Raw genomic sequence first — 72,089 nt, 5'->3', positions numbered from 1 at the left:
GTTGTTTTTGTTTTGATCAGGTTGAGTGTATTGCATGCCAAATATGCGGAGATCGGGCCACCCATTATTACCTATAAATCCTGAACCATATCTCATTGGCAGAATAGATGCGCAATGAGACCCTGAAAGGATAGCTGCTCAATAGGAGCAGGCTAGATTAGCTGCATTGGCAACTGCACAAGTAAATTCACAGAATGCTGATAAACCACGTCGGGTACCAAATCTTGATAATGAGGACCTGAGTGATGATGAGTTATTAAATCCAAGGCGTGCAGATGATGTGGCTGCACCAATGAACATGAAGGCCAACAGAGATCGTCGAGCTAGGATGAGACCCGAATGCCAAATTGTACAAGTTGCTTTTGATGATGATGATGATGACTTGGATGGGGCTGGTGCCACATGGGTTATTATTCCTTCGCCCTTGGCACCTGGAGCCAAGTTCAATATTAGTAGCACTATGATCCAGCTACTGCAACTCAAAGGGTTATTTGGTGGACTTACAGGCGATGATCCAAATATGCATCTGATTAATTTTATCTCAACATGCAAATCATTTGACAATCCAAAGGTTGGACAGAATACGATCCGGCTGCATTTATTTCAATTGTCTCTATCTGGAGAGGCAACTCTATGGTTAAATAAGCTAACTCCCGACTCTATTACTAATTGGAGGTAACTAAAAGACGCTTTCCTAAAAAGATTCTTTTCGTCATCCAAGAGAGCACAATTGAGAGATGAGATAAGCAATTTCAGACAGTTTCCAACTGAAGCTCTCAACGAGACTTGGGAGAGGTTCACGAAGCTGATGCGGTGCCCAAATCATCAGATGACCAATGTCCACTTAATGGATATATTATATAGGGCTTTGAATTCGGTGACTAAGCCAGTGGTAGATAATGCTGCGAGTGGGTCATTCATGGACCTTACTTTTCTTGAGGCATCTGATATGTTGGATCGTATGATAAAGTAGAGTAGAGCTTGGAATACCAGGGATTCTGAGGTAGCAAACCCTACTGTATCTATTGGTATGATGGTAGAGCAGACGCGAAGGGAAGAGAAACATGGACATGATATGGCTCACATGAAAACACAGGTGGACCTTCTTACTAAGTATTTATTATCAAGAAAGACAGACAAGGTTAAAGCTGTAGCATCACAGGGAAGGGCTAACTCCAATCCTGAGGAAGAAGCCAATTACTTGAATAATCAAATGGGTTTCTGAGGTAGTGGCCAAGAAAACCAAGGTTGGAACCATCAAGGAGATTGGAAGAATAAAAGTGCTAGGAGTGGACTGTATGTACCTCCTGGAAGCCATGATAATGCTGCCACTAATTCAGGTAAAATGTCCATGGAGGACATGATGGAGAAACTATTAAAGGGAGTTGAGGCGGCAAATTTTGGAGTGACTACTATAAAAAGTGACGTATCTTCCATAAGTCAACTCATAAATTTGCACTTAATTACTATTAAACAATTGGAGCAGCAGATGAGCTAATTATCCACAGTATTCAACCAAAGATAGAATGGGACTCTACCAAGTGATACAGTTCAAAATCCAAGGACTGATGGATCGTGTATGGCCATTACCACTATGAGCAGTAAGATGTTATCTAGTCCAGGTTTGGAAGCTTCCTCTTATACTAATGAGGTTGAAATAGATTAGGAGATGGTTAATGAATCTCTAGTGGTGCCTGTAGAGTTGGGAGGTTTGAAAAAGAAAAGTGGGGAAGTTGAATAACCAACTAAGCTAAAGCATGTTAGTGATGTGGAACAAGGTATAAGAAATGAGGTAAAAGTTGCTCCAACTGAAATCCCAAGGCCGCCACCCCTATTTCTAAAAAAATTAAATAAGAAAGAAGATGATGGCAAGTTTAGCAAATTCATGGCTATGTTGAAGCAGTTGACAGTGAATGTACCCTTAGTTGAAGCACTGGAACAGATGCTCGGATATGCTAAGTTTATGAAAGACCTGTTGACAAAGAAAAGAACTATGAGTTATGAAACGGTAGATAATATTCATCATTGTAGTGCTATTGCTACAAGATCTATTGTCCAGAAGAAAGCACATCCGGGAGCATTTACTGTTCCATGTACGATTGGATTGCTAAAGTTTGAAAAGGCCCTTTGTGATCTTGGGGAAAGTATCAATCTTATGTCATTGACATTTTGCAAGAAACTGGGTTTGGGAGATCCTACGCCTACTAATATGCAGCTTCTAATGGTGGATAGATCAGTAAAAAGTCCGATTGGGATTCTACATGATGTACTTGTAAAAGTTGCTAATTTTATATTTCCTGCCAATTTTGTAATTCTTGATTATGAAGTGGACTTTGAAGTACCAATAATTTTGGGTAGGCCATTCTTAGCAACTGGGAGGATATTAGTTGACATGGAGCTGAATGAGCTAAAATTTAAGCTCAATGAGAAAGAAGTTAGCTTTGAAGTATGTCGGTCTATGAAACAACAAAAGAAGTTGAGTGTCTTTTCGATTATTAATGTATACTATAAGATAAGTGAGATGTACCAGTTAAGGATATGTCTTTTGTGGAGACCATAGCTAGTTTGGTTGAACTTGCAAGCAAGGATGTGAGTGACTTCAAAGTGGTTGGACTAGGAATAAAGCATTGTCTTGATCCAACAAATGAGGTACAAATGGTATCATTAATGTATCTTGACGAAGTCTGAGTAGTCAAGATAATCGAGTCGTGCCGCCATGTTAAATCAGCCGCTACATGGGAGGCAACCCATGATTTTATTTTCACTTTATCATGTTAAACAAAAATGCAAAAAAAAGAGTCGATCCACGACCGAAACTACGGTACTTGGTGGGGGGCAACCCATCTTTCTAATCATTTTCATTGTTTTTAATTAAGTGTAGGTGCATGAAGTACTAAGGAAGATATTAGTACCAATTTTGATTTGGAAGTGAGACATGTCAATGGTGGTAAGTTTAGGAGTGATGGGAACATTACAGGTAAGTTGGATTGGTCAAATGTTCAAGGTTCAAGTATGATTCGCATTAGAGTCGCACCTCGAATTATGTTAATTCGACCCAAAAAGTTTTGCGATGCGACTTTGTTTTGTGACTTTCAATGAGGTCTGTGCTCACTGCCTCACTTAGGCGATAGGTTAGGTGCCGCCTATGTCAACATAGGCGATAGGTTAGGCGCTGCTTATACCATTGCCTATGCTCACTGCCTCACTTAGGCGATAGGTTAGGTGCCGCCTATGTCAACTTAGGCTATAGGCTAGGCACCGCCTATGTCAAAATAGGCTATAGCTTAGGCGCCGCCTATGTCATTGCCTATGCCCACTGACTGGTTACTTTGCTACTTGTTTTGTAAGAAAAATAATACCAAATAACTTTGTTATTTTCTCCAATGATGATCTCCAAGCAGGTGGCATGACTCCTAATGTGGATGAGAAGTACTACTAGCCAGGTTCTTTATCTTGTTATTTGCACTAGGGACAGTGCTGAGCATAAGTGTGGGGTGGCTGGTTACTTTTCTACTTGTTTTATAAGAAAATAGGACCTTCTCTTTAGTATACTTCTTGATAGGATTAGTTATTTTGTTTATTTCATTTTGTTAGTTATTTAGTCATAATTAGGTGTTTTTCTCGATGATGGATGGATGACGGTCGTCTTAAGAGAAAATTAGTTATTTAATTGCATGTAACTATTCTTGTGGGTCACATGACATTATAACATAAGTATGTGATGGATCATTACGTTTGAAACACCTAGGCTTTAGTTGTGACTCTTGTTGTGATTGTTGGTTTTAGTTGAATTCATATAATTGTTGGGTCGAGAATCTATAATGCTCCTAATTGAGTTGACCATGTGCCATGAGTGTGTAAGACTATTGTATATTCCTTATTGCAACTGATGCTAGAACTTGCCTGATGTGTGTGCAAAGAAAAATAAAGATTGTGAGTTTACGAGATGATTTAGGCATTTTTTTATAGCCATTGTTCATACCTTCTTTTGACCTACCTTTGTACATTATCTTAGCTAGCCCTGTTGAGCCTTTAGCTAGTTTTTTTGTTAGCCTTATATATAGCCTATTTTGTTTTTTTAATAGACCATAATTTGATCCAAAAGCTCCTAAGCGCTTTAATGTAAAATCAATGTAAGTTAGGAGTTTGATAATAAGGGGAAAAATGTGAAATTGATGCCCCAAAGTCTAGTTATTGGCGTGAGCAATTGATGTGCTTGGGAGTAGCTAAACTTGTTGGAAAAGTTCAAAATTTTATCCCAGACATGTTACAATGAACCTATTTTGGGTCTGGTCCTTCTTGGACATTGTGCACCTCAACTAAGGCAAATTGCTTAAGTTGAGGGAGGCTATTATAGGGGTGCGTAACGTGAAAAGGGTGCAAAAAAAAATATTTAAAAGGGTTGCATACTTTCACCATAGTGTTATTAATTAAGCTTAACAAGTTGGGGTGAAAAGCAAATCTGTGAAGATAGCAGAAGTGGAAATAGGTTGTTGGAGATTGGTCTTAATTGCATAATGTAGTGTATTAAAGCGCTTAGGGAAGATAGTTACTATTTCTGGCCAAAATAGTTCTTACCCTTCCTTTAGCCTGTATTACAACCCGTAAAAATCCTATATGATCCTAATCTTAGCATTCTGCTATTAGTGGGGTATTACACTAAGGGCAAGCATATGGTCATCAGTTGTAATTTAAGAATTCTTTGTGAGAGTAAACACAACTTAACTCTTGTACCCATTTTGTTAGAAATTGCATGATTATGAGTGATTATGGGTAACTTTCTTGTTGTGTTGGGTAATTTATATGATTTCTATTCTTAAACGATATGCATGAAATCGCCAACTTAATGAGTCTATTCTTGAGGGTAGGTTGTCTGTAGTAATGATTCCTGAATCTAATTCATGTTCATAATTGTTGTGTGAGCCTATTTGGGCATCTTGCCTTCCTTTGTGGGTGCTAAGGCTTATGTAGTATGTATAAATAGATATGTTGTTCGAGGACGAACAAAGCTTTAAGTGTGGGGTGGAGATCTTGGGTGTATTTATATGCCTAAGCACCATAATTTATCCATATTTAGCTATGTTTAGAGAACAAAGTGCCTAGTTTATTATGTTTTTACTCTACTTCTATGTAATTGAGCTAATCGATGTGATTAGCATGGTTTCAGGTATTAATGAGGTAGATGAAGATATTATGGGACTATGGAATGCGGATGGCATATGACACAAGAGAGAGTAGCAACCTGGTCCAAATGTGGCGCCTAGAAACTACAATCTGGACCAAATATGATGCATGGAAACTTTCTCCCTGGCAAATTTGCCATTTATAATAAGTTGAGGACTTAGAAGGAAATTATGAGATAGAAGGCTATTAAAAGACTTGTTGCTGAATTTTTATTGAGGATAAACATTCTGTATTATTTTGAAAACAAGAGAAAATAGCTTAGCTTGAGGAGAGAGAGAGAAAAACGTTTTTCTCTTTTATTTTTGCTATTCATCTTCTCCGCCAAGATCATTCTAAGTTTTGGTATGATGATTATTTCTATTGTGATTTCCGTTTTATTCATGAGTAGCTAAGTTTATTTGTTAGGGTTATGGAAACCTTCTAGTATCCTCTCTATTGCTATGGGTTTTTGAATTTATGATGTGTTAATCCACTTATATCATTACTCTCTTCGCTTATCTTGAATTCTCGTGGTTGCAAACATAGGGAATATGCCATTATAGCAATAACTTGTTTGATAGAAAAGTTACTATTTGGAAAAGAGAGTAGTGACAAGAAAATAGGGTTTCCAACCTTTTTTTTACACGTTAATGCCTTAGCAGGATTAACTACTTAGAGAGTTCGTATGATTGGTTGTACACTTTGGATTCGAGAGAACTAAGGTGAATAAATCCTTGATGGTTGAGAAATACTTGGATTTAGAATTAGAATACATCCCTCTATAAGTGCATGTATGTATAAATCCTTATTACTTATAGTTAATAGAGAAGTAAAAGCTACAAGGTGGACATTACCCTAACTTGTCATTCTCTGTGATCAAATATTAATACACATATTGCTTCATTGTTATATTGTAACTATCATTTCAAATTTAAACCAAAACCCCCCATTCAAGAACCTCTGACCAACAATCCAGTAACAACTACAATACTTAGTAACACAGTATTCTCTATGGGATTCGACACCCAACCTGGTTGGGTTCTATATTTGATAGCAACCGCTTACTCTCTCGTAAGAGAGGTGTAATTTAGGCGTATCAGATTTCAAGCTAAGTTGAAGTACGGGCTATTACACGAATAGAGGGTGTGGTAAGGAAAAAGTTAAAAGTTAAATATTTCTTTAACGAGGCTGGTAGGGGGTCGGAGCAAAGGTTGAGGTAAGATGTAATACCCCGCATTTTTGAGCTAGTCTATGAACTATCGTTCTTACGTGTATAAGCTATAATCCAAGTGATTCCCATGTGAATACAAGTTTTAAAATCTTTATCCTCATGTTTGATTTGCTTTTGAGGTTAAAAATATTCATAGGAATCACTTAGAGCCAAGTTGATCTAAGATCATTTGATTCATCCAAAATTTGATATTCGATTCAATAAGGATCTATTTAAAATATGTATAACTTTTTATATACATAGAATTTTACCACTCAAGACCCACCAAATTATGGATAATTGAATTAGCTTTCCAACGATACCAATTTTGCCAAAATTCGATACCCGAGTAAGAAGTTATGACATTTTTTGTGTGAGGCAGTAAGCCGGCATGATCTCTATGCGTCGCGTCAACTGCGCCATGAGACAAAAAACTGAAGCGGATCCAAAGTTGTTTTACATATTAATTCAGTTCCTAAAAGGTCTAGGGATACTTTGGTCAGTTCTCCTCACCCAAATACGACCCTAACACTTAATTTCAGCCCCAAAAACATTAAATACATTACTAATCATCTTTTTTCTCTCCAAATAAAACCCTAGCCTCCTCAAGAACTGATACAAGACAAATGACCATCTAATCTTTTGATGACATCTTTAGAGACCAACATATAGAGGCTCAAGACTTGGTCACCTCGAGGATACGAGAACATGCATGAAGGACCCATTTTGAGTATGTCATTAAACAAACCTGTGTGTGGATGATTGTGTGGAGGCTTATATTTGATGCCATTTCGAGACTACAAGTTTTGAAGCGTGGCACCATAGTTTTAAAGCATTTAAGAAGCACCCTTCATTAAGGGTATTTTGGGGATTTCATATGTTAAAGAAACAACCCATGACCTCCCATTTTATTAAGGGTATTTTGGTCCATTATACTATGTAATAAGCTAGGCTAAATATAGTCTCTTATTAGGTCTTTTCTCTTTAGTTATGTTCATGATGAAAATATGATACATTGAAAATCCTCTCTCTTGAGAGTAGACCACCTTAGTGTAGTAGTTAGCTAGGGCTTGGACTAGCCATTATAGCTTAGGTCTTGGAAAAGCCAATATTGTTCTTTGCTTGGAAATAGTGGATCTTGAGGTAAGTTGATTCCCTTGGAAGTCACCGTAAGAACTTGGTGCTTGTTAACGTATTTTGTAGAGGTTTTAGAGTTTAATTTACTCTTTAGTTACTACATTATATGTTCTCTTTGTGTCAAGTTACCTATCTTTTTTTTGTTTAAGTTTGTGTTTGTTGTTTTCGTTTGGTGTCTTGTCGTGTGGACTATTTTATGAAGATTGTGGATTATTTTTTGCTCATTTAAATACCGTTTGGTATCATTTGGTATCAAAGTCATCATTGATTTCATTCCCACGAGATCAATCTTGGGTTTGTTCACTCACAAATAAAAAAAAATGTTGAAAAGCTGAAAAAATCAAAAATAGTAATCTGTCCACGTTTTTGTGTTTAGGCCAAAATTTGAAGCCTAGTTTTCTTGTGATTTTTATGTGTTTTGTATGTTTTAGTGTTAGATCTTTGTTTCCTAACATTATAAGAGGTGTCTAAGTCAAAAATCTCACAAAAGAAGTTATTCTACAGGTTTGGTTTCTTGGCCGAAGTGTTGTTGTTGTTTGGCCGAATTTGTGTATAGATTTGGGTGTTGTTTTGATTGTCTTTGTTTTTTCTTGTATTGGTTTTCTTTCTCTCTAACACTACTTGAGTCTAACCCAAGTTCTTGAGCAAAAAAAATTGCAAGTTGTTGTGGGAAGAGTGGACAGTTTTGTTGTTGTTATTGTTGAAGTTCTTGTGTTGTGCTGAAGAAGTTTTGTAAAAGGTTGTTGTTTGATCCAAATTCAAAGGGAAGAGACTGTGGATTCTTGTTAGTCTTGAAACAACTTTCAAGACATTACCAAAGAGGGAAAAAACAAAAGACCTCTCAAAAGTCTTTATACCAAAAGGGAGTAAGTTCAAATTCAAAGGAAAGAGAGTGTGGATTCTTGTTAGTCTTGATCCAAATTCAAAGGAAAGAGTGTGTGGATTCTTGTTAGTCTTGAAACAAATTTGAAGACATTACCAAAGCTGAAAAAAACAAAAGACCTCTCAAAAGTCTTCATACCAAAAGGGAGTAAGTTCAATTTTCTAGACAAGCCAAAACAGAAAAGGGGGACAAGACCTCTAAAAGGTTGTCTTGCCAAAAAGGTAAAAGTTGGTCAAGGTTTGAATTTTCAAAAAAAATGACTTAAAGTCTTGTTTGCTAACCTACCAAAATCGAAATTCCCCTAATCTTTGTAAAATTTGAACAACCAAAATTGTGGAGCAAAATTTTTCAACTTCAACAATATTTTTTTTTGTCCATTGACCAATAGTTAAGTGCTACGTCATCAATAGCTCAAGAACGTTGGAATTCCTAGTTTCACTTTTTTTATTCTCTTGGTTTCCATTTTGTTGGTTCTTATACTAATTAGTAAACTAGTAAATGACTACTAGATTGTTGATTAGTATTTGAGTACATTTTCTTTCATGTTAGGCGTTGTATTTTGTGCTTTTCTCATTTATAAGTCGTAGTATTTTCTTTGTTTCAAGTTCGTAAGTAAATTTTATTTTTGTGTCTTGAGTTGATCAAACAAGAATCAATTTCGGCCGCCAAGTAGAATTGACATCCTATTGACTACCGGAGAATAAGCAACTTTCAATATTCGCCACTCCAATTGTGAGAATCACAAAAGTGGGTGTATATGAGTGTTAGTGAGGAGCTTTTACTACTAGTCTTATTTGTTCATTGTGTAGGTACAAAGGTGATACAAGGGGAACATGTCTTCAATAGCCGGGGATTATTGTGACTACAACATAGGAGATTATTATTGTAGTGAGGGGTTTTATGGCTACGAAGTTGCGGGAGATTGAGGAGGCTATGGAAATAGCGATAATCAAAACTTGGTCAGATTTGAGAGTTATGATTTTGAGGGGAAAATGAGATGAATAAAGTGTCTAGTTCTTATGGTGAATTTACAGATGATGTAGGACCTCGTGATGGATCATATGATGATGTTGGGGCATGTGAGAAGTCTTACACTTCTCACTCCGAACCTAGATTTGGTGTTCGGTATAACCCTTTCGTTCGCAAAGCTTATGAGAGCTATGATGAGAGTACACGTGAGAAGTATGAAGATTCATATTCTCCACCTTGTAGTACTTCTTATTCAGATCGATATAGTGTGAATGGTTATACTAGCTCTAGTGGAGGCTGTCCAACGAGAAGAAGAGGGTATGCATCTCCAAAATCGAGGGGTACTCGTGTGCCTTATAATGTTGATCCGAGGAGTGTACACTCCGGAAAGGTGAACATTTGTAGGATACCGGGCTGCCTCATTGTGTTAAATGATATGTACTATAGTAACTACATCGTTCCATCCATGTTTGACTACTTGGGGTTGTTTTATGATCCTTTAATTGTTCCATACTTCTTGGATGGGTGTAAGGTTACCAAGAGGGTCAAAGTTGTCTTTTTCCAATTTGAATACCATGAGGAGGTGTGGTGCGATATTCATCCATTGACATATGGTTATGTATGCTTAGGTGCCAATTGGTTTGCACAACATAGAGTTCCAAATGTGCAAAATTGGCCAAATATTGTAAAAGACCGATGGGGAAATCACCTTGTGACATACATGTTGCCTGAGCCACAAAGAGAAGTGAATACTAACTCCAATCCTAATGCTTATGAGAGAAAAATATTAAGAGGAGTAAAGGTGTGCAAGGTGGTAATTCGAGAGTGGAAAAGGAGAGGTTGTGTGGAGCGAAGTGAGGGGATTGCCACCAAATCAAGCTAACATTGTTTGTCCTTCTATTTCTAAGGATATTTATGTAGATACCGACATGGCAAGTGAAGGAGAGCAATACCGAAGTGAAGTTGCTGCCCAAGCTTGTGGAGGTCCTTCACAACACGACAAAGGAGAGTCGACTCAAGAACTTCAAGATAAAATAGCTAACTCTTACACTTTTGTGCATGTGAATGATAATTGTGTGGCTAGTAGCCCATTGAGTGTGAGTAGTAGCTTACTTACTTGTGAGTTTAACGATTCTTTTTCTTTATTGATGATGTACATGTTGTGAGTATGGATACACTAGTTGATCCTATTGATAATCAAATTGACTCTTCCTATAAGATCAATTTATGTCCACCTTGTGTTGAGACCAATATGTTGAACGGAAGTACATCGTGTTGTGTAATTGGTGTTGATCAACCTATTTATGACAATTGTCCACCACTTAAGCATGTGTGTGATGTGATTAATCAAACTCAAGTGAGTGAAGTATTTGAAAAAGTTAGTCAACAAAAGGTGAGTGAACCCGAGAGCTATTTTTGGGACAATCTTGTGCTTGAAACTGCTTTGAAATTTGATATTGATCTCTTAAAGAGTGATGAACTTACTTGTTCCAAATCTGCCTGTGAGTTTGATCATGCACTCTTTAGGTATAATGTCTTGTTGAAAAATGATATAAACACTCCTAATGAGCCCAGTGGTAAAAAAGATGGTATAACTTACCTTGGAGGCTATAGCATATATGTTAACCCACTATGGTGTGACAACATTTCTCCTAAAGATGAAAATCTCTTGTTGTAAGATGAGAGTAATCTTAAGGGTAAGGAATGTGTAGTCTTGGAAGTTACTCCTTCTTCTACTTTGTGTGACTTTATTGTTGAGAGTACTCATAGTAATGATAGGGAAACTAGTAGTGAGTATACACATGAGGGTACCTTAGTAGAAGTCAACTTGAGTGATACTTTTCTCTACTCTCTATTTTCTTTCGATGATATGTATGTTATTGTAGAGAGTATGTCATTTAGTTTGGGTAGAGACCATGAGAAAGGGGAGTGTTGTCTAGACCCGTGTCTATGGCCACTTTTCCCGTTTAACCCCGATGCCAAATATGGAAATAGTGATGTTGGTGCACCCAACTTGTTGCTTGGTCTACATGACAAGCAAAGTTTTACTCTTGGTGAATCCCATAACCAAATCCTCCGTACACCTTTCATTGAGTTTTTAATATTTCATTCAAAGGATCCTTGGTTATATTGCAAATATGTGCAACCTTCGCATGTTGAGATGATCCTTGGTCATTGAGTTTGTATTTGTTTGTCCTCTCTTCGGTTTTACAAGGTTTGGATTCGGGGTTTAATCCTTTTCAAGAAGGGGAGGATAATACGGGACAAATGGTCATCTTATCTTTTGATGACATATTTAGAGTCCAACACATAGAGGCTCAAGACTTGTTCACCTCGAAGATACAAAAACATGCATGGAGGACCCATTTTGAGCATGTCAAACAAACCCATGTGTGGAAGATTGCATGGGGGCTTATATTTGATGCCAATTCGAGACTACAAGTTTTGAAGCATGGCCCCATGGTTTTGAAGCATTGAAGAAGCACCCTTCATTAAGGGTATTTTGGGGATTGCACATGTTAAAGAAACAACCCATGACCTCCCATTTCATTAAGGGTATTTTGGTCCATTATACTATGTAATAAGCTAGGTTATATATAGTCTCTTATTAGGTCTTTTCTCTTTAGTTGTTTTAATGATGAAAATATCAGACATTGAAAATCCTCTCTCTTAAGAGTAGACCACCTTAGTGTAGTTGTTAGTTAGGGCTTAGACTAGCCATTGTAGCTTAGGGCTTGGAAAAGCCAATATTGTTTTTTTCTTGGAAACGGTGGATCTTGAGGTGAGTTGATTCCCTTGGCGGTCACCGTAAGAACTTGGTGCTTGTTAATGTATTTTGTAGAGGTTTTAGAGTTTAATTTACTCTTTAGTTGCTACATGATGTGCTCTCTTTGTGTCAAGTTACCTATCTTTTTTTTCGTTTAAGTTTGTGTTTTTTGTTTCGGTTTGGTGTCTTGTCGTGTAGACTATTTTGCGAAGATTATGGACTGTTTTGTGCTCATTTAAATACTGTTTGGTATCAAGAACTCCATAAAATTTTCTTTAAGAAAAGAATCAAGAATCAAGTTTCCTAATTCAAGAATGCTTTCAAGATTGTGTTTCTCCTCCTAGATTAAAGCTTTAAGGTATGTGGGAGTTCATCTATGGGTCCTCTTTCACCTATGGAGCCCAAAACTTAATTTTCAAATTTAAAGTTATAATCTTTACTTGTTCCCATGAATTTTGTTTATAAATTTTCATGAATCTCAAATTTATATCATGTTTCCATGAAATTGTGGGTGATATTAAACCTTACATGTTTAAATGGTATTGTTTGCCAAATTTAAACTCTAATCGATGATTTTAAGGGTGAAATCATGTTATTACTACTATTTTTAACTACTCCCATGCTTAGCCTAAACCATGAATTATAAGCGTTTGATGAAATGCCTACAAGAATGATTTTTGAACAAAGGCTTACATATCATGTCCTTAGAGTTTGATTTCATGGTGGATCCTATATTCAAGATAATTAGAAATAATTCCTTATTTTAAGTTCATGTTTTCCACATGTTTGATCATTACATGTTGTGATGAAATACCCATGTCATATTTCAAGTGAATTTCATGTAATTTCCCCAATTCACAATGTTGGTTATGAAACTATCCTATGCTCTCATGTTTTTAAGATATTCCCATGTCCAAGTATTAATCTCCATGTGCTTGATAGAATGCCCATGTGAATATAATAGGGTAATCATGACATGTTACCATGTGTTTTCATCCATGTACAAGTCCATAACCTCCAAGTGTTTGACAAAATGTCTAAATGAAAGCATTGTTGACAACTGACTATTGTTATGCCATGCTTTACTTTCATGCTATCGAGTCCTGGGGGTACTTAATACCCAATAATTTAAGTGTTTACCTAGAGCCAGTGTCAGTTACAGAATAGTCTCAGTCATGTCACGATCAGTAGTATTCTTAGTCAGTTACAGAACTCAATAGAACTCAGCCAGTTAAGACCTCAGGAAAATCTTAGTAATCTAAGTATTAGTCCAGTTCAGTTTAGTATTTAGTTCAGACCTCAGTCATATTCAGTATTAAGTTCAGACCTCAGTAGTATTCAGTATTCAGTTCATACCTAAGTAGTATTCAGTTCAGACCTCTATAGTATTCAGTCAGTTAATAGAATTTAATAGTATTTTCGTCAGTCAACGAAACTCAGTGAACATAGTTTAGTTCAGTTAAAAAGTACAAACAGTAACAGTTCAGTCAAGCCTAGTACGAACTAGAAAATCAGTTCAGTGTCTATTCAGATGGGGGTAGGATTCAGCACCGAGTGAACCTAAAGATGGGGACTTACCTGTCAGTAGAGGGTGTGATCCTTAGAAGCAATCCTTGCGTTCCAAAACTACGTAGCCAGCGTAGGTTGAGACATCAAACCTTCCAGATGAGGGTTGATGAGGTATTTAAACCTGTCAGATGAGGGTATCACCGTTCTCATTAGATTACCTGCCAGATGAGGGTACCTTTTCAGTATCTTTACCTGTGGCACGGTACTGATGCCCTTCCAACTGGGGTTATAGGTTGGATCCCAATCTTTTCAGAAAGAGGCATGTCGGTTAGATGATTACCTCCCATAGTTTCAGTTTTAGATTCAGTCTCAGAATAGAACTTAGTCAGTTTTATAGATTCAGGACTGTCAGATACAGTCACTCAGCTCAGTACAGAACTCAGCTAGTTCCACAATATCAAGATTGTCAGAAATAGTCACTCAGTTAATAGTATATCAGTCATTAGTAACCCAGTTATCAGTAATATAGTTATCAGTAATCAAGATATCAGTCACTCAATTATTAGAACTCAATATTCAGCTCCAGTATGAGTCTTAGTTATAGTCTTAGTTACAGTCTCAGTCACAGTCTCAGTTTAGTAATCAGATCAACAACTCTATTCAGTTTCAGGTTTGCTTGACCATAGCGTACAGTTATCAGTATTTCCGTACCTCAGTTTACAGACTATTTTAGAATCATGTTATATGCTTGGTCTTGCATTCTCAGATAATACAGTCTTCACGAATTCATGCTTGGTTACCTTATGTTACTCAGTCAGTCCCTTTCTCATATCCATAATACTATACAATTTTATTCCAGTTATTCAGACTAAGTACAGTCCAGTTTTACATAACTAGTATTCATACAATATCTATGTATTATTATATCCCAGCTTCAGTTATACTTATATCGTTAAAGTAAGTTTTACAGAAACAAAATGTGGAGATTTACCAGCTTATCAGATCATGTTTATTTTTCATGTTTTAATATGTTTTCAGCTTTTAGTTTATTCCAGCTTATTGGTGAGTCTACTTACACTTAGCATGCATGTTTTACGATTACGTATGAAATCAGTTTTGCTTATTGCATTCACCTCTGCATACTTAGTATATTCTAGAAGTACTGTTCCACGTATATGCCTGTGTGGCTATATTTTCTCGTAATGTAGGTACCAGTTATAGCCTACGCATCACGATCAGACAGTTGTAGATTCCAGTCGGCAGGTGATGAGTTCTCCTACTTCGGGAACTCTAGACACTTTTTAGTTCATGTACAGTTCATTTACTTTCATGTGTATTGATTAGTGGTAGTTGGAGGAATATCCCAACTATCTATAGTCAGTATAGTAGAGGCTTCATAGATGTCAGTCAGAGTTAGTTATGTAAATTTCAGTTTCATCCTTCAGATTTATCAGATTGTAAATCTTCATCAGTATTGTATCTATTTTAGATCTTTAGTATGACTATATTTCCGCATAGTAAACAGTTATTATTATTCCATAATTCAGTTGCTTAACAGTATGCCAGTTCATGGGTTAGCTTGGGATCACTTGTTGTTCTAAGCGTCGTGTGACGTCTTGGGACAGATTTTTGAGGCGTTACATAAGAAAAAAAGAATTTGAAATATTTTTCAAAATGTTTAAGCCAACCAAACATGAGAAAATTGGAAAATATTTTTCAAAAAATATTTTCCTTCATACCAAACACACTTTAATAGTCTAAAGTTTGAATCATTCGGATTTAGACCTCCATTAAGTACAAACAAATGAGATCTAAGGCTTAGTTTCAGATCTAAATGATTAAGACCTATTCAGATCAATTATGAGCCAAAATCTCAGTGAAAAATGAATGCACCTAATGGTCTAACTTAATGGTCTAAAGTTTGAATCATTCAAATTCAGACCCCCATTAAGTGCAAACAAATGAGCATTTCATTTGCTTTTACTTGTCACTTTTTGACATGATATATCTATTGAAAAATAATTATTAATATGACTATTTTTTCATACAACTCCTATTAATTGATGTTTAGAGTAATATGTCTTAAAAATTATTTAGAGAATAAATAATTAATGTTATGGGTAAAATAAAAAAAATCTCTTATCCTTTCTTGTTATGTCAAAAATGACAAGTAAAAATAGAAATTCAATTAGAAAAACATTGACAAATAAAAACGAACGGCGGGAGTACATCTTAAGTTTAAAATCAATGATTATATTAGTAAATGTTTTTCTTCTTCAATTCGAAAAATATTTTCTAGTTTATTGGGATAAAGAATTTTATTATTATCTTAATGAAAGAATTTTATTATTACTATAATTTACTTTACTACTACTAATAATAAGAGGGAATAAGCAGGCAGCAAGTTGACACGCCTGCTTATGCTGCCTGCTTCAGCTGCTTCAATCGCGATTTTACTATATCATCCCTAATTAATTATTATAAGTCATATAAGTATTAAAAATTATTATAAAGTTATTTAAATATTAAAAAATTAATAATATTTAATATTAAATTAACTTGACATCTTATATGCGATTCGCTTATTTTTTTTCCACTGGTATTTATTTTGCTATATCACTTTTAATTAGTTATTATAAGTCATTTAAGACATATTTGATTTACTGCTTCAATCATGATTTTACTATATCACCCCCTAATTAATTATTACGGTCATCTAAACATTGTGTCATTTAAATTAGTAGTAAAAATAGAAGAAAAAGTATTATAAATCACAATAATTAAAAATTTAAATTATTTAAAAAATATAATTGACTATCAATGATACAAAATTTTGAACAAGGAGAGTCACATAAATTATTTAAAAATTACATAAAAAATATTATAAATTACAATAGTTAATAGTTTAAAACATCTAAAAAAAAATTACTCTGTTATATATTTAAAAAAATTACTATAAATTACAATAATTAACAACTTTACAAATTTAAAGGTCAATATGTCTGCTTGGCACAACTTCATTGGTCCTTTCCCTTGCTTTCATTTTTTTCATCAATTTAAATTTGTTTGTCTTATTTTGTTTCTGTGGTATATATCTAAAAAATAACTTAAAATTTAAAAGATATAAAATAGTGGGCTGACTCTCGAAATTATATCTGTATCATTTAAATTGAAAAATAAAGATTATTATAAATCATAATAATTAAAAAATTAAATTATTTTTAAAATATAATTGACTATCAATGCCACAAAAGTTTGGATAAGGAGAGTAACATATATTATTTGAAAAGTAACTAAAAAGTATTATAAATTACAATATTTAACAACTTAAAATAACTAAAAAAATTAATCTGTTATATATTAAAAAAATATTATAGATCACAATAATTAACAACTTAAAAAATTTAATAGATCTAAAATATTTGGTTGACTCTCGAAATTATATCATTACCACTTAAATTGGAATAACTAAAAGTATAATTCACTATCAATACTACAAAAGTTTGGACAAGAAGAATAACATATATTATTTGAAAATTACATAAAAAGTACTATAATTACAATAATTAATAACTTAAAATATTTTTACAAAAAATTAATCTGTTATATATTTCAAAAAATAATAAAAAAGTATTATAAATCACAATAATTGACAATTTAAAATTTTTTAAATGTATAAAGTATTTGGTTGATTCTCAAAATTATTTCAATGTCACTTAAATAGTAACAGCGAAGAAGTATTATACAACAACAACAAACTCAGTGTATTCTCATATCGTGGGATCTGGAATAAGATGTATGCAGTCTATACCACTATTTTAGCAGAAATAAAAAGAATGTTTTTGATAGACCTTCGGCTCAGAAAGAGGTATTATAAATTTCAATAACAAAAAAAATTATTAAAATTATTTTAAAAATATAATTAAGTTACAAAAGTAACAATCCGGGTAGTTTTGGATCAGAAATATTTTGTTCAATTGGGCTTAGAATTTTTTTTAGAAAAAAAAAAGAGGGAGTACATATTTTGCACTCTCGTCTTCTCCTCGGGCGTACGAAGCACGCGAAAATGGCACGGAGAGGAAGACCCAGAAAGGTATGAGATTTAATTTTTTGTTGTTTGCACTGTGCAATGAAATACTGTTTTCTTTGTTTGACTGTAAGTATTGTTTGGTTTTATCTGCAGCGATTAAGCCGAATGGACGCAGCAACTGATGCCATGACAGCTTTTGGCTTTGATGAACGCCTCGTTCAGAATTCAGTAAAACAACTTCTCAAGGTAACCTTTCCCCTGTTTTGGTTGCATACCATCCGCGGCGATTTTCCTCAAAACAAGGGTAAACGAGGTTTTGCTTATTTGTGGTGTCTATTTTCAGGAATACGGTGGAGATGATGGGTGGGCCTTTATTGAGGAATATGGCTACAAAGAACTCATTGACGCTATTCTTCGTGATCAAGAGACCAATGATGAACAAAAGGTTCAATACTCGGTGACTTTTCATGAAGATAGTTTTGGGCAAAATGTTTTACTGATCATTCTTGTGTTATTTTGCAAATTGTATGAGGTATAGATAGGGAAGGAGGAGTTTGTTTTAATAATAATTTGACAACAATATCTAATTGTTGATTAAAACAAGTAATATGGAGTGTTTATGTTGATTAGATCAAATTATAGCAAGTAAGAGTTGGAATATTTGTGCAAGGGAAGCAAGATTTATTTATTCCAAATGTTTTCCTTGGAAGAGACTGATTTTCTCTCAACATAGCCAAATACTAAAAAATAATTCCATCAAGGATCATATATGTTTGAAGAAACATTTTTTGCTGTACCAAATGCTCCCAAACCTACAATTTTGAGTCTTGCTATAAATTGTACACTGTTCATGAGAAGTCAGATTGTAAGCATGACTTGGGGAAGTTTCTTCTCCACCAACACCAATTGCTAAATTGATCATTGAGAGTCATTTTGTTTGAATGCTAAATTCATTCTTATTATGAATGTTGTAAACTTTGTTTATTCGGTTTTATCTCCGTTCATTCAACATAACTACCTACATCAAATACCAAAACCTTTATGTTTACTGCAAATGAGATTTGATTTTCTGTAAATCCCTGTTTTAACCTATGTAAGCATGTTGGATAAATTCAGCTTACTATACTGTCATCCTTTGTTTTCCTTTATAAGATATACCAATAGGTAGAACTAATTCTCCAATGTATATTTAAAGAGAATTGGGGGACAACTTGATGATTATTATTTCCTTTTGTTTGTTAGATGTGAAACTATTCTAGTAGGCTGTATATCCTAGTAATTATCCCTTCTTTGAATTGGAACTCAGCTAAAAGAGCGTATCAGTTTAAACTGTTAACAAAATTCTAGCAGAAATATATTTTAAGAAATTACTGGAAGTTGAAGATTGTCGTTACAGCTATGTTGCAAACCTTTTCTGCTAATTGGAGTTATGAAGTGGAAATTGCATGTTAATGCTTGATTCATCAAATAGAGATCATTATGTCTTTTTTGAAGCATCCTGTAGAGTGTATCCTTGTGCCATCTAATGGTTGGTGAATAACTGTCGTTGTCAAGTGGATCTAAAGAGGAGCCTTAGTTTAACTGTAAAGTTGTCTCCATGTGATTAGAAGGTCACGAGTTCAAGCCGTGGAAACAACCTCTTGTAGAAATGTAGGGTGGGGCTGCGTACAATAGACCCTTGTGGTCCGGCCTTTCCCTGATCCCGCGTGTTGGGAGAGCTTTAATACACCGGACCTCCCTTTTATTTCATGTAGAGAAACAACATTCAGGAGATTAGAATCAACTATCTTAGTCTATTGTATTTTTGGCGTAAACAAGATATGTTGGGGGGATATAAAACTTTTTGTTGAGTTCATAGGAAATTTGTAATCTTCCATAGGGATTGTTTTGTTATGTTCTGATGAGATTGTAAGTGACGTGTGTTCATCATTTATTTGATGATGAGTCTATTGTGAATACATAGATACCTTTATCTCAAATTAAATATGGGGATCTAAGCTCAATTAGTCCTATGATGTGATGTAATATTTATTGGGTGCACCTTTACAATTTACAAATGACACTGGGGTTTCAAATCCCATGTCTATCTTGTTGTTTTTTCCCTTTTTTGGTTCTCTGTCTAGAATTGATTCCAAGATCCAAATCTCATGTCTGGCCTTTTTTCTCTTCTTTTTCTCTAATTAGGTTCACCCATGGGGATGAGCATGTCTTGTGTTCCCTCTTGCATTTTAATTACGTACTTTTTTTGTTACTTTGGTTTATTCTTTCAAAATCCCTATTTACCTTGTTATCGTTGTTAAATTGAGTGTAATTAAATCAAATGTCTATATTAAAATTAGCAGTAGTGGAGCATACAACATGTAGTCAATGGGTTCAACTAAATCCAATATTTTTGATACAGAGTATAGATACATATGTGAAAAATAAATTGCTCAAAAAATTTATTTTGAACATATAAATTTCAAATATTTAATGAGTTCATGCTAGGAACCTAAATGTTGAATCCATCAAATGTAAATCCTAAATTCAGTTCTAGGGGCCGGGCCGGGCACCATCGGGGGGATTGGTGGTGGAATGAAGAGGTGGAGAAGAAAGTGGGGACCAAGAAAGGGGCGTATGCTAAGTTGGTGGAAAGTAAGGACGAAGAGGAGAAGCGGGTGTGCAGGAAAGAGTACAAGCTAGCGAGGAAGGAGGCGAAGTCAGCAGTCACGGCTGCTAAGACGGCCGCTTTTGAGAGCTTGTATGCAGGGTTACAGAGGAAAGGAGGGGAGAAAAAGTTGTTTAGACTCGCTAAGGCTAGGGAGAGGAAGGGTCGTGACCTCGATCAGGTGAGGTGCATTAAGGGGGAGGACGGTAGAGTGTTGGTGGAGGACGGCCACATCAAGAAGAGATGGCAGTCGTATTTTCGTGGGCTCTTGAATGACGAAGGGGATAGAGTTATTGTGTTAGGGGAACTGGAGCACTCAGAGGAGTGTCGGGATTTTAGCTATTGTAGACGTTTTAAGGTAGAAGAGGTTAGACAGGCTGTCCGCAGGATACGAAGGGGTAGGGCGACGGGGCCGGATGAGATACCGGTGGAGTTTTGGAAGTTCGTTGGAGAGGCTGGTGTAAGGTGGTTGACTGGATTGTTTAATGAAATTTTCAGGACGGCAAAGATGCCCGAGGCGTGGAGGTGGAGTACCATGATCCCTCTTTATAAGAATAAGGGGGACATTCAGAGTTGCGATAACTATAGGGGGATTAAGTTATTGAGTCACTCGATGAAGATCTGGGAGAGAGTAGTCGAGGTGAGGCTGAGACGGATAGTGTCTATTTCGGAGAACCAGTTCGGATTTATGCCCGATCGCTCGACGATGGAGGCAATCCACCTGGTACGGAGGTTGGTGGAGCAGTATAGGGAGAGGAAGAAGGATCTGCACATGGTGTTTATCGACCTGGAGAAGGCTTACGACAAAGTCCTCAGGGAGGTGCTTTGGAGATGCTTGGGGGTGAGTGGGGTACCGCTGGCATATATCAGAGTAATTAAGGATATGTATGATGGAGCGAAAACCCAGGTGAGGACGGCGGGAGGAAACTCGGAGCATTTCACTGTCCTGACAGGATTGCATCAGGGATCTACTCTTAGTCCCTTTTTGTTTGCGTTGGTGATGGATGTGTTGACGCAGCGTATTCAAGGGGAGGTGCCGTGGTGTATGTTTTTTGCAGACGATGTAGTTCTGATAGATGAGACTCGAGGGGGTGTGAATGACAAATTAGAGGTGTGGAGGCGAACTCTTGAGTCTAAAGGGTTCAGGGTGAGCAGAAGCAAGACAGAGTATGTGGAATGCAAGTTTAATGACGTGAAGCGGGAGAATGAGGTAGTAGTGAAGCTGGAAGCTCAGGAGGTATGTAAGAGGGACAAGTTCAAGTATCTTGGGTCCGTGATCCAGAGTAACGGTGAGATTGACGAGGATGTCTCGCACCGTATTGGGGCGGGATGGATGAAGTGGAAACTCGCGTCGGGGGTGCTGTGTGATAAGAAGGTGCCGCCCAAGCTTAAAGGCAAATTCTACAGGGTGGTAGTTCGTCCGGCCTTGTTGTATGGAGCGGAGCGTTGGCCAGTTAAGAACTCCCACATCCAAAAAATGAAGGTGGCAGAAATGCGGATGTTGCGCTGGATGTGTGGACTGACTAGAGGGGATAGAGTTCGGAATGAGACTATCCGGGAGAAGGTTGGTGTGACTTCAGTGGAGTGCAAGATGCGGGAAGCACGATTGAGATGGTTCGGACACGTGAAGAGGACGAGCATGGATGCCCCGGTCCGTAGGTGTGAGAGGCTAGCGTTGGATGGTTTTAGGCGGGGTAGGGGTAGGCCGAAGAAGTACTGGGGTGAGGTGGTTAGGCGGGACATGGAACAGTTACAGCTCACCGAGGACATGACCCTAGATAGGAAGGTCTGGAGGACGCGAATTACGGCAGAGGATTAGGGCCAGTTCGGGTCGCTAGTGTAGGGAATTACTTGGTGGGGGTTTTATTCTTGTCATGATTCCGTGTTCCGTGTTCCGTGTTCCATGTTGTATTACGAATCTGTGTGCTTTCCCCTGCTTTCCTCTGCTTTATATTACTTATGAGTGCCGTATTTATGTTATGTAATCTGCTTCTGCGTTGCACTATGTGTTTGTGTGGTATCTCGTGCCTTGAGCCGGGGGTCTATCGGAAACAGCCTTTCTACTTTATCAGAGGTAGAGGTATGGACTGCGTACATCTTACCCCCCCAGACCCCACTAGGTGGGAATACACTGGGTTTGTTGTTGTTGTTGTTGTAATAGTGCATCCATTGTCTTAAAATCATGAATACGCCTTTGGGTCTTACTATTAATCAGTGTTGTTAAAGGTGCGCTTAAGTCCCGAAGCGAGGTTCAAAACGTGTTGTGCGCTTCCCTTCGCTTTATGTGCGCTTCAGTGTCGTCATCAAGGTTCTAAAGCATACTTTCCCTTGCTAATGAGCCTTTCATGAAGAGGCGATACTAAACAATTGATATTCCACTTTATCGTAATTTTTTTCAATTTCCTTATTCGTATATTTGTAGTTCACTTTCCCTTGCTCTAACCGTATTGGAGCAGGTTGAATAAAGTGGAGGCTCGCCTCGGGAGTGTTGTGTGATAAGAAGGTACCACTTAAGCTTAAAGGCAAATTCTACAGAGTGGCAGTCCGTCCAGCCATGCTATATGGAGCAGAGTGTTGACCACTCAAGAACTCCCGCATTCAAAAGATGAAGGTGGCGGAAATGAGAATGTTGCGTTGGATGTGTGGACTTACTAGAGGGGATAGAGTTAGGAATGAGATTGTCCGGGAGAAGGTGAGAGTGGTTTCGGTGGTGGACAAGATGCGGGAAGGAAGGTTGAGATGGTTTGGGCATGTATGTGATGAGGAGGGGCATGGATGCCCCAGTTCGTAGATGTGAGAGGCTTGCGTTGGATGGCTTCAGGAGGAGGAGAGGTAGGCTGAAGAAGTATTGGAGGAAAGTGATTAGACATGACGTGGAGCAGCTTCAGCTTACTGAGGACATGACCCTAGATAGGAAGGTGTGGAGGTCACGGATAAGGGTAGAAGGCTAGGATGTGTGCGTGGGTTGTAGCAAGTAGTTACAAGAGCTCATGTATAGCCGGGTTAGTAATCCTAGGACTATGTCCATATGTAGGAGCCCCTGGTCAGGAGGATTTGGGTGTGGCGGGTGTCTCTGGTCTGTGAGTGTATGTTACTACTAGGTGGGGGTCGTATTCCTGATGTCCTTTTCTTATCTCTTATTTCATATTGCGCTTATTTATCTTATCTCGTATTGTTCTGATTTCTATTTTATTATGTCTTATCTCTTTTTATGTTGTGCCATTCATCATGCTTCATGTTTCATTACGCTTTTGTTTACTATTCTCTATCTTGAGCCGGGGGTCTATCGGAACATCCTCTCTACTTCTTTGGAGGTAGCGATATGGACTGCGTACATTTTACCCTCCCCAGACCCCACTTTGTGGGAATACACTAGGTTTGTTGTTGTTGTTATTGTTTATAATTATTTATCTTGCACTATACCTATATTTATATTTTTTTCTCCCTTTCCGCCTTCTTTTTAAATTGAAGCCCACACTTTATTTGCGCTTAAAGCTCCTACAAACCTGAGAGCCATTTTGCTGTTTTTGCTTTTGACAACACTTTTGCTAACTTAGACTGCCTAATTGATCACTATGAGGCTATGGGCACCACACAAAAATTTAAAAATTTCTTTAGAACTTGATAGTATAGTGTTTGTTCAGAAATCTCTTCTGTGGCACAAACAAGTAACACTTAGAACTGCTTTTAGCAGTGTTGATTCACATATCCTACAAACTGCACTAATAATGAATGTGTATCTCTGATTAAAACATATCTCATCACAATCCTTCATCAAGTCCAAGACTGAAAATCATGGTTTTCCAAAGCTTTTCGTTTCCTCTTCTGCATTGCTTGCAGAGGCTGGTTGGCACATTCCAAAAGTAGGAACGTTTATAATATGCAGACCTTTAGGCTATATCCATGTGAGGCGAAAATCTAGCGCTTCATTATGGAGGTGATATTAATCTCATCATAGAGTTGCTTTTGGGCATGCCTTGTGCTTGGTTGGGTTGAAACAATACTTACTTTTTTGAATCTTCGGGCGGTGCAGAGAGAGGTTAGGGTGGTTACTATCTTGATTTCTTAAGGAAAGAATGAGAAAATGGAAAGCTTGCTTTGTATAACCTGTTGGGATAAATTCTTGTCCTTTATGTTTTTCAATGACATGCTATTTATTCGGTCTGTCTGTTATTCTTAATTGGTTAAATCATGCTACATGATGCAGTCAACTCTTTTTTTTTGATGAAGTAATTGTTATATTGACTGGCATTAAGAAGATGCTGAAAACAGTACAAAGAAAATTAGGGAAAGCTCCTAGATGCAAAAACCTACAGATATAACATTGAGTCATTTCCCTAACTGTGCAAAAAGTATGGCTGTTAGCCAAAGACAAGGAACTAATGAAATCTACAAGAGGAATAACATTGTTTACAGGGGTTAAATTGCTCCAGCTAAAAAGAAACATCAAACAGTTGGACTTCAGAGCAGTGTTAGGAGTTGAAATCCCATCAAAACATCTACGATTTCTTTCCATCCAGATACTCCAAACAATGCATGCTGGTATCATTTGCCAGATCTTCTTGATGGCTCTGTCAACTACCCAAAGGCTCCAGCTTTCCATAGTGTCCTTAACATTCCGTGGCACTACCCAACTAACCCTAGAAATTGATAAGAACATGTTCCACAAATCAGATGCAACTGAGCAATGCAAAAGTAAATGGTTGACTGTTTTTGAGCTATGTTGGCACATAAAACACCTGTTTGCTAGTTGAAACTTTCTTCTGCAAAGGTTGTCTTGAGTTAGGAGTGCCTCCATGTAAAACATATGATTTTATTGGGGAGTTTAGTTCTCCAAATCAGCTTCCAAGGTTAGTGTTCAGTCACTTCATTTTGAGCACACAGTTTACTATAACCTGCCTTGACTGTGTAAGACCCCTTACTTGAACTGCCTCATCTTAGCTTGTCACTGGCCCAGGGATTTATTGTGCAATCTTCTAAAATTCTGTAAAGATCAAAGATCTCCTCTAGTTCCCAATCTTGCAAATTTCTTCTAAGGAAGAGGTTCCAGCTCTATTTTGTGCTACTGTGGAGTTGGGATTCACAGCTAGTCGATAGAGGTTTGAGTGAGAGATCTTCAAGGGTTGGTCGAGAAGCCATTTGTCATTCCAAAAACTCACTAAATTTTTGTTCCCAACAACAAACAAGACATCAACGAAAAAATCATCTCTGAGCTTGCTTAAGTGTTTCCAAGGTCCAACACCATGGGGAGCCGTGCATGTGCTGGTGCTCCAGTGATTTTGTTTCCCATACTTGGCGGTCACCACCCTTTTCCAAAGACTAGTAGTTTCTTGACTGTATCTCCACCACCATTTCATAAGCAAGCTACTATTGTGTTTCGATAAGTTTTTGATTCCCAAACCCCCCAGGTTTTTTGGTTTGATAACCTCTGACCAGTCCACCAAATGAAACTTATGCCCTTCATTGTTGCCTTTCCATAGGAATGTTCTCCTTGCTTTATCAAGATGCTTCAGGACCTTAGGCCTCAATTGTTTGCATTTAATGGAGGTCTGAATCTGAATGGTTCAGACTTCAGACCATTAAGTGCATTTGTTTTTTTTTAAGGTTTTAACTCTGAATAGGTCTGAATAGGTTTTAATCATTCAAATCTAGAACAAAGTCTTAATAGGTCTGAATGGATATTCTGGTGTTGGATAATATTCACCACTCTATTCATAATCAGCAGTTACCACCACTAACCACCTCTGTCACCGTCTCCCTTGTCAATTACCACCTACCACCTCCACCATCACAACCACCATTGACAAAAAATATCGCTACCAACCACAATTGTCAACCGCTACCACACCTACTACCTTTATATTCTAATTATATTCACCACCACTACTGCCGTCAACAACACCACAATCAGCAACCACTAGCGGCCAATCCCTACTACCAACCAACTCATCTATCACAACTAGTAGCATCACTAACTACCACTAATACATCACAACCTCTACACATTCTTTGGCTGCCACCACTATTGTCACTAGTAATGCCACCTCTACCACTACTTCAACCAGTACAATTGCTACAATTTATCTCTACTAACAACCATTTTCACCATCACAACAAATAACATCTCCAACTAGCACCAACACATCGTCAATCATCGTGCATTCATGTTTCAGCCAACGCAATTAACACCTTAAACTACTAACATCAAGCAACGTCACATCACAACAACCACCACTACCATCAATCGCCACCATCATAACAATCACTACAATGCCAACCATCACAGTGATCACCGCCAACAATATTAATCACTAACATCAATCATTCTCACTGCAACCACTATTATAAGCCATCTTCACTATCACTAATAAACATAAATGTTTTTTCTCAATTAAATACTAATAATTTTATTGTACTTCCTCTGTTTAAAAAAAAATGACCTACTTTTTTTTTTAGTCCGTTTAAAAAAAATGACCCCTTTCCTTTTTTGGAAATACTTTAATTTCAACTTTCCACATAGCATGTTTAGGACCACAAGATTAAAGGGCATTTTGGTACATTTGACACAACTTTAATTTAAGGCCACAAGATTCAAAAATCTACTTTATTTTCTTAAACTTTGTGCCAAGTCAAAGTAGGTCATTCTTTTTGAAACAGAGGGAGTATTAAATTACATACCTTTTTAATATATAATTTATTTTCTATTTGAGTTTTATTTTTTATTTTATTATGCATACAAGTATTTTTTTTTACATATTCAGATATTGAAAAACAAACAGTCTTAATCATTCAGTTTTCAGATCTAAAGACACCATTTTAATCATTCAAATGTGCATTCAGATTCAGACGTCTGAATCTTAGAAAATACAAATGGAGCCTTAGATGGCATAGGAAAGAGGGACATGATGTAGGTAGACACTATTTATTAAAACCAACCTACCACCCATGGAGAGGTACTGCATCTGCCAGAAAGCTAATTTCTTCTCGACCTTTTCTATCACTCCATTCCATACTTCAGCAGCCTTGTATTTTGCTCCCAGAGGTAAACCTAAATAGGTTGTAGGGAAGGAGCCTATACCACAACCCATAATTTCAGCTAATTCATCTATGTTCGCCACCTCATTAATAGGGAAGATAACACTTTTTGACATATTGATATGTAGATCTGAGATTGCTTCAAAGAGAAGCAATGTGAGGTTAAGATATTGCATTTGTAGTTTCTCGACCCCACAAAAAACAAGGGTATCATCAGCGTAGAGTAGATGTGAGACTGAAACTGAGTTGTCATCATTGATGCCTGCTCTAAACCCTTCTATCCACACTAATTGTCTTTCTTTTTCAAGCATCTTGATTGGGCCTTCCATGGCTAGAATAAATAGAAAAAGGTGCAAGGGATCGCCTTGTCTAATCCCTTTTTGTGGTGAGAAAAAGCCAATTGGGGATCTGTTAACAAGAATAGAATATTTCACAGTGGTGAGGCTGAATTTGATCCATCTGATCCATCTATCTCCGAACCCCATTTCCTGTAGCATAGACAGTAGATAGGCCTAACTAACTTAATCAAAAGCTTTCTCAACATCAAGCTTGTAAATTATACCAGGAATACCATTTTTTAGTCTTTCGTCAAGCAATTCATTGGCCACCAGTGTTGCATCTGTAATTTGTCTATCTTTAAGGAAAGCATTTTTCTCTCCTGAGACCAACTTTCCAATTACAGATTTAATCCTTTTCGTCAGGAGCTTGGCTACTATTTTGTAGACACTGCCAATGAGACTTATAGGCCTGAAATCTCTAAGTTCTACAACTTTTTTCTTCTTAGGGACTAGAGCAATAAATGAGGCATTACTAGATTTGACCATGTAGCAAAGCTGGTGAAAGTGATTAAGAGCATCCATGATTTCTGCTTTAGTGAAAGCCCAAGTCTTTTGATAAAAAGCCATTGTGTAGCCGTCCGGGCCTGGGCTTTTATCGGGGGCACATAAGTTTATTGCAGCGAGCACTTCTTCTTCCTCAAAAGCTCTTTCCAGCCACTCTTTCTCAGTTGTAGTGATGGTGGCCAAATTTTCAAATTTTGCACTAGGTTTTCTTTGCCCCTCCTCTTTGTAAAGGTCCTAGTAAAACCTTAGAATTTCTGATTTGATCTCCTCATTGTCCTCAATAATCTCCTCTCCAATCAACAACCTATCTACGAAATTATTTCTTCTATTTGAATTAGCCATTCTTTGGAAGAATTTGGTGTTTCTATTGCCTTCTTTGAGCCATAAACATTTAGATTTTTGCCTCCTTGGAGATCTCCTCAGCTTTGGCCATTTTTTCCAGTTCATATCTCAAATACAAACATTTCTCTTTCTCGGGCTGGGACAAATGTTTGTTTTCAGCTGCTTGATCAAGTAAAGCTAGTTTATCAAGTAGCTTTTTTTTTTGTGCTTCCAATTTACCAAAAGTTTCCCTGGTCTAATCTGTGATGTCTTTGTTTAATCTTCTTAGCTTCTACAGAAGAATAAATTCTGGATTGCCCTCGATAGTGTAACTTTGCCACCAACCTTTTACCTTCTCTATGAAACCCTCCACTTGAAGCCACATGTTTTCAAATTTAAAGTAAGAGGGTTAGCTTCCCAATGTGGATACTATTCTTGGTAGAGCTAATTGTTTGATAGCATTGAAATTTGCATCCCATTCTGTGGAGATTAGGAATCTGTCGATTCTAGAAGTTTGCATTGAGTCACCCCCTTTGAACCATGTATAATGAGCCCCCTGTAATGGGAGATCAATGATGCCCAGGTCTTGAATGGTGTCTGTGAAAGATTTCATGGCCCTTGATCTCCGGATGCAGTTGTATCTTTCACGTTCATACATTCAAACTGTTAGAATATGAGCAGGAATAGGAATAACATATAAAATCCTACTTGGAAAAGGATTGTAATGTAGTGTCATGTTAGGAAAAGGATTGGAATGTATTGTCTATAAATAGGGCCTCAATATAATAATGTAGTTACAACAATTCAATAATATTTCTCTTATATTTCTCACATATATTTCTCACATGGTATCAAAGATTCCACGATTTTGGTAAAGAATAAAAGAGTTTCTGCTGCCGGCGGGCGGCCATAATCCATATATGCCGTCCGTCTGGCCAATGATTATGTTAGCAAAAGTTGGGTCACTGACTCACTGTGTATCTTTCTAGTGACTATTTTCTCATATCTTTGCGTAGCACCATGCATCTGTCCGGTGACTACTTTTTCATATCTATTTTTCTTAGCACCGTACTTTTTTTCGATGACTATTTTCTCATATCTGATTTGCGTAGCACCGTGCATCTTTTCGGACTGGACTTCCGGCCCCTTGTGACTGTGAATTGAATGAATAAACGGATGAAATCAAGAAATAATTCAACTAATAGTTCGAACCAAGAACAAGAAATGGGAGAACGAAAGTCGTCTGGGTTCACAAAGACTCTGTGGCTAAAAAGTCAAAAAGATATATCGAAGTAGTTCTGATGATTCAATAATCTTATTACTTCAATCCGAAGTTCTTAGTTACTTCGACTGGATGAGTCCTATCTCATATTTGAGTTGCATAGCACCATGCATTTTCGGGTGACTTTTTAGATTTAATATACATAGTTCCGTACGTTTTTCAGTAAGGTCATGCCATCATTTCGACCCTGCCTTTATAATTTCTCTTTTCCAGTAGGATCGTGCCGTCATTCCGACCCTACGCATATAATTTCTATTTCTCAATAGGGTCGTGCCATCATTCCGACCCTACACATTTCTTTTTTTCAGTAGGGTCATGTCATCATTTCGACCCTACCCATATACTTTTTTTTCCTCAGATTGTAGTCACTTTTCAACCATCAAATCTAATAATCCGGCGTGTGAGCATGTTTCGGCTAAGTTTTCGGTGACTTTCACGTTTAAGATCTACTCGTCTCTTGATTTCGAGATGACCCGTGTATTTTATACCAGTTTTCGGCAATTTTCCAGCGACTCATCGACTTTACGGCAATATTTACTACTTTTCGGATCATTTTTTTAGTTTGTTCCGTTTCAATTAAGGTCTCCCAGACGTCCAAAGCAGTCCTTATCAGTTTTCTTGCAAATATCTTCACCAAGTCCCTCACCGATTCTCATATTAGTTACATCCATAACAAGCTTGGTACATATGTCTTCTATTCACCAGCTTGAAGGGGAGTGTTAGAATATGAGTAGGAATAGGAATAACATATAAAATCCTACTTGGAAAAGGATTGTAATGTAGTGTCCCATTAGGAAAAGGATTGGAATGTATTGTCTATAAATAGGGCCTTAATGTAATAATGTAGTTACAACAATTCAATAATATTTTTCTCTTATATTTCTTACACAAACATTGAAATCACCTTCTATCACCCACTGGTCGTCCCAAAGACCTTTGATGGCTGCCAATTCATGCCACAGTTCTTCCCTCTCAGGGTTTGAGTGGGGTCCATAAACCCCTGTGAAGCACCACCTCCTGAAGAGGTTGTGAGAGCTTTCCAGTATACAAGTATACAAGAGATGGTATATGCCCCAAGTTGCACATCCATTTTAGACCAGAATCTTTTGTCCCATAGTACAATAATGCCGCCACTTCTTTCATTTGGCTTTAGCTCCGCCCATTCTACCCAACGGTTCCCCCAGACTAGTCTAATATGAAATGGAGTCTATTCTGCCACTTTTGTTTCTTGTAGACACAATGTATCTGCTTTTCATTTATGTATGAGAGATTTGATTGTAGTTCTCTTATTGGCCTCGTTCAGCCCTCGCACATTCCAACTTAATATTTTAATCTTCATTCAGAGAAGGCTTTGTAGGTCCTGTCCCGATCTCTTGACTTTCTACCCTCTGAATTCATACCCCAACTCAACCTTTCAAGCTCTGAAGATTGCTTGTTTTTCCCCTTGTTTCTGGTGTTGGAGGAAACAACCTCTCTACTTCTTCGGAGGTAGCGGTATGGACTGCGTACATCTTACCCTCCTCGGACCCCACTCTGTGGGAATACACTGGGTTTGTTGTTGTTGTTGTTGTTGTTCTGGTGTTGGAGGAAGGCTTTCGCTGCTCAATTTGCGATTGCCTCTTTTGCTCCATTCGGAGAACCATGTCGAGAATTTCATGTTCAAATCCCACTGCATTAATCCCGAAGGCTTTGCATGCCTTAAACATCACAGTTTTAGTCCATCTTGAAGTATCAATTACATTAGGGGAGTGAGTGACTTGAGTAGAAACATGTTGCTTCAAACCAAGGAAAGAGAGGATTATCACCGAAAGAATATTCAGCGTCAGAACTGTTTACTGTTACAAAATCGCTTGGCTGCATAGGTATTGGAATTATCATGGCCATCGGCTCCACTTCGTCATCTGCTTCATTATCAAGTTGAGATGATAAGTCGCTTGCCACCCTCGAAGGTGTCAGCTCAATTTTTCCATCTTTTGCGTGTTCTTTATTTCTTCGGTGAGTGGGTCAAAATAAGGTCTTTTTGCTAGCCATTCCTTCATTTTCCTTCTTTTTGCTAGCCATTCCTTCATTTTCTTTCTGGTAGATGTTTTGGGCTTTTGCCCTTTTGAATAATATGAGTGGTCTAGCTTTTGGCCCAATTGTTTAGCTGCCACTTTGTTATATCTGGGATTAGGGTTTTGAGACAACTGCTTTCTTTTAATACTAGGGTCCACTGGACACTTATTTGAATTAAAGTTCTTTGGACCCCTGTATTCTTTTCTATAGACCCGTGGGTATTGCGACAGATCCTTCGTTTGGCTCGAGGATGCCTTGTCCAATCCCATATCTCGCTCCGCCACAGGAACAACTGTTGCTCCACCACTGGCAACTGGTCCTCCATTCCCGGCGACCTTCAAATCCACTAATTTGTCCTCCAAGATAGAGATTCCAAATCTCAAATCACCCAGCACTAGAACGGCTGCACTTGGGATTTCAGTGGCAGAGGCTTTAACGCATATTCAAGCCCAAAACAAATGCACTCTACTCTTTGTATCCTCATCTATGCCAATAAATCCACCACATAGGTCTCCGATATATCGAAAAGTGTTCATGTTCCATCCGTGAAGAGGGATACCAAACACTTTAACCCATCTCTGGTCTGCTCCGTGCCCCGCCGGCGAAGTCTTGAATTCCGGTGATCACCATTCTAGGTGAAGATGACGACCATTCCAAAACTAATCACCTGCTTTCACCCTAGCAGCCTCTTGTTTCGAAGGGAACTCGAACAGAAATTTATTGTGTGCTATGGGAGTTATCCTCAGACTTGCTGTCACTTGCCATCTAGAAGTAAACCATTTTTGAATAATATCAGTATTGGGGCTCTGGTGGAAAGATCATGGAAACATCTGACTAAGCATTTTGAGAGAAAGAGGAAGTTTTCATCAGTGGTTTCACTGGTGACTTTTTTAGTTTTTCCTCCCTGAAGATTAGGCCAATGAGTAATTTCAGCAGCATTGAGAAAAGATTTCTTTTGCAGATCTGTGAATTTCCTGTACTTGTAATTGGATGCTTCTCCCAGAGAATGAAGTATCTTCCCTGCTATGTCTCCCCAACCCTTGTTGTAACCTACTTCTGGTATTATTATTGCTGATTTCCCTTCCCCGTTCCTTGTTTCGATTCTTATGTATCTTCCATAACTATTAAAATTTTGATACACCCTGTAAAGATAATTCTGAATCTTCCTTCCCCACCTCCTGTAAAGATTCCCGTATCCACACGCCGCATGTTGTATTTGCTCGCAAACCCATCTTAAGTTCTCCTCATCAAGCTTAATCTGGCTGCAAAACCTCCGTCCTCGCTCAACCCAAACAAACGAGCCATCACGTTCTTCAAACAATTCGAATGATTTGTCCCCAGAAATAAAGAAAGATTTCCTTCCCATTGCCAACTTGTTAAAATTCTTATACTCCATTAAGGGAGAGGAACATTTTCTGTCTTAGTAGGAGATATAGCACTGGAGGATGCACTCTCCAGTTGGATATTTAGATAAAGGAAGAGAAGTCGAAGTGTGTGGGACAAAAGAAGGGGGTTCGCCCTCTTCGGCGTGTTTAGCTTGATCTCTCTCTTGTAACACTCTTCAACTTCTTCAAAAAAAACAAGAGACAAATATTTAATCCACGCTTAAGCCCAAATACCAGATTACACATGCAAGAGGTTATTAGAGAATGCACTTTTCCCTCATTAGTTGTGTAAGGGTTTCCAAAGGTGTTTATAATGTCCTGACTACTCCGCCCATTGCCTTATTTGTGTTGGATATTCAATTCTTTTCACAACAGCATCTAAAGTATGACCAAAATGCATTTGCTGATCCGTTTGGTTTTGATTCTTCTCTTGTCATATTTATATGCTCTCATTCTAATACTCCTCAGTGTTTTCTCTTAGTGAAATTCATCCGGCCCATCTCACTTACCTTGGTCTCTCAGAACTAAAGGAAGCATCTTTTGTTCGTAGCTTTGTCCAAAATCAGAACCTGGTCTTGAGACTGTCGGCTATTAACAGTACAGGCTGCTTCTGAATTAAGCCCAATAGGAAATTTTCTTTTTGCTGTAACTGCAAACCATAAAAAACTTCTACTTCCATCATTGCCCTTTGTACGTATCTAAATTAATTCATAGATTGACTTCTGCCTTTTATTATTTGTTAGCACTACAAAATAAAGATAAACAAGATGTGTGTTTTATTTTTTTGAGTCAAAAATCCAGGATCTGTATCACTTTTGAAAAAATATATAGTTCTGCAATTGCTAACCTATAAACTGTTTGGTAACTACACAGCTGAGCCACATTTTCTTATCTTCCTTGGATCAGATATTTTTTTGTGAATCTTGTTCAGGGTATATCAAAATGTTCCGGGTAAGCTTGTATGTATAGGGAATCAGCTATACGGGGTATTCTGTGTATTGCATTTAGTGCCCATTACATGAAATGATCGATGATGCAAAGTTTTCACCTCTTCTTCAAGCTTGATGTGATTGTTACTTTGATACCCTAGAGTTTTATATGCATATGATGGATTAACTGAAGACCTTGAATTTTAGCAGGGCGTCTCCTCACAAGATGAAAGAGCAAACGATCCTGCTTTACAAAGCATCCTTGGTCCCTCAGGCTCTCTTGTTTGTTCCATATGCAACGAAGCTGCTAATACTGTAGGAGAAACATCATGCTCTGAGCTTGTCAATGCAGTAGCACCAATGCATGTAGAGCTTTGCAGAAACAAACAAGACATTAGCAGTCCTGGTAAGGAGCTGTTAGTATGTTCTAATTCTGCTTCTTGATTTTTCTAAATTTCTGTCTCTGGAGTAGCAATTTAGCTGCCAATCAATGGAATCAGTTTAACAATGTAGCAAAACATTTGGCTACGCATCCAAGTTGGATAAACTAATTTAGTATACCAACTTATTAGGGAAGATTAAAATACTTGGAGAGCAAGCTCAGTGATGAAACACATGAGATTGGGAAGCGAGGCTTCATAGCCACATCCAAAAAAGAGGAAGTTTCAACTCCCTTGAATCTATTATTTAAGGTAGTGGGGAGATTGATGATGATGTCACACACCAATGGAAGCTCACATCGGGAGTTTTGTGTGATAAGAAGGTGCCGCTAAAACTTGAAGGCAAGTTTTAAAGTGTGATGGTTAAACCAACTTTGTTGTATGGGGTTGAATGTTGTCCAATCAAGAATTCTCACGTTCAGAAGATGAAAGTTGTGGAAATGAGGATGTTGAGATGGATGTGTGGGCTGCTAGGAGAGAGAGGAGTAGAAATGAATATATTTGGAGAAAGTAGGAGTGACCTCAATGGAAGATAAGATGCAGGGAGTGAGGTTGATGTGGTTCGGGCATGTGGAAAGGAGATGCATGGATGCCCCAATGCGGAGGTATGAGAGGTTGATTATGGATGATTTTAGGGAAAGTAGAGGTAGGCTTAGAGGTAGACTGAAGAAGTATCGAGAAGAGATGATTAGTCAGGACATGACAACTTCAGCTTACTGAGGAGATGACCTTAGGTAGGAGGCTATGGAGGACACGGATTAGGATAGAGGGCTAGTAGATAGTTGATAGTTGTCTCACTTACTGTTCCATACTAGTAGTTCTAGTCGTCGTAGTAGTTTCTTGGTCTTTGATTTTTGTTACTATCTATTTCTTATACTTCAATTGTAGTATTATTTCGTCTTAGTTACTGTTCTTTTTTCAGTATGTTTTGTCATGCTACAACAACTACAACAAAAAACCCAGTGTATTCCCACATAGTGAGGTCTGGGGAGGGTAAGATGTGCTCAGTCCATACCACTACCTCCGGAGAAGTAGCAAGGCTGTTTCCGATAAACCCCCGGCATGTTTTGTCATGCTATCTTTAGTATTTTTGTTGTGGCCTCTTCACTTCTGTATTTTTTTTTACCGAACTGTTTTACGTGAGCTGAGGGTTTATCGGAAACAGTCTCTCTACCTTCCAAGGTAGGGATAAGATCTGCGTATTCTTTATCCTCTCCGGACCCCACTTGTGGGATTACATTGGTTATGTCGTCATTGTTGTTAACAGGTTAGGGAAGATATAATATTGTTCAACTGCAGTTTTTTCTTGCAATAGTTTACTCGTGCTGAAACTTGAAATATCTTGCTTCTTTTATTCATGAAACAGTAAGAGGTGCCTATAGGACTTTGAGGTCCATGTTACTAAAATTTCACTAACAACCCCGTTGTGCAGAAGTATTTTGTCGTCCTCTAGTTGAAGGAGATGGAAATACCTCGAAAGACGTAGCAGAAGACGAAATCCCTACCCAGAAGGAGGTGAGTAATGCTATTTGCCGTGATGGTGGGAATTCCAGGAATCAAGTGCAACCCGGGAGTTACTTTGATGTTTTTGATCGACCTCCAACTTCTTCCCGCTACCCAGTTAATTATCTGAAATTGTGTTCTGGGAGTCAGGTGCAATCAGAGAGTAACTTTCATATTTCTACTCCACCTCCAACTGCTTCACTATGCCCAGTTAATCATCTCCCTGTCCCTGTTGATCATCACCCTACAGCTCTTCCTTCCTCGAAGGTAATCTATGATTTTCAGTTTGCTGTGAATTTTACATGGATTAAGAAGCACGAGCCAGTAGCCTTTTAACAATGTTCATGTGAAGTCATAGTGTAAGGACATGAAAGTTCACTTTGCACCTATATCAATTGATGATGTATTCTTACTGTTTTATCATTAATGGGTACAAATTTGTCTATTCAGTTTTATCTAAATCCATTCATTCAATGCAGTCACATTACAGTATTTCTTTTAAAAAATGGAAAAGATGATCTTGTGTTTATTGCAGGAAAACAAAGCTTCCTGCAGGCATATACTTGTGTCATCTGAGTTTATTGATGAATAATTGTCTTTATGTCATCCGGAATTCGCTGGCCATTCTTCTACATTGCTGTTGTTTGGTTGCTTGTTCCTTTCATGCATTATCCCCGTCTTCACTATAACCTGTGATAGTCATTAGTCCATCAAATGTTCTCCTTTGCTGTTAGAGAAAATGGTTCCTTAAATCTGTTAAAAGATATGTAAAGCATCTTATTGAAATCAATATAAGTGGATCTTAATGCTAACTTAGGCTGCTCTAATCGATTATTTACATGTAGTAGTATGAGCATCCGCACGATCATTTATAAATTTTTGGAATTTGATACATGAGAATTTGTGTGGGAATGATTTTCTTTGGCGCAAATAATCGATACTTAGAACTGCTTTTAGCATTGTTGATTCACATATCCTGCGGGTCTGCACTAATAATGAATGCGTATTGGGAATAAGTACATCTCACCACAATCTTTCCTGAAGTCCAAGACTGAATCTTATGGTTTCGCAAAGCCTGTAGTTTCCTAGTGCAGAGGTTGATTAGCACATCCCAAAGGCAGGAAATTCTACACTCTGTAGAGCTTAAATCCGAATGAGGTGCAAATCTAGCATTTTGTGGTTGATGTCGTATTAGTGACCTTATAAAGCTGCTTCAGGGCATGTTTTGTTCTTGGCAGACTTGAAACAGTACTTACTCGGGGACAGTGCAGAGAGAGGTTATCATGTTTCCTACCCTGCTTTCCTCCAGTTTGAATGAGAAGATGGAAGGCTTGCTTTGTAGAACTTGTTAGTAGAAAATCCATGTCCTTTATTCCGTTCATCAATGTGCTGTTTATTCATGTTTGGATGTTTTTGTTAATTGATAGTATGCTAGACAGATATTGGACTGAGACAGACTTAAATGAAGCATCATGACTGTGAGGATTCATATAGCCAATCCAAACTTGACTGAGGCATAACCTTTGCTGTTGTTTTGAGCATGCTAGATGGTGCAGTCACTTCTTTATTCTCTTGTTATGCTTATCTTCCTGCTTTACTCCAAGTGCTTTCTCTTTAGTTGGAGACTTGGAGTTGATTTAGATCCCGCCCTACCCTAAAACGCCCATTCCCCTAGAGTTCCATCAGCTCATCACACTTGGTCTCTCAGAAATAAAGGAAGCATCTTTCCTCCCAGCTTCCTTCAAAACACTTACCTGGTTCTAAAACTCTACGGGGTCGCTTGGTTGGGGGATGGGATAAACAAAATTATCCCATGGATTGGGTGGGATATCCCAAGGGATAAGTTATCCCATATATGGTGGGATAACTTATCCCATCATTATAGTGTAAATGATGGGATAAATAATTCTGGTGGGACTAGCTAAAACTTCTAACTAAACAGAGGATAAATTAATACTATATCTTATCTGGGGATTATTATCCCTTATCCCTCACACCAAACAAGCCCTAAGCTATTAACAATCAAAGCTACTTCTGAATCAAGCCCAATAAGAAATAACTTTTCTTTTTGCAGTAAATTTGAACCTTAAAAGACTCCTATTTCTCTCCTTGCTCTCTGTATGCATCTTATGTTCCATAAGTCAGTTCATAGGTTTGGCATCTTATGTTCCATAAGTCAATTCAAAGATTTGCTTCTGCCTTTTATTATTGGTTAGTACAACAAACCAAAGAAGAAGCAAGACACATGTTTTATTTCTGAGTCACACTCCAGCATGTATATTTCACCTTTGAACACATCTATAGTTCTGAGGCTAGCCTAAATTTTATGGTAGTTTTAACGACACAGAGCTGAGCCACATTTGCTCATCTTTCTTGGATCGTATTTTCCGGTGAGTCTCCATTCAGGGTACATAGAGTTGTTTCAGGTCGAGCTTTGCATAAATAGGAAATCAGCTACAGGCTCATATCTGTATTGCATTGGGTGCAACTATATGAAATGCAGTGATGCTGATGAAAAATTTCATTTCTCCTTCGATATTGATATGATTGTTGCTGATATTTGTTGCACCTAGATTAATATATACATATACTGGAATAGCTGAGGACCTTGAGTTATAGCAGGGTGCTTCCTCACAAGATGAAATAGCAGAAAACCCTGCTTTAGAAAGCACCACTGGTCCATCAGGCACTCTTGTTGATTCCACATGTTATAAAGCTGGCAATACTGTAGGAGAAACAACATGCTCTAAGCTTGTTGATGCAGTAGGAGAACCAACACACGAAGAGCTTTGCAGCTACAAACAAGACATTGGCAGTACTGGTAAGGAACTGATCGTCTGTGCTAATTGTACATATTGATCTGTGTAATTTCTCCATGGAGTAGCCATTTAGCTGCAAGCAATGAAAATCAGCTTAACAAAGTAGAAAAACATTGAATCTGGCTCCCTGGCCATTCAACAGGAGATTCTGAAAGTGCAGAGGCTAGGTTCGATCAAGCTGCTAAGTATTGGAAACAGGCTATAGCGCTTACCCCCGGTAATTATATTGAAGGCATATTGGTTGAAGATCACAAGACGTTTAGATTAAAAGAAGACCATGTTTATTTGTCATCCTTTATTTAGAATCTTAGTCTATTGTTATTTTTATTATTTTATTTATTTATTTATTTATTTATTTATTTATTTATTCATTTATATTTCAGATATTTGTATAATAAATTGTTTGTTGGACCCATCAGATCAGTTGACTAAACTAAAGAAGGATCATTCCTTTGCTTTTGGAAGACCCAATGACATAGTTCCATATCTCCCTTATTAGCCTTCTATTTCGCTTTTATTCCATCTGCCATCTCTTAGAAATAAAAAAGCATCCAAGTCATATACCAATTTAACATACCAACAGATTAGGGAAGCTACACTATTGCATTATTTCTAGTGTAACTGGAGCAGTTTCATTCATTCCAATAGTTCACTTGTGCTGGAACTTGGATCGTGAAATTTCCCTAACAACCCTGTTTGCAGAAGTATTATGTCTCCCACCTGCTGAAGGAGATGGACATAGGTGTAAAGACATACGGGAGGACCAAACCTCTATCCAGAAGGGGATAGGTAATGTATTTTTCAGTGATGGTGGAGATTCTGGGAGTCGAGCGCTGCAAGCTTCAGTTAATAGTGTGCCTACCCCTGCTGATCATCTTCCAACAAATCTTCCTTCCTCGAAGCGAGTTTTCCTTCAGCCACCAAGAAGGCGCTTTCCTTGTTATGGCTGGATCGGAAGTGATAGTGAAGAGGATGCTGATGACTTCATACAGTTGCCACAAATGATTTTACATAGAGTTTAGTCAATAAACAGTTGGGTTGTGGGGGCTTTTTGCTGCTAGTGTCTAGCCAGACTTCCCACTTTGTGGGAATAAACTGGGTTTGTTGTTGTTGTTGTTGTCTAGCCGGACTTTTCAATCACCATGCTTAGTTCCTCTTCCATTTAGTTTCTCTTTTCTTTAAGCAAAGTATAGGCCGTACATTAACTTGAATGTAGTTCTGTGCTGTGTGTGGTGAACTTACTCATCGATACCAGAATTCTTCATTTTTCCTTGTGCAAGTTATCTAGAACCTATCCAAGTAGTATGACAGGAAACTGTTGGTAGGGAAACCAATTGATGAAAATTCACTCTAGATTGGTTTTGCAATTTATTGTGCTTGCACAGTATGGATTTATTAAAATGCTCTATGGGACTTCTGTACTATGTCAGTTTTGAAAGTTGGACACTTCTGATTACATGTTTGTATCTGGACCCTTGAACCCATCAAAAAACAACATTTCGCACTCTTTGACATAGACAAGGTCATGGTGACTAGGACAAAGAGAGTGTAACCACTCGCCTAGCCCGCGAGTGGGGTCAATTTTTGATCAATTTTATATTAAAATAATTAAAAATAATAATAAAATTTAAAAAAAAAGTTAAAAAATTTAAAAATATTTTTAAAAATTTAAATTTAAAAATATTTTTAAAAATTTAAAAATAATTTAAAAATATTTTTTAAATTTTTTAAAAAATTTAAAAATATATTTAAAATTTTAAATAAAATTAAAATATTTTAAAATGAAAAAAATAAATAAAAAAGGATCCATTTTTTCCTCCATTTTTTTTAATTTAAAAATATTTTTAAAATAATTTAATTTTTTTTTTAAAGTTAAAAAATCATTTTAAAAATATTTTTAAAAATTTTAAAAAGAATATTTTTTCCCTCCCTCCCCCCCCCCTCCCCACCCCTCCCCCCCTCCCCCACCCCGCCCCTCGCCCCCCCCCCCCCCTCCCCCCCCCACCCACCCCTCTCTCCCAGCCCTCCACCCCAGCCCACTCAGCCCCATGTAACCCCTCTCCCTTCCCCAGCCCCCTATCCCACCCAGCCCCACGCAACCCCTTCCCCAACCCCCCACCTCACCCAACCCCCTTCTTCCAGCCCTCACCCCACCCAACCCTTCCCTCAGCCCCTACCCCACCTAGCCCCACGCAACCCCTACCCTCTGCCCCCATCTCACTCAGCCCCTCACCTCACCCCAGCCCTACCCAGCCCCACCCAGCCCCTCCCCCTACAATTAATTTAAATTAAATATTTTAAATATGTAAATCATATTTAAATTAATTAATTATTTAAGTAAAATTTATTTAAATTAGGTAAGAATTTAAAATTTGATAAATTAATTTAAAATTTAATTAATTTAAATAAATTAATTAGTTAAGAATTTTAATTAATTAATTTTTTTTACTAATTTAAATTTAAATTAATTAATTAAATTAATTTTAATATTTAATTAATTTTAATGTAATACTTTTTTTAATTATTTTTTTATTTTAAAAATGATTATTCAAATTTTTCAAATTTTAAAAGCATGATTATTCAAATTTTTCTACAATTTATAAATTTTTGTTATTTAATTAAATGAATTTTAATGTTTAATTTGTTATGTAACATTTTAAAAATGACTTGGAATTTAATGTAGTACTTTTTCTATTTTTTTTTTTTTTTATTTTTTTAAAATGACGTGGCACGTGTGGCGGATGACATGACACACGTGGCAGCTGATGTGGTAGCTGACATGGGAGTGTGTCACACTCTCCAAAAAAGTGTTTAAAATGTAGTTTTTTCGTGGGTTCAGGGGTCCAGATGACAAATATGTAAGTAGAAGTGTCCAACTTACAAAACTGACATAGTACAGGGGTCCAATAGAGCATTTTGCCTATTATGGGTAGACTACATAAATGACCTTGACCTGCACAATAGCTGATTTTGCTTTTGTTGTCCTCCAAAGAAAAGTCCTACAAAATTAGTTTTTTTGTTTTAATGTATCGAACAAATACCTATTTGTGCCTTTGTAACTTAAAATTTGTTAAACAACTCTTCTTGCTTATTTATCTTTTAACTTTTTTTTTCTCTTTTTTATTTTACTATTTATTTTTTCATTTTTTTTAAAAAAATTTCTCAATCTTTGTTTTTTTTTTCTTTTTCTCCTCTCAACTTCTATATTATTTATATATTTTTTCTCCTTTTTTTTTCTTTATTTTTTTATTTTCGCAACCATATTTCTCTTTTATTTTTTGTTTCGCTTTTTCTTTGTTTTTTTTTCAATCTTTAGTTTTTCCCTTTTTCCTCTCAAATCCTATTATTTATTTTTTTCTTTTTTTGTTTCCTCTGATTTTTCTTTTTTCTTTTTCCTCAACCCTCATTATTTTTTTTCTTTTTATTTCAATTTCTTTCAAACATGTTATGTCCCATGGATAAGAGTTGACACTATCATATTGTATCTTGATTTATAAGATATTCTATCTTGATTTAGAGGTAAATTTTAGATCAAAGATTTTCAAACAACAAGTTGCATTACATGGATCAGAGTTGATACTACCATATTGTGTCTCTAGTTATGAAATGTTCTATAACTTTTGTCTTAGAGGCAAGACTTGTTTTACACTATCACATTGTATCTTGATTTATGAGATATTATATAACTCAGACAAGACATAGTCTAAAAACTTTCAAACAAGAAGCTATGTCCCATAGGCAAGGGTTGACACTATCATATTGTGTCTTGATTTATAAAATGCTCTATAACTCTTGTCTTAGAAACAAAAATTAGCCTAACAACTTTCAAACAACAAGATATGTCCCATGAACAAAAGTTGACACTACGTTATTGTGTCTTTGATTTGTGAGATGTTCTATAACTCTTGTCTTAGAGGCAAGACTTAGGACTTTCAAGCAATAAATTACGTCCCATGGGCAAGAGTTGATACTACCACATTGTGTCTTGATTTATGAGATGTTCTCTAAATCTTGCCTTAGAGGCAAGAGTTTACCCAAAGACTTTCAAACAACAAGTTACGTCCCATGGCCAAGAGTTGACAGTACCACATTATATTTCGATTTATAAGTTGTTCTATAACTCGTCTTAGAGACTAGACTTATCCCAAAGACTTCCAAACAACAAAGTAGGAAAAAAAACAAAGATTTAGTGAAAAAAAAACAAAAAAACCAAAAAGAGAAGAATAATTTTTTTTTTTAAAATAAAGACTGTGAAAAAGAAAAATGAGAAGAAAAAAATAAAAATAAAAAAGGAGAAAATTGAGAAAATATAAAAATAAAAAATAAGAGAAAATAAATGTTGACATAAATTAATTAAAAAAAGAAGAAAAAAGAGAAATGAAAAATAAATAATGCTTGAGAAAAAAAAGAAAAAGAGATGAAGAAAATATTAAAAAATAAAAGTTGAGATAAATGACTTTAAAAAAGAAAATAAAAACTAAAAAATAAAAATCAACAAAAAATATAAAAAAAGAAATAAAAATAAAAGTGGAGAGGCAAATTAGTATGAAAAATGTAACAATAATAAAAATGTACTTGCACTATATAAAAAGGAGGAGAGACTATATTTTTCTTTCGGAAACAATCTTTCTACTTCTTTGGAGGTAGAGGTATGGACTGCGTACATCTTACCCCCCAGACCCCACTAGGTGGGAATACACTAGGTTTGTTGTTGTTGTTGTTGTGAGTTTTTAGTATGACAAGACTGTTGATAGGAAAATCAACTGATTTCACTTCGAGGTTGGATTTACAATTTATTGCTCTTGCTCAATTTGGTTTTGTTTTATTTTTCTTTCTTTTACTTTTATGAGTTTGAATTTGTTTTCTAGAAAATAAAATATTTTATTGATAGAAACAAGTTTTACATTTTAGTTATGTGTTACGTTCAGAAGCACGTCTGGACAAAAAGCCCCAAAAAAGTGCATGGAACAAAATAATTTGTTTTCTGAAATAAATAGTCTACATTTTGGAGTTTAAATGGTCACTCAACTTATGATTTTCTCTCAAAAAGTCACTCAACTTTGTTTCTTACTCCAAAAATCACTCAACTTATGATTATTCTCTCAGAAAGTTACCCAACTTTAATTTTTACTTTAAAAGTCACTTAACTATAAATATTTTACTTACAAAGTCACTCAACCTATTTAATTAATTAACTATTAATTAAAATTTGCTAAGATAAGATTTTATTTAAAATCAAAATTCTAAAAAACTAAAATATCATTTGAACCATATTATTACATATTCTCATGTTTACTTTATAGCCAGTTGAAATTTTAAAATATCATAAATAGTTTATATCAATTCACTTATAATGTTAATACTAATTTTTAAGATTTTTAGAATCATATTAATTTAGATAATTGGATTTAATTAACTTTCAACGTGATACTTATTTATGGAATTGATTTTTCAATCATAATGTATTTTTTGTATTACCACTTGTATAATATACAGATGCATCAAATAAATACAATGAATTTTATTCCTAATAAGTTGACAAAAGGGAACGTCATAGATTTTAAACTAAAATGATATGATATAAAACATTAGCAAATGTTATTAAACATTAGTAACATTAATATACACTATAACGAGGTAACATTAGCAACAAAAATTGTACAATTAAATGATTGTGATTTTAGGATATTAATTGATGATTTGTATGATTATATATACTTTAGAGTATAGAGTAATTATTGGACAAGAAAATTACAAAAAATAATAGTAAAATTAAAATTCTAAGAAATAAAGAGATATTCTTTTAAACCATTTAAATGAATTTTGGTGTGCGGGGGTAGGCGGTCATTAAATTGATTGTTTAAATAATAAAAATTAGATGTTAGCAAATTTTAATGGAAAGAATTAATTAAATAGCTTGAGTGACTTTGTAAGTAAGACACTTATAGTTGAGTGACTTTTGAACTAAAAAGTAAATTTGAATGACTTTCTGAGAAAAGAACTCATAGTTGAGTAAGACTGGCAACAAATCGGAACCGGTATCGTCGAGCCGATTTGACTGGAACCGGTACCAAAACTGCCTTACCGAATTTGTCGCCGAAACCGGTATTACCGAAATCGGAATACTGAAATTTTTGCCTGGTACACTCCGGTCCATTGGTTACCAGTGTGGAACTGGGCTGGACCGGAATGACATCGGAGCTATACCGGAAGAGAAGCCGGAGTTGGTAACGTTATGTACAATTCTTGACACGTTTTTTTTCTCTTTAATTTAAATTATATATATATTAACTTATATAGTTTATATAACTTATATTTTATTAATATAATATATTAATATAACATTTTTTTATTAACTTTTTTTTAATAAGTTTAAGTTTAATAAATCTTAAAAAGCTTAAAATTTTAAATTAAAAAATATATTTTAAGTTTAAGTTAATAAATATAACATATTTTAATATATCTTAAACTTAAAAATATATCCTTAAGTTTAAGTTAATATAATATTTTTAATAAGTTTAAGAAGTTAAATTATATTTATATAATTTTAAGTTGTAAAGTTAAAAATTTTCCTAACTTTATAAAGTTAAAAGTATTAAACTTTTTTCCCCATAACTTCAAAGTTATAAATATAAACTTTGTAATTTTAGCTAAGATAGTTGCATCAAACAAAAGAAAATTTTAAAATAAAATTAGGCGAATAGCCGTTATATTTATTCAACTTCCATACGTTATACATTTATTACAAAGATATTAAAAGAAAATGTAATCTACGCAGCCACCTTCTAGGAAGGGTTCTGTTTAAATTAGATCTCTATTGTAGAATCTTATTAATATCTAAATTGTCTATAATATTCTTGGCGTAACTTTTCTATTCCTTCGACGGATAAATTTTTTGGAATTGATCTTTTTCCTTGTTCCTTGTTCCTCCATTGCTTCCATTTCATTATCACTATTTTCCTAAAAAATTTCATCTATTTCATCTTCAACATGGGCGGTAATTTTGGGAGCCCAAAATTTCTTCGTTCGGCATTGATCCAATCTCTAAATAATACCGAAATCTCCAAACTATCCCTTGCTAACGAATATCGATGATATCCAATTACAAATCTTTCTGTGCTAAAAGCTTGCTCCGAAGCAACTGAAGAAGCTTGAGTTGATAGCACATCTCGAACCATCCTTGAAAGATTTGGAAATTGTCTAACACAGGTCTTCCACCATGATAAAAGTTGTTATTTTTCAGTTCCATCTCTAATATTTTTATGATCTTGCAAAAGATACGAATCAAAATCATTACTCCTACAACATTGAAGACCAAGTTCTTCACCCATCTCGTTATCTAAATCATCATATCTATGCTTAGAAGTAGGAGGTTCGACCGACCCAATATTTTGTTCTATAACTTGATACAAGTTATATAAACTCCTAGCTTTAGGTACATGCTAGCACAACAAGTGTCAACTGATGGCTTTTTATGAGGTACAATTTCTAAATTGTTGTATAGTTTTTGAACCAACATCACTGCATCATGTTCTTTATAAAATGGGTTGAATAAAGTAGCTGTCAAATAAATTTATGGAATAGAAAAATAATATTTTTTAAATTTATCAACCATAACTTCAATTGCCTTTTTGTAAGGACATATTTTTTTTATATTCAACAAATACTTTAGAAATAGCAGTAATAGTTACTAAAACAGAAGAAATAGTTGGAGTATATTGAGCAGATACTGTGTTCGTAGCTTGATAAAAAGTTTTCAAAAATTTAGAAAGTTCTTCTACTTCAATCCAATTATCTTCATCTAGCATTAAATTAACATACAAATTATAAGCATTATAAACAAATTGTATAGGTTTACGATATATAAAATCAACTTCAACTTCAAGCATTTGAAACAAAGAATTCCATCTAGTAGGAACTTTTCTATATGGAAGGTCACATTGTCTACATTTATATTTAAAATCATCCATTACATTCTTTATTTTATTTTTAAAAATGTAACTACAAGCAATTCGAACTTTATAACAACCATTTCCAAACAAATGAACACCATTATGTACTATTAAATTTAAAATATATGTAGTACATTTTAACATGAAAATGATCTTCATCCATAGGACATAATCTAGTTTTTAACTCTTCAACAACTTTCAAATTATTAGAAGCATTATCTAATGTGCATGCCATAGTTTTACCAACAAATCTAAAATATTTCATGCTCTCCGCTATTGTATTAGCTATATAGATATCGGTTTTAAACTCGTTAACATATTTATAATCAATAATTTTTTTTACATGTTTCAATAGTGATAAATTCAATGAGCCGTGAGAGTAAAATAATCATTACCGACAACATTACGACCCATATCAGAAGTAATAGATATTCTACCATCAAATTTATCAAATAAGCAATGAAGAAAATGGCAATGTTCAGCTTGAAATTTAAAAATATCATTCTTAATTGTATTTCGTGAAAAATATTTAAAAGAGGGATTATATACTCATTGAATATAAAGAATAAAATCGGGATGCGAAGGAAAACTAAAAGATAAACCCATAACAACAACCATTTTTTCTAGTTCTTCTCTATCTACATCTTCACTATATGTCGATGATGAACTTGGGCCAGATGAATTAAACATGTATAAATGAGTTTTAACCATATGTAAGATCCCATAAATTTCTCTCGTAGTCTAAGACTTAGAGCGTGTCAAGTGAAGTGTAAATCTGATCCTAAAAGGTTAAAAAGTGTCTTCCTAAGTGAGAAATATTTTGAACCGTGCAGAATTTCTCTAATATTGATATTTTTTTATGTAGAGCATTGAATAATCTTTCCATCGATATCAATTTCATTAAAATCCAGCATCGGACGAGGAAGTTATAGCCGTTTTACTGAAAATAGTCGGAATCGCCCAGGTGCGACGATCGGGTTGGGATAGTCGATCTTGCGACGGACCATCTCAGCCAAGGAATTAAATCCCTTTTCTGGCCAAGTGCAATAGCCAAAACGATGGACCATCAGGTCTGCGATGGACCATCGCTGAGACCGTCACATGCAACGGACGGTCCGACGGACCGTCACCCCGAGGCAGTGTATTCTTTTCTAGTCCAATGTGTGATGGATGATTTGAAGGAACGTCAGACTGAGCGATGGACCGCTACTTCGACCGTTGCAGTCCCCGATCGGTAATTTTAACTCAATTTTTAAAGGGCTTTTTGGTCTTTTTCCTATTCTTTTCAGCCCCTATTTATATCTAATCAAGGCACACAATTTCATTCTTCATCTCTAACATAAAAAATTAGGGTTTCCTACAAAATCAAAATCCTTCTTTCTTATTCAAGAAAAATCAAGAGAGATCAAGAGAAATCAAGAATCTCTCCAAGAGCCTTCAAGGAAGAAGTTTCCCCAAGGTATGTAGATGTTGATCCTTGGGTCCCTTTCATCCAAGAAGCTCAAGAACCCTTTCAAAAAATTAAGATCTTATGTTTATGGGTTTTCATGATTCATGTGTGTTAGAATTGATGTTCATACTATTATTTAGTTTTGATTCATGTCTGTTTACAAGGTTTTCAAGCTTTGACCCTAGTATGTGATATTCATGATAAACTCTCTTTAAGTTGCTTAAGTAATGTGTTCATGTTAATTAAGTGGAGAAAATTGTTGAATAAGCAAAGCATGCTCCCCATATGTTTGATAAAATGCTTATGTGAAGGAATTAGAACCATTATAGCATGTTGACTAAAAATCCCCAATTGTGTGCAAGCCCATGCATGTCAAGTGTTTGTTGAAAATCCTTAGTGAATGAATTGTGACATGATAGCACAAAATTCCCCAATTATGTGCTCCGTGATACATGCTAAGACTTTAATACATGCCAAGCGTTTGATGCATGACCTTGTTGAATGAAGTATGATCCAATAGCATGTCCCCCTGTGTTATTACATGTTTAGGATACCTAAATGCTTGAAGTGATGCCTTAGTGACTGTGATGGTGAATGATTGTCCATGGTCTTGATTATTCAATAATGGTTATGTTTTACTTTTATGTTATCAAGCCCTGGGGGTATTTATACCTGACAATTTAGCTGCTGTCTAGAGCCCGTGTCAGTTTTTATGATAATTCCAGTCAAGCCATGATTCTCAAAAATCAGCGAGTTATAAAACTCTGTGTTCTCAGACATATATAGAATTTAAGAAATCTCAGTAATCTCTGTAATTGTCGTAATCTCAGTATCGCTAGTAATCTAGCCTCAGTTCTGTTCTCAGCTCAGATCTAGTAGTATTCAAGTGTTCAGTTCTGACCTCTGTAGTAATTGAGTAATCTATTCAAAGCTCAGTATCATTCAGTTAGATAACGAGATTCAGTAGTATTTCGGCAGATATAAAACCAAGTGAATTCACCATAACTCATCCGATCATTTGAGAAACATGATCAATATCAGATTCAGCTCAGTTTGTGTTCAGTTAAGAATCAGTTCAGAGTCTTTCAGTTGAGAGTAGGATCTAGCATCGAGCGAGGTCAGGGATGGTGGATCCCCATCAGAGAGACAGAATTGTTATAAGCAATCCCTGAACTCCAGAACTGCGTAGCTAGCACAGGATACAGGAGTTACCCGTCAGAAAAAGCTAGTTACCCATCAGATAGGCTTGACTATTATATGCCTTAGGCTTGACTTCTTGCGAGGGTCACCCGTCAAATAGGCTTGACCAGAGAGTTATTTACCCGTGGCACAGGATTGACACCCTTCTAGCTGGGGTTACAGGTTGTACTCCACCAGTTGAGATTCAGGGCATGTCGGTTAAGTGACTACTTCCATAGTTACAATTTCAATATCAATCTTCATAAATTAGGACTGTCAGATATAGTCATCTATCTCAGTGAGGAACTCAGATAGTTCCATTGATTCATGGACCACCCGTCAGATAGGCTTGGTCCCATATAAAGTTATTCAGTATCAGATCTAGAGATCACCCATCAGATAGGCTTGATCTCAGTCTCATATTTAGTTGAGTAATCTCATTATCAGATCTAGAGATCACCCGTCAGATAGGCTTGATCTCAGTCTCAGATTCAGTTGAGTATTCTTGTTATCAGATTCGAACATGGTTTTTTCTTATCATTGATAGTAGATCTTGAAATCATCTGTTAGATTTATTTGATCTCTGATGCAATCAGTCGAGAGTAGAAAGCTCAAATTTTAGGCAATGATGTGAGTATATTTAGTCAATCAGCTTCAGTATCCTCAGATTCTGAGATCACTCGCTAGATAAGACTGATCTCAACTCCAGTACTCAATTATTAGTATCAGATGATTCAGTTTTTCAGTATCTCAGTATTAGTAGTGAGTTCAGATAATAGTAATGCAGTATTCGAGTTTCAGTATTTAGAGTCTTGATAGTTGTAGTTATGGTTTTTGCATTTATGCATGTGTTCTCATTCAGTACTCTTATGTTTAGTTAGTTAAGAAAATGTTCATGTATAAGCCCTTGCATTTAGCCTTACCTCATCTGCATAGTTGGTACATTCTCGTACTGACGCATTTGCGCTATGGTGTTTTATTTGACACTATAGGTTCAGAGGTACGAGATCCAATGTACCCTTAGCAGCTAAGTCCCAGTCAGCAGTAGTAGACATAGCAGTGAGTACTCTTAAGTCGGGGATGATCCTTATTTTATTATAGCATCAAATTTAGTTTATTTTTAGTAGACGGAGTTAGTTGGGGACATGTCCCATCAAATCCACAGTTTAGATAGTTTAGAGGCTTTTCGGATAGGTGTATCAGTATTCAGGTTTAAATTTTGGGTATTTTTAGATATTTTGAACCTTATGGCCAGTTCTAATATTTATTATCTATAATATGCAGTGTCCAGGTATAGATATCAGTAGAGGGTTAGCTTGTTGTACTTTGGGATCATGAGCACCGTGTGACATTTCAATTCTAAGGAAAAGGAGTTCATAAACCTATGGCAAGGCTCGATAAAAGTGAAAGAGTATTGTCTTAAGTTTAACCAGTTAGATAAGTATGCTCCAGACTTGATAGTTGACCCTAGAGCGAGTATAAGTAAGTTTGTAACTGGTGTGTTCGGGTTAGTGTTGAAAGTGTGTAGAGATGCTATGCTTCACAGAGATATAGACCTTGCTAGGCTGATGATACATGCGCAACAGATTGAGGTAGATTAGATAAAAGAAAGAGAGAGAATGAGTAAGAAAGCCAAGACAGGTAGTCATAGTTTCTCTCAGGCAGGGTCCCAGGGTAGTAGTCGTTCTCAGCATAGTCAGAGATTTTCGATCCTAGCTCCAACATCAGCTAGTGTACCCGCACCAGAGTTCGGGGGTGTCAGTTATGATGGAGCGCCTGGCTCCAAAGCCTTAAGTAATACTAGTGGTGTTCGTACCAATCCGCTTTGTGAAGAGTGAGGTAAGAGCCACCTAGGTGTGTCTAGAGCCGGTTGTGATGTATGCTTTGGGTATGGTGAGCCAGGCCACAGGATGCGAGAGTGTAGAGTGCTAGCTCAGAGGGGTAGAAAGTTTTTTCTGTAGAGTGCCCCTTCCGGTGCCAATAGTGGTCAGTGTCAGAACAGTCTCTATGCGTTTTAGGCTCTCCATGATCAGGAAAAGTTCCTTGATATAGACTCGGGTATGTTATAAGTCCTTTATATTTGTGATATGCATTGATATATCCTTTGCTTCCATTTTGAGCTTTTATGTCAGCATGAGTCATGCATGAGTTTCAAATCTAAGTCCGTCAATCATGAGCGAGTTCGTAGATGCCCCGTGCACCGCCCCAATATTTCAGTAAGGTGTTTGTAAAGGGACATAGAGTCCTAAGGGGGAGATAGCCCATATATTGCGATACTCTCATGTTGTTCCAATTACATAGTCATGATACAGATGTTCTTGTTCCTTGAGTAAGTTCAATCGATCAGTATTCTTAGCCTATCAAGTAACATTTGAGGATGAATGTTTATAAGGGGGAGATAATATAAGACCCTGCAAATTTCTCTCGTAGTCTGAGCGTTAGAGCGTATCAAGTGAAGTGTAAATCCAGTCCTAAAAGGTTGAGAAGTGTCTTCCCAAGTGATAAATATTTTGAAATATATAGAATTTCCCTAATATTAACTTTATGTCATGTAGATCATTGAATAAGCTTTCCATCGATACCAATTTCGTCAAAATCTGGCATCGGACGAGGTAGTTATGGACATTTTACTGAAAATAGATGCAACTGCCTAGGTGCGACGACCGGGTTGACGGATCATCGAGATTCCTACGGACCTTCGCCCAAACCATCACAGCCAAGGTATTCACTCTCTTTTCTGGCCTCGATGGCCAAAACAACTGACCTTCGGGTCTGCGACGGACTGTCGCTGAGACTGTCACACGTGATGGACGGTTCGACGGACCGTCGGGTTTACAACAGACCATCACTTTGAATGTCACCCTGAGGCAGTGCATTCTTTTTTGAGCCAATGTCCGACGGGCGATCCGACGGACCGTCAGACTGAGCGACGGATCGCCACTGCAACCGTCACAGTCCTCGATCGGAAATTTTAACTCAATTTTTAAAGGGATTTTTAATCTTTTTCCCACTCTTTTCAGCCTCTATTTATATCCGATCAAGGCTCACAATTTAATTCTTCATCTCTAACATCAAAAACTAGGATTTCCTACAAAATTAAAACCCTTTTTCTTCTTCAAGAAACATCAAGAGAGATCAAGAGAAATCAAGAATCTCTCCAAGAGCCTTCAAGGAAGAAGTTTCCCCAAGGTATGTAGATATTGATCCTTGGGTACCTTTCATCCAAAAAGCTTAAGAACCCTTTTTTAAAATTCAAAGATCTTATGTTTATGGGTTTTCTTGATTCATGTGTGTTGAAATTGATGTTCATACTATTATTTAGTTTTGATTCATGTTTGTTTGCATGGTTTTCAACCTTTGATCCAAGTATGTGATATCCATGTGGTTTTCATGATAAACCCTTTTTCAAGTTGCTTGTTAAGTAATGTGTTCATGTTAATTAACTGAAGAAAATTGTTGAATAAGCAAAGCATGCTCCCCATATGTTTGATAAAATGATTATGTGAAGGAATTAGAACCATTATAACATGTTGACTAGAAATCCCCAAATGTGTGCAAGCCCATGCATGTCAAGTATTTATTGAAAAGTCTCAGTGAATGATTTTTGACATGATAGCACAAAATTCCCCAATTATATGCTCCTTGATACATGCTAAGACTTTAATACATGCCAAGCGTTTGGTGAAAGACCTTATTGAATGAAGTATGATCCAATAGCATGTCCCCCTATGTTATTACATGCTTAGGATTCCTAAATGCTTGAAGTGATGCCTTAGTGATTGTGATGGTGAATAATTATCCATGGTCTTTATTATTCTAGAATGGTTATATTTTACTTTTATGTTATCGAGTCCTGGGGTATTTATACCCGATAATTTAGCTATTGTCTAGAGCCCGTGTCAGTTTTCACAGTAATTCCAGTCAATCCATGATTTTCAGAACTCAATGAGTTATAGAATTTTGTATTCTTAGACAAATATAGAATTTAAGAAATCTCAATAATCTCTGTAATCACCGTAATCTCAGTATCACTAGTAATCTAGCCTCAGTTCTGTACTCATCCCAGATCTAGTAGTATTCAAGTGTTCAGTTCTAACCTCTCTATCAATCGAGTACTCTATTCAAAGCTCAGTGTCGTTCAGTTAGATAACGATATTCAGTAGTATTTTGTCTGATACGAAACCAAGTGAATTCAGCTTAACTTAGTTAAATCATTTGAGAAATATGATCAGTATCAGATTCAACTCAGTTTGTGTTCAGTTAAGAAATAGATCAGAGTCTTTTAGTTGAGAGTAGGAGCTAGCACCGAGCGAGGGTAGGGATAGGGGCTCCCCATCAGAGAGACAGAGTTATTAGGAGCAATACCTGAACTCTAAAACTGCGTAGCCAGTGCAGGATACAAGAGTTACCCATCAGGAAAGGCTGGTCACCCATCAGATAGGCTTGACTATTATATGCCTTAGGCTTGACTTCCTACAAGGATTACCCGTCAGATATGATTGACTAGAGAGTTCTTTACCCGTGGCACAGTAATGACACCCTTCCAGCTGGAGTTATAGGTTGGACCCCACTAGTTGAGATTCGAGGTATGTCGATTAAGTGACTACTTCCCACAGCTACAGTTTCAATATCAATCTTTAAAAATTAGGACTGCAAGATATAGTCATCTATCGCAGTGAGGAATTTAGATAGTTCCATTGATTTATGGACCACCCGTCAGATAGGCTTGGCCCCATATAAAGTTATTCAGTATCAGATCTAGAGATCACCCATTAGATAGGCTTGATCTCAACCTCATATTCAGTTGAGTAATCTCATTATCAGATCTAGATATCACCCACTAGATAGGCTTGATCTCAGCTTCAGATTCAGTTGAGTATTCTTGTTATCCGATCTATAGATCACCCGCCATATAGGCTTGATCTCAGTCTCAGATTCAGTTTAGTATTCTAGTTATCAAATCTGGAGATCACCCATCAAATAGGCTTGATCTCAGTCTTATATTCAGTTGAGTAATCTCAGTATCTAATCTAGAGATCACCCATCAGATAGGTTTTATCTCAATCTCAGATTTAGTTGAGTATTCTTGTTATCAGATCTAGAGATCACCCATCAAATAGGCCTGATCTTAGACTTTTATTCAGTTGAGTAATCTCATTATCAGATCAAGATATCACTCATCAGATAGGCTTGATCTCAGTCTCATATTTAGTTGAGTAATCTCATTATCAGATCTAGAGATCACCCGTCTGATAGGCTTGATCTCAGTCTCAGATTCAGTTGAGTATTCTTGTTATCAGATTCGAACATGGCTTTTTCTTATCATTGATAGTAGATCTTGAAATCATCTGTTAGATTTATTTGATCTCTGATGCAATCAGTCGAGAGTAGAAAGCTCAAATTTTAGGCAATGATGTGAGTATATTTAGTCAATCAGCTTCAGTATCCTCAGATTCTGAGATCACTCGCTAGATAAGACTGATCTCAACTCCAGTACTCAATTATTAGTATCAGATGATTCAGTTTTTCAGTATCTCAGTATTAGTAGTGAGTTCAGATAATAGTAATGCAGTATTCGAGTTTCAGTATTTAGAGTCTTGATAGTTGTAGTTATGGTTTTTGCATTTATGCATGTGTTCTCATTCAGTACTCTTATGTTTAGTTAGTTAAGAAAATGTTCATGTATAAGCCCTTGCATTTAGCCTTACCTCATCTGCATAGTTGGTACATTCTCGTACTGACGCATTTGCGCTATGGTGTTTTATTTGACTTCAGAGGTACGAGATCCAGTGTACCCTTAGCAGCTAAGTCCCAGTCAGCAGTAGTAGACATAGCAGTGAGTACTCTTCAGTCGGGGATGATCCTTATTTTATTATCGCATCAAATTTAGTTTATTTTCAGTAGACGGAGTTAGTTGGGGACATGTCCCATCAAATCCATAGTTTAGACAGTTTAGAGGCTTTTCCAATAGGTGTATCAATATTCAGCTTTAAATTTTGAGTATTTTTAGATATTTTGAACCTTATGTCCAGTTTTAACATTTATTATCTATAATATGCAGTGTCCAGGTATAGATATCAGTAGAGGGTTAGATTGTTGTACTTTGGGATCATGAGCACCGTGTGATATTTCAATTCTAAAAAATTAGGTCGTTACAAACTTGGTATCTGAGCCTAAGGTTCAATAGTGTCCTAGGGAGTCTGAAAAGTTGCATCTAGTAGAGTCTTATGCATGGGTGTGTTGCGCACCACATTTATGTACAAGAGGCTATAAGATTTTTTCGGGAGCAGTTTTCCTTCTTTCAGTATTTATATCGTATAATTGAGCATGATCTCGAGTTGATCCTCAGTCTAATACACCTCTTTCTTCCATTTATAGAGTATGCCTCCTCACAGAGATAGTGCCATAGGGTTGATGATCAGCCCCCTCCGCCAGTAGATGTTGAGAGCGAGAGTGTGTCATATGCTGAGTTTCGGGTAGCTTTTCAGGTGCTAGCCCAAGCTGGGACTAATGTTCAGGGTAACCGTCAGGATATGGCCCCACCTCAGCAAGATGAGGGTTCAGCCACAACCAGAATTAGATATTTCATGAGAATGAGCCCGCTAGAATTCTTTGGGTCAGTAGCAGGTGAGGACTCACAACTTTATCTAGAGGAAGTGAAGAAAATCACCCAGGTCATGCATGTTTTGGAGGAGAAGAGTGTAGAGTAGCATCCTATAGGCTGAAGGATATTGCTCATGATTGGGTAGTGATGTGACAGAAGGGTAGAAGGGAGTATGCAGCTCCCCTGACTTGGCAAGAGTTTCAGGGTGACTTCTTAGATAAGTTTTTTACGCTAGAGATGAGAGATAATAAGGTATATGAGTTTATAATCCTAAGGCAAGGCTCCATGACAGTGAAAGAGTATTATCTTAAGTTTAACCAGTTAGCTAAGTATGCTTCTGACTTGATAGCTGACCCTAGAGCGAGTATGAGTAAGTTTATGCTTGGTGTGTCTGGGTTAGTATTGAAAGAGTGTAAAACTGCTATGCTTCATAGAGATATGGACCTTGCTAGGCTGATGATGCATGCGTAGCAGATTGAGGCAGATAAGATGAAAGAAAGAGAGAGAGTGAGTAAGAGAGCCAGGACAGGTAGTCATGGATTCTCTCAGGCAGGGTCCCAAGGTGGTAGTCGTTCTCAGTATAGTCAGAGATTTTCGATCCTAGCTCCATCCTCAGCTAGTGTACCCGCACCAGAGTTTGGGGGTGTCAGTTATGAAAGAGCGTCTGGATCCAAACCCCTGAGTAGTGCTAGTGGTGTTCGTACCAATCCGTTTTGTAGAGAGTGAGGGAAGAGCCACCTAGGTGTGTGTAGAGCCGATAGTGATGTGTGATTTGGGTATGGTGAGCCAGGCCACAGTATGCAAGAGTGTAGAGTGCTAGCTTAGAGGGGTAGAGAGTTTCTTCAGCAAATTGCCCCTTCCGGTGCTAATAGTGGTCAGGTTCAAAACAGTCTCTATGGGTTTCTGGCTTTCCATAATCAGGAAAGGTTCCCTGATATTGACTCGGGTATGTTATGAGTCCTTTATATTTGTGATATGCATTGATAGATCCTTTTCTTTCATTTTAAGCTTTTATATTAGCATGAGTCATGCATGAGTTTCAGATCTAAGTCAGTCAATCATGACCCAGTTCGTAGGTGCCCCGTTGATGATAGGCGAAATTACGCGCCTATATCAATATATTTTGCCCATATTTTAGCCTAGTTTCGAGAACTAATTATCTATTTCGTACACTTTTAGTCCTTTTTCCTGTAAATGAGCTAACAAATGTGATTAGGAAAGTTTCAGGTATAAATGATGCAAAATACAGCAATTTATGGCTTACTTGACGCAAAAGAAAGCTCACAAACGAGATGGAAAGGAGCTGGACGCATAAAGGACTAAATCTGCTGCATGGAAAATCTGTCCCGGGCTAAAACAGCATTTCTGAAGACTTTGGGACTTACAGACACAAAGCTGGATTTTTGCCATAATACATTAACCTAGTGCAATTAGGTTATGTGTTTCATCATTCTATTTGGATTATAATTTTGTAACCTTACCCTAGTACAATTGGGTCAAGGATTTCATTAGTATATTAGGATTTGGTTATTTATTTTATTAGTTTAGTAGGAGTAGGATAGGAGTATTATAAATACCCTATCATGTTAGAGATTTAAAAGGAGGGGGGGAGACATTCTGACAATTCATTCATCTCCTTACAATTAAGACATCTTCCTACAACCCATTCTCAATTCTTCATTCTTCTACTCTTAAATTCCACAACAAGAGAATCGTTACTTGCTACGGAATCACTAAAACCACACGCCAAACACCTACTATTCACGCCATCCACCATGCAAAACGTGATATCCTTCGCATTCATGGGTAACTAAATCTCTTAGTTGGGGTTATGGAAGCCGAATGAGTTACTATCTATAGCTATGAGTTTGTGAGTTCAAGACAAGTATATTGCTTATATCATTATTCTCTTCATCTTAAATCTACATTCTTTGCGGTTCAAACACAAGAACACGCCATTCTAACATCTAACCTGTTCGAGAGAAAGGTTATTTGTCTAGAAAAGAAGACGCATAGACCAACGCCAGTCTAACATCTGACTTGTTCGAGAGAAAAGTTATTTGTCTGGAAAAGAGATAATGTCAAGGTAGTAGGACACCCTTTCCTATTAAAAAGCTAGTGCCGTACCTGGACTAACTTCTTGGAGAATTCGTACCGTTAGTCACGCTTTAAGCTCGAGAGAGTTAAAGTGAAATAGTCCTTGTTTAGGTCGAGAGACGCTTGGATTTACCATCGACTACAATTCTCTATAAGCAATTACATGTCAAGACTCTACACACTCATAGCCAATAGAGACGTATACCTCAGAAGGTGGACATAACCCCAACGCCTCAATTCTCATTGTTTACAACACACGTGACAATCTCTCTTTATTTTGCTATTTTCAGTTCTTACATTCTTGTTTTGGTTACATACTACAATCCCCCCTTTCCTACGAGACTTGCACTAAAAGTCTAGTAATTTCTCTTGCTTGTTGGCCAAGCTATTCTCTGTGGGATCGATACCCAACCCAGGTTGGGTTCTATATTTGCTAACGACCGCTTTACACTCCCACGAGAGCTGTAGATTGAGCGTTATCACCCGTGCACCACCCCAGTATTTCAGTAAGGTGTTTGTAGAGGGACATAGAGTCCCAAGGGGGAGATACCCCATGATATTGCGATGCTCTCATGTTCTTAGACTCATTTACTTACATATTCAGACTCTCCTTATGAAGTTAACGTCGGTTGTCATTGCATTGCTATTCATGCTTTTGAGAGTCAGTTCAGTCAGACATTCATGCATTAGATATGCACGTTCAGTGGAAAGATTTCAACTTTTTAGTGTGTTTAGTCATGCATTCATGAGATCAACCCAGTTATGCATCCATGCATCAAATATGCATGTCTACTAGGAGAATTCAATTATGAGTAACTTTAGTTGAGTATTCCATGCGTAAGGCTTGCATGTCCAGTATGAGAACTCAGAGATCAGTGGTTCCAATTTCATAGTCATGTTACGGATGTTCTTGTTCCTTCAGTAAGTTCAGTCGATTAGTATTCTTAGATTATTAAGCGATATTCGAGAATGAATGTTTCTAAGAGGGAGATAATATAAGACCCTATAAATTTATCTCGTAGTCTGAGCCTTAGAGCATGTCAAGTGAAGCGTAAATCCAAATCTAAAAGGTTGAGAAGCGTCTTCCCAAGTGAGAAATATTTTTAACCATGTATAATTTTCCTAATATTGACTTTTTTTCATGTAGAGCACTAAATAAGCATTCCATCGATACCAATTTCATTAAAATCCGGCATCGAATGAGAAAGTTATGGCCATTTTACTGAAAATAGTCGTAACTGCCCAGGTGCGACGATCCGGTTGATGGACCGTCGATCTTGAGATGGACCATCACCTAGACTGTCGTAACCAAGGCAGTAACTCCCTTTTCTAATCAATTGCAATGGCCAAAACGATGGACTGTCGGGTCTGTGAAGGACCGTCACTGAGACCGTCACATGCGACGGATGGTCCGATGGACTATCGGGTTTGGAATGGAAAATCACTTCGACCGTCATCCCGAGGCAATGTATTCTTTTCTGGGCCAATATGCGATGGACGATCCGATGAACCGTCCGACTGAGCGACAGACCGCTACTTCGACCGTAGCAGTCCCCGATCGATAATTTTAACTCGGTTTTTAAATGGCTTTTTGGTCTTTTCCCACTCTTTTCAGGACCTATTTATATCCGATCAAGGCTTACAATTTCATTCTTCATCTCTAACATTAAATACTAGGGTTTCCTACAAAATCAAAATCCTTCTTTCTTCTTCAAGAAAAATCAAGAGAGATCAAGAGAAATTACGAATCTCTCCATGAGCCTTCAAGGAAGAAGTTTCCCCAAGGTATGTAGATGTTGATCCTTGGGTCCCTTTCATCCAAGAAGCTCAAGAACCCTTTTCTAAAATTTAAAGATCTTATGGTTATGGGTTTTCATGATTCATGTGTGTTGAAATTGGTGTTCACACTATTATTTTGTTTTGATTCATGTTTGTTTGCAAGGTTTTCAAGCTTCGACCTTAGTATATGATATTCATGTGATGTTCATGATAAACCCTCTTCAAGTTGTTTGTTAAGTGATGTGTTTATGTCAATTAGGTGAAGAAAATTGTTGAATAAGCAAAGCATGCTCCCCATATGTTTGATAAAATGCTTATGTGAAGGAATTAGAACCATTATAGCATGTTGACTAGAAATCCCCAATTGTGTGCAAGCCCATGCATGCCAAGTGTTTGTTGAAAAGCCTTAGTGAATGAATTATGACATGATAGCACGAAATTCCCCAATTATGTGCTCATTGATACATGCTAAGACTTTAATACATACCAAGCGTTTGATGCAAGACCTTGTTGAATGAAGTATGATCCAATAGTAGGTCCCCTTATGTTATTACGTGTTTAGGATTCCTAAATGCTTGAAGTGATGCCTTAGTGATTGTGATGGTGAATGATTGTCCATTGTCTTGATTATTCAAGAATGGTTATGTTTTACTTTTATGTTATCGAGTCCTGGGGGTATTTATACCCAACAATTTAGCTGCTGTCTAGAGCCCGTGTCATTTTTCACGATAATTACAGTTGAGCCATGATTCTCAGAACTTAATGAGTTATAAAAGTCTGTATTCTCAGACATATATAGAATTTAAGAAATCTTAGTAAAATCTGTAATCGCTGTAATCTCAGTATTACTAGTAATCTAGCCTCAGTTCTGTATTCAGCTCAGATCTAGTAGTATTCAAGTGTCCAGTTCTGACCTCTATAGTAATCGAGTACTCTATTCAAAGATTAGTGTCGTTCAGTTAGATAACGAGATTCAGTAGTATTCCTTCAGATACGGAACTAAGTGAATTAAGCTTAACTCAGTCCGATCATTTGAGAAATATGATCAGTATCAGATTTAACTTTGTTTATGTTCAGTTAAGAATCAATTTAGAGTTCTTCAGTTGAGAGTAGGAGGTAGAACTGAGCGAGGACAGGGATGGCGGCTACCCATCATAGAGGTAGAGTCGTTAGGAGTAATCCCTGAACTTTAGAACTGCGTAGCCACAGGATGCAAGAGTCACCCGTTAGGAAAGGTTGGTCACCCGTCAGATAGGCTTGACTATCATATGCCTTAGGCTTGACTTCCTGCTAGTGTCACCTGTTAGATAGGCTTGACCAGAGAGGCCTTTACCCGTGACATGGAATTGACACCCTTCCAGCTGGGGTTACAGATTGGACCCCACCAGTTTAGATTTGGGGCATGTCGGTTAAGTGACTGCTTCCCACAGTTACAGTTTCAGTATCAATCTTTAAAAATCAGGACTATAAGATACAATCATCTGTCTCAGTGAGAAACTCAGATAGTTTCATGGATTCATGGACCACCCGTAAGATAGGCTTGGTCTCATATAAAGTTATTCAGTATCAGATCTAGAGATCAACCGTTAGATAGGCTTGATCTCAGTCTCATATTCAGTTGAGTAATCTTATTATCAGATCTAGAGATTACGTATCTGATAGGCTTGATCTCAGTCTCAAATTCAGTTAAACATTCTTGTTATCAGATCTAGAGATTACCCGTCAGATAGGATTGATCTCAGTCTTATATTTAGGTGAGTAATCTTATTATCAGATCTAGAGATTATCGTCAGATAGGCTTGATCTCAGTCTCAGATTCAGTTGAGTATTCTTGTTATCAGATTTAGAGATCACCGGTCAAATAGTCTTGATCTCAGTCTTATATTCGGTTGAGTAATCTCATTATCAGATATAGAGATCACCCGTCAGATAGGCTTAATCTCAGTCTCAGATTCAGTTGAGTATTCTTGTTATCAGATCTAGAGATCACCTGTCAGATAGGCTTGATCTCAGTCTCATATTCAGTTGATTAATCTCATTATCAGATCTAGAGATCACCCATCAGATAGGCCTGATCTCTGTCTCAGATTTGGTCGAGTATTCTTGTTATCAAATCTAGATATCACCCGTTAGATAGGGTTGATCTCAGTCTCAGATTTGGTTGAGTATTCTTATTGTCAGATTTGGACATGATCTTTTCTTATCATTGATAGTAGATTCTAGAATCATCCATTAGAGAGGTTTGATCCCCGATGCAGTCAGTCAAGAGTAAAAAGCTTAAAATTCAGGCAATAACGTGAGTATATTTAATCAATCAGCTTCAGTATCCTCAGATTTTGAAACCACTCTCTAAATAAAACTGATCTTAACTCCAGTACTCAGTTATCAATATCAGATGATTTAATTGTTCAGTATCTCAATATTAGTAGTGAGTTCAGATGACAGTAATGCAGTATCCAAGTTTTAGTATTCAGAGTCGCGATGGTTGTCTTTATGGTTTGTGCATTCATGCATGTGTTCTCATTCAGTACTCTCATGATTAGTCAGTTTAGTAAATGTTTATGCATTTAGCCTTACCTCATATGCATATTCGGTACATTCTTGTACTGACGCATTTACGCTATGGTGTTTTATTTGACACCATAGATTCAGAGGCACGAGATCCAGAGTACCCTTAGCAGCTTAGTCCCAGTTAGCAGCAGTAGACATAGCAGTGAGTCTTCTTCAGTCGAGGATGATCCTTATTTTATTATCGCATCAGATTTAGTTTATTTTTAGTAGACGGAGTTAGTTGGGGACATGTCCCATCAACTCCACAGTTCAGATAGTTTAGAGGTTTTTCGGACAAATATATCAGTATTCAATTTTAAATTTTGAGTATTTTAAAATGTTTTGAACCTTATGGCCAGGTTTTGCATTTATTATCTATATTATGCAGTGTCCAAGTACAGATATCAGTAGAGGGTTAGCTTGTGGTCCTTCAGGATCATGAGCATCGTATGACGTTCTGTTTCCAAAAAATTAGGTCGTTACACATATTACCTCCTACAAATTCTTGCACAAATGGTGTACCATCTTTTTTTGCCTTAGCCTTATTTTTTAGATGAATAAATTCTTTATTACATTTCAGCAAATGCAAAGTTAGCAACCCTGTCCCGCCATTTTCCCCATCAAATGTTTAAAAATATTCTTGCATTTATTGCAAGTAGCAGTACTTCTTACCCTATCATGCTCCATAAATTTCTAAACTAAAGACCTTTTAGTACGTTTGGTACCTTTGGACCTAGTAAATTATGGTAAAGATGGAAGTTCTTCACCGTGTTCCGGTAATTCCGTAACCGGACTAGTAAGGGTAGGGGTATCACCTAACTCTTATTTTTCTATAGCATCTTCTTTTGGTAAGTGTTCCTCAAAATTATAATAACGCCTACTTAGGGTCTCATGATCTAATTTCATACCGATACCAACATCGAAACCATTAGGCTATGATAAAGAAATTTCACTAAGTCTAGGCGGTAATGAACTAGTAGTAGCCTTACTTTTTTTATTTCTACAAAAAATCTTACCAAAGATTGGATTTTTATCGCTACTATTTTTTGAAATTCATAATTAAAATTAAATTAAAATTAAAATATTAAAAGAAGCAATATAAATATTATAAATTAAAAAATTAATATAAGTAAACAAATGTAGATACTAAAAAATAAATATATAGATATTAAAGTAAATAAAAAGATATTAAAGTTGGAGCGAATATACCGAACGTCTGCGTAAAAGAAGACGTATACCAAATGGCAGAATTAAAAGATGATAATTGAAGCTTGTAATATCTTCAAAACATCTTCAACTCCATCTAATATAATAATTATAAATATTTAGAGAGAGTGTGAGAATATTAAGAGAGAGTATGAGAATTGAGAATATTTGTGTGGAAAAAATAGAAATAAAGGATATTTATAGTGAAAATTTAAAGGAGGTGGTGATGGGTAATTGGGAGGGGGGGAGGGGTACAACTACTCAATTGCAATCGCCAAAAGAGTCGTTGCTGTCAACCAGTCCAATTCCAAATGACCAAAATTAAAAATAAAAAAAAAATAGTAACGGTCTTCACGTCGCCGAACTGGTCAACCAGTACCAGAATCGAATTTATAAAAATTTTTGGATGGTTCGCACCGGTACTGTATTCTGGACCATTGGGTACCGGTATACCGATACCAATAGATACCGTTGTGTTACCAGTACCGAAACGTCACCAGAAATGGAGTAAAATATTTTATTGCTAGAAACAAGTTTTACATTTTAGTTATGTGTTACATTCCAGAAGCACGTCTGGACAAAAAGCCCCAAAAAAGTGCATAGAACAAAATAATTTGTTTTCTGAAATAAATAGACTACATTTTGGAGTTAATAACTCAAATGGTCACTCAACTTGTGATTTTCTCTCAAAAAGTCACTCAACTTTGTTTCTTACTCCAAAAGTCACTCAACTTAGGATTATTCTCTCAAAAAGTCACTTAACTTTGTTTCTTACTCTAAAAGTCACCAACTTAGGATTATTCTCTCAGAAAGTCACCCAACTTTAATCTCTACTTTAAGGGGTCGTTTGGTAGAGTCTGATAAAAAAATCAATGCATGCATTAGCTCTATGCATTGTCAATACCTTGTTTGGTATACTTTTTCAAACTATGTATAACTAATGCAAGCATTACTTATACACTCTATTGTGTATATGCTATGTATAACTAAAACCAGCATTTTTCTGTGTATTACTAATACAAAGCTTTCACAACATGCACTAATTTATTAAATGACTAATTTACCCCTCAATTATTTTCCAATTCCATTTCGTTCTTGTTTCATATACTCATTTCATTGGAAATTAGTTTTTTTTGTAAATAATAGTATAAAATTATTGCAAAATAGATTGTCTTTTGAATCTTTTATGACAAAGGAAATTGAATATCATAATTTGCTAAAGTTTTTTTTCGGTTTAATATTTCTTATTTTTCCAAAAAAAATTTCCAGCGAACAATTCGCCGGTTTTCAGCTTATCTTTTGAATCTTTTTTTATATTTGTTCATTAATTTTTTTTTTTGATTTTCATTGACCAGGATTTCATTTTCGGTAAAGAATGGATAAGAAATTTTACACACACAAAATCTGATACAGAGTAGAAACAAAAGAAACGAAAAAAAATATAGAGACCCATAGACAGAGAACAGTGAAAAGTACACGAGAGGAAAAATATATACATACAAAAATACATACGCACGGTAGAAAACAGTGAAGAGGGGAGAAGGAAGAAGAATATACACAGTGCTGAATTTGTTGGTCTGTGTTTTATTGGAAAGAAAGAGGAGAGGGTATTTTTGTCAAATATTTGTTTTTTTATAAAAATTATATAAAACATATAATTTTCAATACATTAAACCAAACACAGCATAAAAAGAATACAAGTATAATTAATGCAAAGTATAACTGACACAAGCATTATTAATACACCATATTTTGCATTATTCTTATACACTCTACCAAACGACCCTTAAAAGTCACTTAACTATAAATATTTTACTTACAAAGTCACTCAACCTATTTATTTAATTAACTATTAATTAAAATTTTCTAAGATGAGATTTTATTTAAAGTCAAAATTCTAAAAAACTAAAAAATCATTGAACCATATTATTACATATTCTCATGTTTACTTTATAGCCAGTTGAAATTTTAAAATATCATAAATAGTTTATATCAATTCACTTATAATGTTAATACTAATTTTTAAGATTTTTAGAATCATATTAATTTAGATGATTAGATTTAATTAACTTTCAACGTGATACTTATTTATGGAATTAATTTTTCAATCATAATGTAATTTTTTGTATTATCACTTGTATAATATACAAATGCATCAAATAAACACAATGGATTTTATTCCTAAAAAGTTGACAAAAGGGAACGTCATAGATTTTAAACTAAAATAATATGATATAAAACATTAGCAAATGTTATTAAACATTAGTAACATTATAATATATACACTATAATGAGGTAACATTAACAGCAAAAATTGTACAATTAAGTGATTGTGATTTTAGGATATTAATTGATATATACTTTAGAGTATAGAGTAATTATTGGACAAGAAAATTTCAAAAAATAGTAGTAAAATCAAAATTCTAAGAAAGGGATATTCTTTTAAATCATTTAAATGAATTTTGGAGGGGGGGGGGGGGGGGCGGAGGTATTATAAAATTATTTTTTTAATTTTTTTTTTTTTATTTCTTAAAATTTTATTTTTAATAAAAATTACATGTTAGCAAATTTTAATGGAAAAAAATTAATTAAATAGCTTGAGTGACTTTATAAGTAAGACACTCATATTTGAGTGACTTTTGAATTAAAAAGTAAAGTTGAGTGACTTTCTGAGAGAAGAACTCAAAGGTGAGTGACTTTTGAAGTATGAATCAAATTTGAGTGACTTTCTGAGAAAAAAAATCATAAGTTGAGTGACCATTTGAGTTATTAACTCTTATATTTTGGGGCTTAATTTCCACTTTTCCAAGTTTATGGCATATACCTGTCTTTCCTTTTCTTTTTCTACTCCAGCGGTAAATTATTTTCTCTAAGACATTTAAAATAAATTTAGTAGCATAAAATGTTATTTAGTTGATTCTTTAAATAACCAATATTCATATGAAGTGTTCAGGTTATTTTTTAAAGAAATTTGTATTTTTTGCTGTAGATTTGTAAACATAAATGTTTTCCAAAGTTTTATTTTAAAACATATTATAAGTATGAAAGTACTCTAGAGAAATCAAATGAGGAACTAGGATAGTCAGTTTTGAAACTTATCTTGACATGTTGTAAATTTGCTTATCCAATTTGCCTAAACACTTTATATATGATCATCTTTGTTCTCATTATCAAGTGCTAATGTAAAATCAATGATATGCAGAGTATTGGAATTTATTGGAGATAATATTTATATTTTTTATTTAACCAGTTTATGATTTTTTTGCGTAAATTTTTTGCATCCTAACAGTAAGAGCTTAAACATAGTTAACATGAGTATAAAGTTCAATAATCTTTGAAGCCGACTTGATACTCATCCTAGACATCAAAATATTAACGGTTGCCTCTGTGGCCTCAACCTTCGTAATTAACATAGAGAGTCTAAATATACTTCTTGCATTCACAAGAAGAAGAAGACACCTTAAAGGTACCAACACTAATGGTTGAATATTACCCAATATGTGTTAGTTTTTTGAGGGTGTCCGACATCTTCACCAACACCCACACCACTGCCAACAATCAAAGAAAATAAATTACCATCACCACCAACACCAATATCAACAACATTTTCATTTATTCTTGTCATCAGAACTCTATTAGTAACTTTTGAAGAATCATCACCCTTTCTATTTCGGATCAATACTTAGTGATGGTTGTCTCTTCGATCAATTTTTCACAAAAACACAATCTATAGATCAAAAGTAGATATATTAAAAGGGTAAAAAAAATCAACTGATAAAAAAGCAGCTAATGCAACAAATTTCTTAACTTATTACATTTATTAATGAGCCGATGTAGGAATATTTGTGGGCTATAGCAGCACTTCGAAAGGCTATAGGATTTTAAATCCTATTTCACAACAAATACATTTGAGTAGAAGCGTTTAGTTTGATGAGAATGCTATGTGGGACTGGAAGAAGATGGTTGTTTCTTCTTTACAGATCACTAATCAAGAACAAAGTGTCCAAGAAGAAGAATCAATTCCAGATGAAGAAGGTTCTGATGATTTCACGGTAAGAGGTATCAGATCAATTAAAGATATATATAGCAGATGCAATGTTGCTATATTGGAGCCAACAAGTGTAGACAATGCATTGCAAATTCTAAAATGGAGGGTTGCCATGGTGGAGGATCTCAATGTGATTAACAAGAATGATACGTGGGTACTTGTACCTAGACCTCAAAATAGGTAGGTTCTTGGAACTAGATGGGTGTTCAAGACTAAGTTGAACTCGGATGGCACACTCAACAAGTACAAAGTGAGGCTAGTCGTAAAAGGTTACACCCAACAACATAGAATTGATTTTCTTGAAACCTTTTCACTTGTTAAAAGGTTTGATACCACCAGATTGCTTCTCGTAGTTGCAACACACCAAGGGTGGCAAGTATTTTAACTCGACGTAAAGTCTGCTTTTCTTAACGGGTTTCTTGAAGAGAAAATTTATGTAGAGCAGCCTGAAGGTTTTAGAGGATCTGGTGATTAGGTATACTTGTCAAGAAAATCGCTTTATGGCTTGAAGCAGGCACCTAGGGCCTGGTATGCACGAATTGATAGTTACTTACTGAATTTGCGGTTCAATAGAAGCTGTAATGAAGAAAACTTGTATATCAGACTACAAACTGATGACTCTCTCATAGTTTGCCTCTATGTTGATGATCTGTTGGTGATTGGCAGCAACATAAAGTCTATCATAGACTTTAAAGAGCAAATGAAGAAGGTTTTTTAAATAAATGATCCAGGAAAGATGACTAATTTCTTGGGAATGGAGGTTAGTCAATCTTCTCAAGGAATTTTTATTGCTCATAAAAAATATGCTGCTAAAATATTAAAGAAGTTTTGCCTTGACAAATGCAAACCAGTAAGTACGCCTGTAGTTCAAGGAGAGAAACTAACGAAAAAGATGAATCTTGTTTGGTTGATGCTTTATTTTTTAGAAGTTTACTTAGTTTTTTATTGTGGCTATCTGCCACGAGAACTGATATTATGTATTAACAAATGTGTTGTCAAGGTTTATGCATTCACCAACTGAAATTCACCTCAAAGCAGCAAAAAGAATTTTAAGATACATTCGGGGCACCATTGATTATGGTCTGTTCTATAAAAGAACCACAACTATGAAATTTTTGGGGTTCACTGATAGTGACTGGGTTGGGTCACAAGATGACATGAAAAAAACTTCCGAATATTGTTTCACTCTAGTATCAGGTGTTATTTGTTGGTGCATAAAGAAGCAGGGGTATGTGGCTCAATCAACTGCTGAAGCAGAGTACATTGCTGCCTCAGGGGCTGTTAATCAAGCTTTATGGTTGAGAAAAATCTTGAGTGACTTGGTATTTCAACCAAGAAAAGTAACAGAAGTCCTTTGTGATAACAAGTCTGTAGTTGCTATGGTGAAGAATCCAGTCTTTCATGGAAAGACTAAACACATTAAAATAAAATATCATTCCATTAGAGAAGCTAAAAGGGAAAAATCAAGTTCAGATTCTGCATTGCTGTGGTGAAGATCAGCTAGATGATATTTTTACAAAAACATTATAGAAACAGAGATTTGAGCTTCTTAGAGCTAAGCTTAGAGTAACCAGTAAAACTTGCATCGAGGAGGAGTGATGAAGGATGTTGTTTTTCTAGTGATGCTAACTGCAGCTTAGTTTTCTAGTCTTGATATTTTGTTGTCTCTGTAGATTGTTTTTGCTGTAAGTTACTAGATTTTTAGAAGCTTTATAGTGTGTGGTTGTGCTTTATTTCAGCACAACTTAAGGAGACATGTTCCTAGGTTTTGAGGGATATTTCAGACCACTTGTATTATATATTTTACTGTATGTTGTATGAATAAATATCACTGCCACTTCTTAGATTTTTTGTTTTTTTCATGTCTGTTTTTCTCTTTCTCTTCTTCAATTAGCATCAGAGCAAGATTGATCTGTAAAGGACTATTTTATGAGAAAAAACACAGCATAGATCACCCAACAAGCTTAAATTGTTCAATTCTCTTTCTGTCTAGTTCTCTTTTTGACATGACATCCATCAGCTCTTTTCTTTCACCTCCTATAGTTAACGGTGAGAATTACTAAATTTAGGTAAGACATACTTGAAAGGTCTTGGTTAATGGAAGTATGTTGAGGAAGACAATGCTCCAGAACCTTTGAGAGCAAACCCAACTCTTCAACAGATCAGAAATCATGAAGAAGATATTACAAAAGGTCCAAAAGCTTTATCTTTCATTCACGCAGCCGTCTCCAAATTAATTTTTATAAGGATAATGGCATGTGAAACTGCCAAAGAAACATGGGATATACTAAAGCAAGAATTTCAGGGGAGTGATAGGACAAGACAAATGCAAATATTAAATTTAAGAAAAGAATTTGAGATGTTAAGAATGAAAGGGACTGAAAAAGTGAATGATTATATTGATAGGATCATAGGATCATGAGAATTGTTAATCAGATTCGATTATTGGGAGAAAAAGTTGAAGAGCAGAGGATTGTTGAGAAGGTGATGGTGACACTCCCTGAGAAGTTCGAAGCAAAAATCTCCTCAATAGAAGATACTTGGGATATGTCTCATGTCACGTTAAATGAACTATCCAACACTCATTAAGCTATGGAGCAAAGAAAAGCTTTTAGCGAGAAAGAGAGTTCAAATGAAGTTGCTCTTTTGGCAGCTCAAAAGTCTAAGTCTGATGGTGAATTAAAAGGGCAATCAAATAGAATACATGGGAAGGAGAAGAAGGAACAATGTAACAACAAAAAGAGAGAGAGAATATCGAAGTATCCACCTTGTCCTTATTGTAAAAAGATCAATCATACGGAGAAGTTTTGTTGGTACAGACCTGGAGTTCAATGTAAGGTATGCAAACAATTTGGTCATGTGGATAAGGTCTGCAAAACAAATCAAGCCCAACCATCTCAATTGCAGACAACTCAAGTTGCTAAAAATGCTGAAGATCATGAAGAGAAGTTATTTGCAGCTTCTATTATCAGAGAATGCAATATAGCATCTTAAGATCATGATGTGTGGCTTGTTGATAGTGGATGTACACATCATATGACAGCTAACTTGAATAACTTTGAACGTTTGGACAAAAACTATTTTTCCAAGGTTAGAGTTGGAGATGGCAGACTCTTAGATACAAAAGGCAAAGGAGCAGTTACTGTTCAAACTCCATCAGGTATAATGCTTATCTCTGATGTATTATTTATTCCTGAAATTAGACAAAGTCTTCTAAGTGTTGGTTCGTTTCTTGAGAACAATTATGCCCTGTTATTTAAAGATAAAACATGTGAAATCATGGATCCAACTGGTATAAAATTGCTTATGGTCAAAATCCTCAATAGAAGCTTTCCTCTTGATTGGAAACATACTGAGATTAGAGCTTATGTCGGTATACAAGATAACAGTTATGTCTGGCATAAAAGGCTTGGCCATATCAATTTTAAGTCTTTAAAAATAATGCAAAATAAGGAACTTGTGATAGATTTTCCTTCCATAAATGAAAACTCTAATATATGTGGAGTGTGTCAAATTGGGAAGCTAAGTCAATCACCATTTCCTATGAATTAAGCCTGGCGAGCTACTAAAAAGCTCCAACTAATACACACTGATGTGTATGGACCTATGAGCATTCTTTATTATAATGGTAGCTAATACTTTCTTTTATTCATTGATGACCTTACAAGGTTTTGTTGGGTTTATTTTTTAAAGCATAAATCTGAAGTGTTTGCCGCATTTCAAAAGTTTAAAGCAACTGTTAAAAATTAGTGTGGCTCTTGGATAAAGATCTTAAGGTCTGATAATGGGACTGAGTTTACTTCCAATCGGTTTAAGGATTTTTTTCAGAAAGCAGGAATCATCATCAATTTACTATTACTTAAACACCATAGAAAAATGGTGTAAGTAAAAGAAAAGATAGGTCCATTATGAATATGGCTAGGTGTCTTCTATTTTAGAAAGGGTTTCCTAAGGTGTTATGGGCCGAAGCTGTCAATACCACTGTCTATCTTCAGAATAGATTGTTGACAAGAGCCATTGAAAGAAAGACACCATATGAAGCATGGATTGGGTCCAAGCCATCAGTCACATATCTTAAAGTTTTCGGTTATATATGTTACTTTTATATTCCCGAAGTTAAAAGGGATAAACTTGATCAAAAAGCCGATGTTGGAATATTTGTAGGCTATAACAGCACTTTGAAAGGCTATAGGATTTTAAATCCTATTTCACAACAAATACATTTGAGTAAAAATGTTAAGTTTGATGAGAATGCATTGTGGGACTGGGAAGAAGATTGTTGTTTCTTCTTTACAGAT

The 72,089-nt window shown here is 36.2% G+C and overlaps 1 protein-coding gene across 7 annotated transcripts; it reads left to right on the top strand.

Moving 5' to 3' along the window:
• The first annotated feature begins 17,589 nt into the window (after window positions 1-17,589).
• Window positions 17,590-40,350, top strand: LOC107845438. Of its 7 annotated transcripts, none has more exons than XM_047398190.1 (9): window positions 17,597-17,731; window positions 17,822-17,914; window positions 18,012-18,113; window positions 34,375-34,570; window positions 36,037-36,119; window positions 36,258-36,374; window positions 38,730-38,928; window positions 39,069-39,143; window positions 39,629-40,350. In XM_047398190.1, exons 1-9 carry the CDS (start codon window positions 17,705-17,707, stop codon window positions 39,946-39,948), a joined length of 1,212 nt encoding a protein of 403 aa, XP_047254146.1. In that variant the 5' UTR covers window positions 17,597-17,704; the 3' UTR covers window positions 39,949-40,350. The 7 variants fall into 7 exon arrangements, with proteins under 7 accessions (XP_016545242.2, XP_016545241.2, XP_047254146.1 ...); XM_047398189.1 differs by having other exon boundaries at window positions 34,372-34,570; XM_016689756.2 differs by having other exon boundaries at window positions 17,590-17,731; window positions 36,037-36,374.
• The last annotated feature ends 31,739 nt before the right edge of the window (window positions 40,351-72,089 follow it).

The sequence above is a fragment of the Capsicum annuum genome, chromosome 10 (assembly GCF_002878395.1).
Source record: "Capsicum annuum cultivar UCD-10X-F1 chromosome 10, UCD10Xv1.1, whole genome shotgun sequence".
Lineage (NCBI taxonomy): Eukaryota > Viridiplantae > Streptophyta > Magnoliopsida > Solanales > Solanaceae > Capsicum > Capsicum annuum.
This window is presented reverse-complemented; position numbering and strand designations above follow the sequence as displayed.

Coding starts and splice junctions, on each gene's coding strand:
- LOC107845438 (XM_016689755.2), top strand. CDS start 17,705: ATGGCACGGAGAGGAAGACCCAGAAAG. Junction 17,915..18,011: donor CAGTAAAACAACTTCTCAAG/GTAACCTTTCCC, acceptor GTCTATTTTCAG/GAATACGGTGGAGATGATGG. Junction 36,375..38,729: donor CAGCTCTTCCTTCCTCGAAG/GTAATCTATGAT, acceptor GAGTTATAGCAG/GGTGCTTCCTCACAAGATGA.